The 71,349-nt window shown below is 43.5% G+C and overlaps 4 protein-coding genes across 4 annotated transcripts in view; all 4 read left to right on the forward strand.

Moving 5' to 3' along the window:
* Positions 1–286: 286 nt before the first annotated feature.
* LOC128329577 (vomeronasal type-2 receptor 26-like) lies at positions 287–32,678 on the forward strand. Its single transcript, XM_053261048.1, has 10 exons — positions 287–369; positions 6,193–6,484; positions 6,805–7,665; positions 8,394–8,621; positions 11,045–11,171; positions 16,049–16,952; positions 24,160–24,289; positions 30,179–30,372; positions 32,005–32,296; positions 32,664–32,678. The coding sequence occupies exons 1-10, from the start codon at positions 287–289 to the stop codon at positions 32,676–32,678; spliced, it is 3,126 nt and encodes a 1,041-aa protein (XP_053117023.1).
* Positions 32,679–32,760: 82 nt separating this feature from the next.
* Positions 32,761–38,695, forward strand: LOC128330444 (vomeronasal type-2 receptor 26-like). Its single transcript, XM_053263339.1, has 4 exons — positions 32,761–33,561; positions 34,010–34,237; positions 35,775–35,901; positions 37,794–38,695. Exons 1-4 carry the CDS (start codon positions 32,761–32,763, stop codon positions 38,693–38,695), a joined length of 2,058 nt encoding a protein of 685 aa, XP_053119314.1.
* Positions 38,696–45,659: 6,964 nt separating this feature from the next.
* Positions 45,660–49,786, forward strand: LOC128330445 (vomeronasal type-2 receptor 26-like). Its single transcript, XM_053263340.1, has 4 exons — positions 45,660–46,463; positions 47,036–47,257; positions 47,816–47,942; positions 48,885–49,786. The coding sequence occupies exons 1-4, from the start codon at positions 45,660–45,662 to the stop codon at positions 49,784–49,786; spliced, it is 2,055 nt and encodes a 684-aa protein (XP_053119315.1).
* Positions 49,787–61,601: 11,815 nt separating this feature from the next.
* LOC128329578 (vomeronasal type-2 receptor 26-like) overlaps positions 61,602–71,349 on the forward strand; it is a 12,108-nt gene continuing 2,360 nt past the window's right edge. Inside the window, exons 1-3 of the mRNA XM_053261050.1 lie at positions 61,602–62,402; positions 63,676–63,903; positions 65,680–65,806. Of these exons, the coding sequence (XP_053117025.1) occupies positions 61,602–62,402; positions 63,676–63,903; positions 65,680–65,806 (1,156 nt within the window). The remainder of the gene's footprint in view (positions 62,403–63,675; positions 63,904–65,679; positions 65,807–71,349) is intronic.

Below are 71,349 nucleotides of genomic sequence, written 5' to 3' on the forward strand. Positions count from 1 at the left end.
CTGCTGAGGTGGATGTGGTGTTCCCTCCTTCAGTGAAGTGGGGTCCTTCTTCTTCTGTGTGGAAAGGGTGGGGGGTGACAGCAGTGGGCATGCACCAGCAACCACCCTAGGTCCTCTGTCCAAGATGGCATCAAGGATATCAGAGGCCACCCAGAGCAGTGATGTTTGGAGGTAATTTGAGGTCCCTCAATATGCCTCAACTGCTGGTTTCTGTGTCCACTGCAGGGCACAGGTCTGTAAGGGAAAGGATGCTAAGCATCTGGGGATGACATCTATGTGGCGACACATGCAATGGCATCACCGAGATCTCCTTGACTCCGCTGGCAGTGTTAGTGTGCCTCGTTTGCCTGTGACAAGGGCAGTGCGAAGGTAAGGGCAGTGCTGACAAGGGCAGTGCGAAGGCTTCCATGAAGCAGTGCATGCTGCCAGTCAAGTGGTGGATGCAATCGTCAGGCAAAAAGCACCCCGGTCACATGGACCCATGTCTCCTCACCCTCCTCCTAGGGGAAATGATGGCCACTGATGACCTACCTTTCCAGGTAGTTGAGAACTCTGGCTTCCGCTGGATACTCCAGCAGCTAGCACCCGACTACACCAGCCCCTCCAGGACAACGTTCAGCCAGAAAATAGTCCCCTCCCTCTACAGCCAGTGCAGAGAGCCCATGTCAGCCATACTGCATGAAGCACCGGCTGGCACCAGCATATATTTCACTACTGATCTGTGGGACAGTGTGAGTGGGATACATGCTGCTTTCCTGGCCCTGACTGCTCATTGGTGGGGTCCAGAGAGAGGGGGGATCTCTGGTGCTGCCTCTGGCTCCAGCACATCCCACACCACATTTCAGCACAGGTGGGCTGTCTTGCAGGTGGAGACCATGGATGTCAAGCACACCAAGGAGGAGGTGGCAGCCGTACTTGGACAACAAATTAAGGAGTGGATAGGCTGGTTGCCACACCTCTCCCAGGGCTTCATTGTCACAGACAATGGCTCAAAAGTCATGGCAGTGCTAGAGTCAGTGCTGGTATATGTCAACATCCGCTGCATGGCACACACTCTCCACCTGAATGTCAGGGATGCCCTTGGCCTCAAGGAGTAAAAGGCATCCAGGGAACATAGCCACCCCATGGTAGTTGCTGCTGCTGCCATGGCTGTGCGTGTAGAGATGTCCCACAAGATTGCAGCTCACTTCCACCAGAGTGAGAAGTTCAGGTGCCTGCTTTGCGAGTTACAGCATGTCCATGGCCTTCCCCAGGGATGTAGATAACCATTGGAACACCACCTTCTGCTTCTTCCAGTGCCTGCTGGAGCAGGAAGTGGCGCTCAAGTGGTGAGAAACAAATCCTTGGGTGTGTGCAACCTATCCAAGGCAGATTTGAAGCTCATGTCCGAGATGGTGTTGGCACTCGAGTCCTTCCTTTTTCCCACAAAGAGCATGTGTGGGAACACCACTACTCTGAATCAAATCCTGCCCTCGGCTCTCCTCCTGGAAAAGCTTATGAATGAAAGCTGGAAAAGCTTATGAATGAATGCTGGACCTCACTGACCACACCAGAGGGGTGTGCTCTGGCTGGAAAACTGAGAACCAGAGTTGTTGACAGGCTGGTGGATGAGTTGGGTGAGAGGGAGGAGTATGTCCTGGCTTGTCTCTGTGATCCAACTATCAAGGGCAATGTAGTTTGTGCGGATGATTTGTCCAGGTGGTGGGAGCTCTTGTTTGGCAGAGTTAGGGAAGAGGAGGACATTAGGACCGGCAGAGACCAGGAGGGTCAAGACTGTGCACCCACCCCCGAGTGTGTGCAACCCCCCCCCCCCCCCCACAGCAGCAGTGTGGGCAACCCTTCAGCTCACACCCCTTCTTCTTTCCAGTCTGGCAGAGCAGAATCCCAGGCAGTGGCGCCAATGCAACAGGCAGTTCCTCCTGCTAAATCAGCCCAGTGGTTTAAGTGAATGTTCCTTGGTGCCTTGTCCGGTGTGCGGGAGGCTCAGCCTACTAAGCCCACCAGTACTGCACAATGCATTGCCCAGAACTTGGAGGAGCCTGTGGAGGAAGACCCCAAGATGGACTGAGCGCAGTTTTAGGCAACCCACTGACAAGTCTGGAAAGAGGTGGTGGTGGTTGCTGTGTGCCTCCTCGCCTGCCTGCCAACCAGCGTCCAGAGCGACCGGGTGTTTTCATGTGTTGGTGATGTGTTAACACTCACTCAGTCTCAGTTGGACCCTTGGTCAAGCAGCTGGTTTTGCTCAAGGTTAGCCTCCCACTGCAGGGCTATCCCAAGCTGGAGGTTGAGCGGTGTGAGTGATTGGCCCATGGTTGACCCATGGTGCTGGTCACCTGCCTGGCAGAAGGTTCTGCTCATCCCTCCCCTTCCCCTTCCTCCTTCAGCTGTGCCATGTCGCAGCATGCCCACTAGTGCTTTAACTTGGCAACTGGATACACACCCCCACTGGTATAACCTGATGCTGAATTAGCCCCTGGTTCCACCTGACCACAGCACTTAGGCGGCCGTGGGCACACACACAGAGACACTAGGTGGCTTTTGCCAGTGTGGCACAGTGTAGATTTGTAAATATGTTCAAGTGTACATATGTAGATTTGCAAGCATGTAAATTTTTGATTGTGTTGTTGTACTTGGTTGACTTTTGTGGGGGGGAGTGCAGCGGGACTGCCAAAATGGTTTTTTCTTTCCTTTGTGTAGAAAGTGTTTTTGATTTGGTTTCTGTGGATAGTTGGTGATGTGTAAAAATTACTGTATAGCTGCTGTATACTGTAGATGTATTTTGTATATATACATGTGTATATATGTATTTGTTAAGTGTCTCTATTAAGTGTGCCCCCCTCTCTTTCCACTCTCCAGTTTAATTCTGCTGACACGCACACTCGCATGGACACACATACCAGACATGCATGCACATGCCAGGATTCGTAAGCGATCTCTTACTACACCATGTCATGTGTGGCCTCCACTGACCTGCCTCTGAGCTGGACTTTCCTATCCCTTTAATTTTTTCAGAGCCCCCTTCTTATTCCCCTTTTCAATCTAGTAACACACACGCACACCATGTGCAATCATGCATGCTTGCCAATGATGACTATGTGATCTGGTGTCCCCACATGCCTGGGGCCTTATGTGGCCTCCAGCAAAGATGTGGTGGACCAGTCACTCTGAGGTGCTTTTCTCCCACAGGCTAAATGCATGCATTGTGCACAAAGAGAAGAGCACAAAAACCAGCTGTGTGGTGTGTCTTACTTTAAGTCCTCCAGTGTGGTGGTATGTTTTTGCCTTGCCCCTTTTCCTTTGCAGTTTGCGTACCGGGTTGGTTTTACTTCCTTGCACTGTCTTGTTGCTATGTCTAGTTGGTTTGTGGCTGTTGTAGTAGTCAGTGGTTTTTGGTTTGGCTCCCTTGGTTTTGCAGTTGTGCGGGTACAGCAGCAGGTCTGTCTCTGTTTTCGTCTTTTGGTTTTCAGCTTGGTGTCTTTTATTCATTTATTTATTTATCTATTCAACATATTTTATACCGCTCAAAACTTACGTCTCCAAACTTACGTCTCACAGTTGTGTCACTGTGAGCTGGTATTGTGACCTGTTTGGGACAAAGAACCAGGGATGGATCCACCCAAAGCCCAAAGCAATTGGCATTGCTGTGATTTTAGGGTTTGTTTTTTTAATTTCAAATTCTTTCCATAGGGGACAATGGAGATTTGAGATGGCCTGGTTGGCCCATTATCCCTTTTGGGGATGCCAAGGCACCCCAAAGGTGTTCTGGGGCACAGTGTGTTGTACCAGAACTCCACCCAGGTAGCCCCAAGCCAGTGGGTTTCATGGCTTTCCCCCCAGGAATTTTTTTAGTTTCTGTCCTTTTAACAGTATTTCTGTCAGAGTAGATTCTCTGGTCTGTGTATATATATATATATATATATATGTATGAAAATATCTTCATCGGGATTCTTTGAGATAACTCATACAATAGCAAGTCCAAACACAAATTGGATTCTTGGTGGCTGTATGAGTTCTCTCAATGAATCCCTTTGAAGACCTTCTCTCTCTTCTCTCTCTCTGGGTTGTGCATTTTGGTTTGTTTGTTTGTTTTGTTTTTGGCCCGAATCTGAAACACCCCCATTTTATTCTTTGTTTGAAATCAGCCAATCCGAAACACCCCAGTTTTGTTCGAAATTGCAAAATCTAAATCCGAAACGTTTTGGATTTAAAAAAATGGCCCCAGGGAAAAACTAGTGGGTGAGGGTGGTAGTGCCCAGTGGGTGGAAACTACCACCCAAATTTCAGAGGAATTGGGCAAAGGGCTGATTTTTGATGAATTTTTGAATTATAGGCTTTTTTCCCATAGGGAAGAATGGAGGTTTCAGCAAAAGTATAGCTTCATGTTGGGGGGAAAGTGATGGCCCAGAGCAGAGTACGGTGGGTGGTAGTGCCCAGTGGGGGCAAGGAAGCTGCCAGAATTATTTCAAAGGAATTGGGAAGAGGGCTGGTTTTTAAAGGTGTAATGGAGTTTGCATGTCTGTAAAGTTGTTCCCCATAGGGAATGATGGACCTCCATAATTCCTGCCCCATAACTGCACTTAGGGGGCACCAGGGTGGCTCAGAGCGAGTGGTGGTGTAGAGCACATAAGGTGCCAGCCAGCCCCATGGGTTGCTAACCCATTGGGTACTGGGTTCTGTTGTTTCTGAGATGTTTGAGTGTAGATTCAGATTCTTTGGTAGCATATGAGAGTGGATTCATGGTTTGTCATTGAAAATCTCATATGCTGCCAGAGAATCTACACTCAGAACACCTCAGAAACAACAGAACCCAGCACCCCATGGGTTAGCAATCCATGGGGGTGGTTGGCACCCTATGTGCACTACACCACCACTCGCTTCCGGCCACCCCAATGCCACCCAAGTGGAGTTATGGGTCTTCTGAAACCTCCATTATTCCCTAGTGGGGGAAACCTTAAAGAAGTGTAAACTTCAACAATTCCTAAGAAATAAGCCCTTTGCCCCATTCCTTTGGAATCTGGGTTGTGGCAGGCACCTCTTGGGGCACTGCCACCCAACCCACTGTTTTGCCCCTTAGGCCCCCTTTCTGCCCCAAATCTGCCCCAAAGACATTTCAAATTCAGAAATTCTTTAAAAATCACCCCTTTTCCTAATTCCTTTGGAATCTGAGTGGCAGCAGGCACCCTTTGGGGCACTACCACCTGAACCACTCTTCTGCCCCTAAAGCCCCCTTTCTGCCCCCAGTCCACCCCAAATAACATCAACATCACACATCAACAACAGCAGAGCTTTGGAAAAAATCAGGCAGATTTCTAAAGGTCATGCACATCCACATCCCCACCCCCTGCCCAAAATGCAATTGATCTACACACAACGGTGTGGAACAACAACAATGAAATGCACACTCCCCCACTAGCCAATGAGGGTAAAATTTACCCTTAAATTTGCTTAAAAGGAAAAAGGAGGCAATTGCCAGCAGATCAGCCCATTCTTTCGCTGGCCAATCTGCAGGCTGGAAGGGCTGGAAATTCAAACAGATGTCAGAACTCAAAATGGAGACTGAAGGAGAAAGATTTTTTGCGATTGCAAAATGGAGTTCTAGAACAGCTGAAACAACAAAACGTTTTGTATCCAAAACAGGGACGTTTTATTTTGGCTACAAAATTTTCTGTTTTGAGCATTGGGTGTTTTGTTTTGGCTACAAAACAGCCAAAATGGCCTGTTTTGTGCACAAAACGTTTTGTATCCGAAACGAAATGCACTTCCCTACTCTCTCTCTCTCTCTCTCTCTCTCTCTCTCTCTCTCTCTCTCACACACACACACACACACACACACACACTCTCACACGGCATCACAGAGTATGATATTAGAATTTCTTTTTAAAGACTCAGAATTTTATTATTAAAAAATTCGAGCACATTCCAGTGCAAAAGTAGTGCATTCAAGTTGCAGGGTAGTGGGGAGAGGGGAGAAAAGAAGAGTGAGAAAAAGACGGAGGAGGAGGAGGAGAAAGACAGAAGGCAGCGTGAGGTGTGTGCAAGGAGATGGAAGGCAGAACAAGGTTACATGGGGCCACCCGGACGTGGGTGGGAATCAAATCCCCCCCCCCAATTGAGTTTGACTCTCCTGGTATAAGAGATTCCTACCCTGTAGAAGAAATCCCTTCTGAAATATTCAATATACTCTATTTGTAGTATGGTGACAAAGTTCTACCAGCACATTCTGGCCTTGGCGTTTGCTGTCAAGGAAGTTAACAAGAGTCCAAACATATTGCCCAACATCACACTCGGGTTCCACATCTATGACAGCTACAACAGTGCCAGGATGACCTACCGTACCAATCTTGACCTGCTCTTCAACGCCGAGAGATTTTTCCTCAATTACGAATGTGGCTCCAAGAAGAGGCTCATGGCCATCATTGGAGGACTTGGCTATGATTTTTCTATGCATATGGCAAACATCATAGGCCTTTATAAGATTCCACAGGTAGGATCTGTGTATGGAAATATGGATTGTCACAAGACCACGATATTTTCCTGTCATTTTGGCATAATTTTACTGTAACGTGAATAAATCTTCTAGCTATCTTAGCAAATCTGCAAATTACTTCACCAGATTCTATCTCATTACTTCTCTAAGTTCTGTCTCAGTAGAGGTTTAAACCTGAATCTGCATGGGTATTTATCACTGAGGATTATAGCAGTTTCCTGCATTGGGCACAGGCTGGAAAAGAAGACTGATTTGATTCTGTGATTTTATGAGATAGCTGCTAACATATTTCATAATTCTCTGTACATTTCTAATAGTTCACCTGTGGCACAATTGTGGCAGAGGAGAGAACTACAGGGGTCCGTTCCTTTTATCACATGGTCCCGAATGAAGCCCATCAGTATATGGGGATTATCCGTCTGCTTCTTCACTTTCGGTGGACATGGGTAGGGCTCATTGTTGTGGATAATGAGAATGGAGAATATTTCCTACAGAGCCTGGAGCTCATGTTTTCCCAAAATGGAATCTGTTCAGCCTTCACAGAAAGAATCCCCGAACTAATTACCTTTGATACTGTAGGAGACCTCTATGCTGTAGTCTCAACTATGTATATACCTTTCACCAATAAAAGAGTCAGTGCATTTATTCTGTATGGAGAAGCTTTGGAAATTTTATCGCTGAGATTTTTTATATTTCTCCATGATCCTAGAAATGAGGAAACTGCATCATTTAGAATGGTGTGGATTATGACAATGCAGATTGATTTCATATTAACAGGCCTTCAAAGGAGCTGGGATTTACATGTGTTCCATGGTGCCATTTCCTTCACAGTTCGCTCAAAAGAAGTTCAAGGGTTTGAGGAATATCTTCAGAGGATCAATCCTTACAGGATCCAAGGAAATGGTTTTCTCAGGGACTTTTGGGAGCAAGCATTTGACTGTTCATTTCCAGAAAGCAAGGATCTCATAAATGTTGATGGAGCATGTATTGGGGAGGAGAGGCTGGAGAGCCTTCCTATGGCAGTGTTTGAAATGCAGATGACTGGCCACAGCTATGGTGCTTATAATGCTGTCTATGCTGTGGCACATGCTTTGCATGTCCTTTCCTTATCTACAATGTACCACAGGAGGAAGGTCAGGGGGGGAGATTTGGATCATCAGAATCTCCAGCCTTGGGAGGTAAGAGCTCTGCAATGATTTGTTTTCATAGGAATGTCAGTACAAAAGAACCAAATCCATGCTTAATTAGTCTGAATTTGTGGAAAGGATGTTTTGGCTAACGTGACCCACAGCCCTGACAGAGATGGAGTTATTATGCGTGGATTTTATACACCACGTTTCTAAGGTCCCCCTTGGAGCTTTTTAGAGTCCCTTTTAAGACAGATGAGTGTTGACTTAGAGATTTCCCTCCTCAGTTGCAAAGCACAAGGTTTGGATAAAAAAATAATATGAGGTTTTATTAGACGGATAAGGTATAGAAATTGTTACAAATTTCACAAGACAGATTCCAACAGATTCCAAAAGTTTTCTCTCAAATCAAAATAATACAAAACATGTTTTCATACAAATAGAACCTTGCAGTTTGTAACCGCATAAAGCAAAGCTCACAGAGGGAAGGTGCAGGGTATTGCTCAAAATTCCAAAGCAGCAAGGATTACAAAAATCCCTGTAACTGCAGTGGATGACTTCAGCCATTGAGTGTGTTTCAAAGGTTTCCATTTACTCCTTTACTATGTATTTGGCAAGGCATCCTCTGGTTATTTCCACTTCTGGTTATTTTCACTCCTGTATCACTGAACATGAACTGCATTTTCAGTCTGGATGGGAATGGATTTTCTTGAAGTTTCATCAGAAAGAAGTGTTATTTGTAAATCTCAGCCCTTTCTTCCTTTTTATTCTTCAACTAGCTCCACCCACTTCTTCAAGGCATTTCATTCAATAACTCAGTGGGAGAAATGCTGTCTTTTAACCATAAAAAGGAAATGGGAGGTGGATTTGACATCACGAACGTGGTGGTTTTCCCAAACAGCTCCTTCCGTCGAGTGAAAGTGGGAAGTGTGGATCCCAATGCTTCTGAAGGAAATGAATTCACCATTAAAGAGAATATAATTGAATGGCATCAAGGTTTTAACCAGGCATGTAGTATATTCCCAATTAAAAGATGCATATACTGCCTTTCCAATGAAGTTTGTTTATACTTAGGAGAATCAGATTTAAAAAGCACATTAATATCAAACACTGAAAACAACTTTGGGCAGAGTCTCAATACAGTGTACAGTATATCAAAATGGGAGCCTCCCAAATACTCCCTGGAGAGATTGAAATCTGTTCAAAACAAGTACATTTTGAAGTGACATTGAGAGCATCCAGAGTGGGAACACTCAGGAAGGCCCTCTAAGATGACCATAGAGAAAGAGAGAAGGAGGTTCTTCCACTATTTTGGGTACAAGACATGGAGAGCTATGAAGTTCATAAGCAACTCCTTGTTTTATGCCTGGAAACTAACTTCCTGCCAGTGCAATTGGAGCAATATCTGTGTGTAACCCGAACACAATCAGTATTCTGCTGCTGCATTCTGCATCCATTGCAATTGCTGACCACTCTTTAAGGCAATCAGAGTTAGAATGAGATCCAACAGTCCTGTCTTGAGCTGACCCAAAGATGTTTCTCCATGGCCACATCTTTCCCCTCTAGGAAGTGAAGCATCTGGTGCAATTGGCCAATGTTGATGCTGTCCCGCTCCCCCACCCAAAGTTACTATACAATGTCCTCCTTCAACTGCACTCTAACTCAGCCCTCCTGAACAGAGGCATTTAATATATGACCGAATTTCTCATCATGCCCCCTTCCTGCTGCCTTCAACAATGCAGGTGGTCAGTCTATGACTTCCACGGAACTACATGAAATGTGGAGTTGAAGACAGAGTAAATGTGAGCAATTTACCATCAAAGTGTCTTGAAAACAGGTCACAGAAGGTAATCAATTGGGTTTCTCCATCCCTTAGTGGGGCCTGTTCACAACAGCCCCCAATCTACCTCAAATATGTTTTACTGGACCACACTGTGTGGACACAATGGAGGTGGATAAGTATGATACCTTCACCGTTCACATGAAGTGGACCCCAGATGGGGTTCTAGGTTGTGTCCCAGTCTGTGTTTTCCTTCACTGTTTCTCTAGTCTTGGTAAAACATGGACCTGCATAGGCACTGCAAATGGGGTGGGGTGGGGAGATGCTCAGAAATAGTTATATCGATGACTTGGGATACAACCATGTTCCAGAATCTAACCAGTCACTCCACACACAGCTCTATCTTGAGGAGCACCAGCAATTCCTCCATTTCCAGCATAGGTATGTTTCTTTCTGCCCAAGAGAAAGAATCAAAACCAAAGGAAGCAACTTTAGTATATTAGTGGTCACTCCATTCTCCAGACAGGCGATCTGGGGGACTGGACATTCCTTTCCCACCTAAGCGGATTCTGTCATGGGTGATCAAGATCTATGTTGTGTTTATAATGTTCAAAGACTAATGGCTGCAGTGATCTTAACATGCAAGGTATCTCATTATTTCACACTATTTGAAAACAATGTTATATTTTCTGAAGAAACAAAACACGGTGAATCTCTGTCACATCTTCATTAATCTGTGGTAGGTCTTTAGGGAAGCTGGAACATGTTTTCCTATATATATATATGAATGGCCACTAACCACACAATGGCAGCCACTGTTTTGGCTGGATAAGGTCCTGGATTGAGTCTGTAATTTTCCAGAACTAAAAATGTTTTCAGTCAAAAAATGAACTGAAAAATAATGCCTGTCATGCCAAAAAAGTACAAGAAGATCGTTATTATTTATTTATTATGTATTTATTGAATCGTTATACCACCCTACCCAATTTGGCTCAGGGCAGTGTACAAGCAAAACATAAACAGTTAAAATCAGACACCAATAAAAACAAATTTTTAAAATACAGTCAGTTAAAAAACAATTTAAAAACCCTAAAAAACCCAGTACGTTAAAAAAAACCACCACAAAAAACACACAACACCCTACAACAATTAAAAAACCCTGGAAGGCCAGGCTAAACAGATAAGTCTTAAAGGCTCCCCTGAAGGTCAATAAAGAGTTCAAATTATGAATTTCTGCAGGGAGCGCATTCCACAGCCCAGGAGCGGCTACAGAGAAGGCCCGCCTCTGAGTTGCCACCAGACGTACCGGTGGTAACTGGAGACAGACCTCCTCAGATGACCTTAACGTGCAGTGGAGATCATACAGAAGAAGGCGCTCTTTGAGGTAACCTGGACCTATGCCGTTTAGGGCTTTAAAGGTAATAACCAGCATTTTGTATTTTGCCCGGAAACATATCAGGGTGGCTTGTAAGCCGCCCTGAGTCCTATGGGAGTAGGGCGACATATAAAACTAACTAACTAACTAAATAAATAAATAATATCGGCAGCCAGGTTATGTTTAACTTCCTATCAGTCACTCACTATTTTATGTCGTTTGTTTTTTAAAAGTTTAATTACGTCCATCCTAATGTCTCTTATATCTGTGGACAGGGCCTTCCCCTTTCTTTGTGCACCGATCCCTGCCGTCCAGGGTATCAAAAGAAAACCAAGAAAGGAGAGAAATCTTGCTGCTACAGTTGTGATCTGTGTCCAGAAGGGAAGATTTCCAACCAAACGGGTAAATGATTGAATTCTCAATGCATAGGGGATTAATACCAAGAATCATATCAGAGGACATTGACCAGTACATGTAGCCTCCATTGGTGTGATGTCTTCATTAGACAGTGGTCTGCTCTACCATGCTGCCAGGGGTGATGCTATAATAGGGTGGAAAAGCACCCTGTAATTGGGAGCTGCTGAGCATCCGAGAGCAGCCACTGAGCTCCCCAGATTCCCTGGCAGGGGCTCCTTCTGCAGCTGCATCCTCCTCTGGCCCCTCACTTGGCTCCCTGGCTCCCTCCTTTCATCAGCTGATGGAAGAAGGTTGTGCTCATGCTCCCATTGGAAGGAGATGGAAACAGTGGACCTAGAAGCTGGGTGGAAGGAAGGGGAGTTGAGTACAGTAGGTATGTGCACCATCAAAGGGGGTGCTGCCAAGAGTGGGGCAGCTGTGGGGTGGCTGACTGTTTTCCCATAGTTGCCAAACAGGTCAGGGGAATTCCATGACACTTCTACAGCAGATTATAAAGATTTGTTTTCAATGGGGTCAGTTCACACATTGACATTGCACATCACAAAAGATGTGACAAGGAATCAAGTCATGTACATGCATGTGCGAACAAATCCTTAGCAGATGAAGGTATTCAGGAAGCCCTTTCGCAGAATCTGTGAGAAGGGCTTGAAGGGGCGAGGGGAGGGAGCATCAAAAAGCTTACCTCCCCTGCAGACAATCTTCTCCTTGTTGCCGAGTGCTTGGATTGCTCATCCAGACAATTGCTGGCTTCTGCCAGCAGCAAGGAGGTTTCAGGTATGGGAGGCCCCTGGAACTCCCACAATGCACCTCATGAGTGTGTGGTGCACTATGAGGAGCTTTGTGATACAGGCCAGGAGGTTTCTGGTGTCTGGTTGCCACACGGAATTGCGTAGCACTGACACACAATCAGTTAGCCCAGGCTAATGGCACATTTGCACCCTTAACCCTGGCTAGCAACAAGGGTATACATAAGCCCTGTCCCTCACCTGCTGTCATGCCCTTCTATCTCCTGTGCTGGAAGGCAAATTTAGGGAAATCCCATTAATGGTAAGGCTTTGCCCCTGTGCCTCTGGGGAGGTGCAAACTACTGAACATGTTCTCTTTTCCTGCCCATTTTATAAAGATAGCCAGGAGAAGCTTATATTTCCTCTACTTCTCAACTACTCTGGCTGCTCCAGTCAAGCCTACACTAAGAATCTGCCCTTGGACATACAATGTTATACATACAATGTTGCTAGGTTCTTGGCAGCAGTGTGCAAGATCCGTCAGACTATGACTGCTAGCCCATAATCTGTGATTCTAACTACTGGATATCCTAATATGCCTCTTTATTTATTTTTTTATTTATCGTTGCATTTATATACCACCTTTCATTAAAAACAATCACAAGGCGGTTTACAAAAGTTAAAAAACATAGAATAAAATGACAATAAAAGTATTAAGCTAAAAATATAAAAACAATCCAAATTTAAAATCTATAAAATATAAGCATTAAAAAGTCTTTATAGACTTCTATTTTCTTAGATGCATTTAACTCATAGATAGTTAACTTTTAACATTTTACTACTCATCCATTAGCGTTGTATTTTTTATAGACCAATTTTTACATATTGCTTATATTAGTTTGAAGCCTAATCTGGGAAGATCAGGAGCAGCTTCAGGAGGTGAGCAAGTTTTTCTAATCAACAATATCTAGCCTTTCCCCCCTTTAAGGTAACTAACAGGAGGAGGGGAGATTTTGAGGGGCTGGTTTCTCTTTAAGGGATAAGTCGTAGTCTCTGTGTGTCTGTGTGTTTTGTCAGCGCTAGCATTTGCCAGGGCTAACAAACTCCTGTGTTTTTGTTTGTCACTGTCTGGAGGGAGGGGAGTCAGCCAGGGCTGTGGGAGACCCTACATTCCTTTGAGACACATCCTGTGTCTCAGTTTGAAGCCTACTCTCTACATAAGAGGTGAAAGCCTGAGAGCATAGTGAACAGGGATAGTAAACAGGATGTTTGAGTTTTGCGGGAGTTCAGTGGGAAATTTCTGGGGGAGCCTGGAACAAGCCCTTGTTATCACAAGGAGCCCGATGGAGAAGAGAAGGTAAATTCAAATCCCTCCCTCATATTCTTGAGAAAGGCAGTTTGAACAGTTAAAAAGCTGAAAAGCATTACAGCTGAAACCTATCCTTCTAATAAACTATCTTTAAATACTATAAACAGCCAATGAAACCAGTATGAAGATAGAAATCCAGCAAGAGAGGGGTCACTTCCCAGTGTATTGCACAGAGTGTCGCATGTACAATTATTTGCTCCATGGGCAGAAGTCATGGATGTGTGCTCAGTGCAAAGATCTCCTGGCTTTCAGGAAACAAGTTTGTTCCCTCAGGACCAATGTGGTGGATGTGGAGAAGCTCAGAGAGACAGAGAGGCTTGTGGACGAGACTTTCAGGGATGTGGTAGAGGCATCTTACTCCAGGGCTGATAGCTCCTCTGCTGTCAGGGAGAGTGAAGGTCTTGGGGAAGGAGGACATCAGTCTGAGGAAGAGGGAAATGCTACTTTAGAAGGGACCCCTTCCGTGGATGATGAGCCCATATCCTCTTGTGCAGGCCATACTCCTCTAGAGGGTGGGGGCCTCCTTGTAGTGGGCGAGTCAATCATTAGAGGTATGGAGAGATGGGTTAGTGACCCACGTGTTGGCCAGATGGTGAATTGCCTGCCCAGTTGCTAAAGTTGTGGATATCATGCAGCATCTAGATAGGCTGTTAGGCAGTGCTGGGAAGAAGACAGCTGCCATGGTGCATGTCAGCACCAACGATGTGTGGAAATGTAGTCGGGAGGTCCTGGAAGCCAAATTTAGGCTGATAGGTAGTGTACTGAAGTCCAGGACCCCCAAGGTAGCATTCTCAGAAATTCTACCTGTTCCACATGCAGGGACAGTGAGACAGGCAGAGCTGAGGGGTTTCAATGTGTGGATGAGACGTTGGTGCCAGTAGGAAGAGTTCAGTTTTGTTAGGCACTGGGATATATTTGGGGGTAAGCAAGGCCTGTACAAAAGAGACAGGCTGCACTTGAACCAAGATGGAAGCAGACTGCTGACACTTAAATTCAATGAGGTTGCAGAACAGCTTTTAAAATGATGCCTGGGGGATAGCTGACAGGAGAATGGGCAGTATCCGGTTTAGCAAATGCTGTCCTTTAAAGTGCGTGGGTGTAAAGGATTCAGATAAGACAGAAGGGGACAGGACAGAATCACATAAAGAGCAGACAGAAGGCTGTGCCAGCTGGTCAAAGAATTAAAAGAAAGATAGCAGACACCAGGGAATAGATTCAGCGTATAGGTGCTTACATGTATATGCCAGTGCCAGAAGCCTCTGAGCCAAGATGGGTGAGCTGGAGTGCTTGGCTGCTAACACAGAAATAGACATATTAGTCATAACAGAAACATAGTGGAACAGTGAGAACTAGTGGAACACTGTTATCCCTGAATATAAACTCTATAGAAAGGACAGGGAGGGATGCCTTGAAGGTGGAGTAGCATTGTATATTAAAGAAGGGATAAAATCTAACCAAGTAGAAAACCTAGGTGGACCAGAGTCCTCCACAGAAACCCTGTGGGTGACAATACAAGGCCTTAAAGGAAATGTGCTACTGGGGATGTGCTATTGCCCTCTGGATCAAAACACTGACAGTGACTGGGAGTTGCAGGAGGAAATCAGGGAGGCTTCAAGGAGTGGCAGGGCAATAATAATGTGTGACTTCAATTGCCCACGCATAGGCTGTGTAAATTCACAATCAGGTAGTGACAAAGAGGTCAAATTTCTAGATACACTGAATCACTGTGCCCTAGAACATTTGGAACTGGAACCAACCAGAGAGAAGGCAGCCTTGGACTTAATCCCGAGTGGCACTCAGGACGTGGTGTGTGATGTCAGAGCCATCGACCCTTTTGGGAACAGTGACCATAGTGCGATCAAATTCAGCATACATGTAGGAAGAGAATCACCAAGGATGTCTAACATGGACATTTTGAATTTCAGAAGAGGAAACTTTTCCAAAACGAGGAGTATGGAGAAAAGAAAGCTGAAAGGGAAAATCAGGAGAGTCACTTCAGTCCAGAATGCATAGAGTTTACTCAAAACCACTATACTAGAAGCCCAGTTAGATTGTATGTCAGAGGCATTGTCGCTCCGAAGCTGGAGATGGCTCACAGTTTCCTTTAGGATTTGCTAGGGAGCTGCATGGCTTCCCTAGCCCAGTTTTGTCTTCATGTGAGAACAGCCGCAGGGACTGAGAATTCCAAGCAGGGCCAGAATTCTTAGACTTATTTATCAATCAGAACATCATTAAGGTTCCTCATATATTTCATTTCCTAAAAAAATAGGAGACCTACCAGCTTTTTTGAAACAGATGCCATTGTTATTTCAATCCAGTTGTTGGAGTTACATGCGGTGGTGGCTGAATGCACCCAGCCATATTTTGACAGACCATGTGCCTGCAAGGACTGGAAGAACTCTCTTTGGAAGGGCATACAGAATAGAACTTCTTTGCTTTCTCCAAACTCCTCCTCCAACAACAAAAACAACTATTTATATACTGCTTTTAAATAAACATTTCCAAAGCAGTTTACATATAACAAACAAACAAATAAATAAATAAGATGATTTATTTATTACTCCATTCTGAATGATACGTTTGGTTTCCAGTCATCCATTTATTACTCCATTATGATGAGCCCTCTTTGAAATTAAAAATGCAAAGAACAAGCTTATGTACCTCCTACAAGCTTGAGTACCTGCTAAAAAATGAGATAATAAACAAATTGAAAATGGTTTGAACGCAAGGAATTACAAAGGCATTCCAATCAACCTTCTGTTTTTCAGACATACCCGACTGTTTTAAATGCCAAAAAAATCAGTACGCCAACAAGGACGGAAATGAATGCATCCCCAAAACCATGAGCTTTCTGTCTTATGAAGAGCCTTTAGGGATCACTTTAGCTTCCATTGCTGTAACTTTTTCCCTGATTGCAGCTTTGGTCCTTGGGATTTTTATTAAGCATAAAGACACCCCCATCGTCAAAGCAAACAACCGGGATCTTACTTACACACTCCTTGTCTTCCTACTATTGTGCTTCCTCTCTTCCTTGCTGTTCCTTGGCGAACCTGGGAAAGTGGCATGCCTGCTGCGACAACCAACTTTTGGTATCATCTTCTCAGTGGCCGTTTCCTGTGTGCTGGCAAAAACCATCACTGTGGTTCTAGCTTTCGTGGCCACAAAGCCAGGGTCTAGGATGAGGAAATGGCTGGGGAAAAGACTGTCCCGTTCCATTATCTTTTCCTGCTCCCTTATTCAAGCAGGCATTTGTGCTGTGTGGCTGGCAACCTCTCCCCCATTCCCTGATTTGGACATGCAGTCACTAACTGGAGAAATCATTGTGGAATGTAATGAAGGGTCTGTCGCCATGTTTTATTGTGTCCTGGGCTACATGAGCTTCCTGGCCATCGCCAGCCTCACTGTGGCTTTCTTTGCCAGGAAGTTGCCGGACAGTTTCAATGAAGCTAAGTTCATCACCTTCAGCATGTTGGTCTTTTGCAGTGTTTGGTTGTCTTTCATTCCAAGCTACCTGAGCACAAGAGGAAAAGAGATGGTGGCTGTGGAGATCTTCTCCATCTTGGCCTCCAGTGCTGGCTTACTGGGTTGCATCTTTTCCCCTGCATGCTACATCATTGTGCTTAGACCCCAGTTGAACAACAGGGCACAACTCATGAGGAAGTCTGAATGGCAGTGAGGTCATCCACAATCAAAAACCTTGGAGCAATGTGTTAAGATTACTGAATACATCATAACTTGATATCCCATTTTATTTATTTATTTTCTTGTTTAAGGTATCTACCACTTGACTATAAAGGCTTCTGAAATTTTTAATGAATTCCAGAACCCATTTCAAACTGGTGGCTGACTGTGTGTTTCCAGCCTAACAACTTTGATCCAGGAGGAAAATCTGGGTAGAAGTGATTGTGTTGTAGGGATTTGCGAAACGTTTCGGATACAAAACATTTTGTACCCAAAACAGCCTGTTACGGGTGTTTTGTGGACCAAACAAGACACCAATTTTCCAGATCCAAAAATTTTGTATACAAAACAAAACATCTGTTTCAGCTACAAAATGTTTTGTTGTTTCGGGCCTCCATTTTGTTGTGATCTCTGAGTCCATCTCTATTTTGTGTTTGACATCTCTTTGAATATCCCACCCTTCCAGCCTTCCGATAGGTGACCTAAAGCATAGGCTGACCTGCTGACGATTCCCTCCTTGTTCCCCATTGGCTCTTTTGACTCTTTCCACTCTTTACTGACTCTACATTGGCCCGGGGAAGGGTCAAAGATGAGGCAAGGGTGGAGGGAGTTCAAGGAGGGATTTTCTATTCATTCAGCAAGTTAGTAGTCATCATTCTCCCTTTCTGCCTCATTGGAGAGAGAGAGAGAGAGAGAGAGAGAGAGAGAGAGAGAGAGAACTAGTTTACAGCATTGAATGCCTCAAGTTGCCATGATGCCATCCCATTGCCTATGCCTGCCTTGTTGCCAGCCTGAGCCCAGCCTGCCAGTCTGCTATGACTACTGCATGCCAGCCTGGGAATGGATTCAGGGGCAGAAGAGTGGGTTGGGTGGTAGTGCCCCAATGGGTGCCTGCCAGGCTGCCACAACCCAGAACCCAAATGAATTGGGCAATAGGCTGATTATTTGTGATTTGTTGAAGTTTACGTGCCTTTAAAATTTTGCCCCATAGAAAATAATGGAGGTTTCAGCAGCCCCATAACTCCACTTGGGGAGCACTGGGGTGGCCCAGAGTGAGTGCTGGTGTTGTGCACATACGGTGCCACCCACCCACATGGGTTGCTAACCCATGAGGTGCTGGGTTCTGTTGTTTCTGAGGTGTTCTGAGTGTAGATTCTCTGGTAGCCAATGAGATGTTCAATGAAAAGCCATGTATCCACTCTCATATGCTATCAGAGAATCTCAAAAACAACAGATCCGAGTACCCCATGGGTTAGCAACCCATGGGGGTGGTAGGCACCCTATGTGCTCTACACTAACACTTGCTCTGAGCCACCCTGGTGCCAAGTGCAGTTATGAGGCTGCTGAAACCTCCATCATTCCCTATGGGGAAGAACCTTAAAGATGTGTAAACTCCATTAAATCTTTAAAAATCATCGCTCTGCTCAATTTTTTTGAAATTAAAAAAAAGCTGGCAGCTTCCTTGCCCCCACTGGGCAATACCACTCACCCTACTCTGCTCTAGGCCACCTCTTTCCCCCGATGTGAAGCTTTACTTTTGCTGAAACCTCCATTATTCCCTATGGGGAAAATCTTAAACTTCAAAAATTCACCAAAAACCAGCCCTTTGCCCAATTCCTCTGAAATTTGGGTGGTATCTTCCATCCATTGGGCGCTACCACCCCCACCCACTAGATTTGTCCCAGGGCCATTTATAAAAAATCCAAAACATTTTGGATTTTGCAATTTCGAACAAAGAACAAAATAGTGGTGTTTCAGACTGGCTGGTATCGAACAAAGAACAAAATGAAAATGTTTTGGATTTGGGCCAAAAACAAAACAGAAAAAAAAAAAGATGCACAACCCTATTGTGTGGAACCAAAGTAGGAGGAAAAGCCAGCAAGGTTTTCCTCTTAGCTTACTCCCACACAGCTGGAAATTGGGAGCGCACAGCTCCCAGATCTGGGTATAACAGTTTTTGATTGTGTGAATGACCTCACAAATTTTAAGTCAATTGGTGTGGTTTTCTAAAATGGGACCAAATGTTCCCAAAACAAATGCAATTCGTAATGCAGTAATAAAAGTCCAGGGACAAACCTACTGTAAGTGGCCCTAAGAATTTCTCCTGCAGATTTTTTTTATTAATTCTGAAGGTTTTGAATGAGGCATGGATTCTAAGCATTGTCATTTGAGTGGAACAACTGTATAAACAGCTGTGGGGATCATCTGCATGATCTCCATAGCAAAATAAGGTCATCGAGAAAAGGGATGTGCAAACAGATTTTATTTAGAAACTGTTCGACATAGAACTGGTTTGGTTCAATGGCTCAATATTGGACCAACCCCCCCACCAACCCCCATTCATTTTGATATCAGACCAAATCCTCTGGCCTGTTCAAGGTTTTCTAAGTTAAAAATATTTTTTTTAAAAAAAACAACTCGCCACCACTGCTCCCGTGGGTGGGTTGGGGGCTTCTCTGACACCACGGGGTGTGTGTGTTTTGGGCAGTCCCCCCTCTGGCCTATGTTAATGGACAAATTGCCCTGTTCGGGTGGTCTTTGGCCTGTTCCTGCCCTGCCCTCTGTGTGGTAGGAGTCATTTTGGAGGCTGCCATGCATGCCTATGGGCCTCTGCCCGGCCTCTGTGTGGCCAGAGGGCAGGCTTGGAACAGCCCTGCCACAGCTTTGGATAAGGCCCCCCAGGCAGTGAGTTGTTTTTATTTAAAAAATTTTTTTTAAATCATGAGCCCCCCCAAACCCAAACTGTACCGAGGGGTATGGGGTGTACAAAATGTGGTGTAGTGCACATAGGGTGACAACAAACCCACAAACCCATGGGATACTGGGTTTTGTTGTTTTCAATGTCTGAGGTGTTATTCTGAGAGTAGGTTCTCTGGTGAGACATGAGAGAATCCAATTGCATTTCTTACCAGAGAATCTACTTTCAGAACACCTCAGACACTGAAAACAACAAAACCTAGTGCCCTACGGGCTTGTCATTCTGGGGGTGGTTGGCATCCTATGTGCACTATACAACAGCTCACTCTGAGCCACCCTGGTGCCCCCCAAGTGGAGTTATGGGGCTGCAGAAATTTCCCATTATTCCCTATGGGGGGAAAAACCTAAAGATGCCCCAACTTGAGAAATTATTTAAATATCACCCTTTTCACCAATTTCTTTGAATTCTGTGTGGTAGCAGGCACACATTGGGGCACTAACACCTGACCTACTCTTCTGCCCCCCAAACCCCTCTTCTGCCCCCAAACCCCTGGATCTGCCACAAAGACATGCCAACTTCAAAACATTTTTAAAAAACACCCCTTTGCCAAATTTATTTGAAATACGGGTAGCAGGTTCCTTGCTTCCATTGGGCACTACCACCCACCACAACCCACTCTGGGCCACCCTTCCCTCCCCCATGGATCTACAATGCTGCTGAAATCCCCATTATTCCCTATGGGGGAAAGCTTAAAGACATTTAAACTTCCAAAAAAAAATATCACCCCTTTGCCCAATTTCTTTGAAATTTAGGTGGAAGCTTCCTTCTATTGGGCACTACCACCCAACCCACTTTGATCACAAAATGGTGGTCAGAATCTCTGAATCTTTTGGGTCCGATTCTGGGTTGATTTGTTTTGTACCCAAATCTGGGCAACTGAGCACAGGGGTGATTTGTTCTGTCTACAAATCACCCGAATCAGTTAGATTGGGGTACAAACCATTATGTACCCAAATCGATTCACACATCACTAGTCAGCATCTTCAGCCATGGGAGGTAAGGTCTCTTCAATGAACTGTGTTTGTTTTCACAAATATATTGGTGGAAGAACTATGTCTTCTTCCATGCATAACTAATGCAAAGCTGAACAGAGTGGCTGCTATCCAGACTAACTCAAAGAGCCCATTCACACATAGTGTGAAAAAGGAGATAAAGAGGACAGATGTTGAAGGACACTCTGGTGAAACTCTTTTCCTGCATGAAGGGCATCCCAAGGCTTTGCTGTGTAAATTCCAGACTGAACCCTCAGGCTGTATTGAGTTTCTCCACAGCAGCCTAAGGTTAAAAGTCACCTGTGGGCTGTTGTCTGAATCCAGATTTGAGGGAGGAAGCTCTTCCCTCTCTGTGTATGTGTTTGACTGTGCTGGCTGTCCTTCATGAAAGAAATAACTGTGGAGAGCCTTCTCTCCATTACATCCAGATGAGGAAAGGAGAGTGGGCCGTCAGTAGGGAATGGAACTGCAGGTCCAGTAGACCCATAGTTCCACATAACGTGTGAATTCTGCTACGGCGATGTAGTTGCTCAGTCTTTTGTGTTCTTGATCTGCTTTGGCAAGTGCTGTGCTTGCATAACAAAGACAGGAGATATTTTTAGATCATTTTCTCCATCTATGAAATACATACATACATACATACATACATACATACATACATACATACATAGGCAATGAAACCTGAATTGCAAGTTCCTGACTCAGCGAGAACTAGCTAGCTCAATATCGTTATACTAGTGCAGCGTTAGTCCAGAGGTCAACCAGAATTCACTGATAATGTTTTGTATGGGACATTTCTTCTTGTACCTTACAGCTGAAAAAGCATAACCTGTACCTTTTTCACTCTTCATCCAATCAGAGGCGTATCTAGGCAAAATAGCGCCTAGGGCAAGCACTTAAATTGTGCCCCCCCCATCCAATCTGACACCCATCCTTCAGATAACTTTAACATAATTCAGGGGTTCCCAACCTGTGGCACTCCAGAAGTTGCTGAATGACAACTCCCATCATCCCAGCTACAAAAACTGATGATGGGAGTTGTAGTTCAGCAACATCTGGAGTGCCACAGGTTGGGAACCCCTGCCCTAGTTTCCGGAAGGGCTTCCCAAATGAAGGGCAAAGAAATAATGAACCGGAAGGACTTCCCAAATGAAGGGCAAAAAAGGGCTTCTAAGCCCATTTGAACCCCTACAGTCCTTGTTTTACTAGTTAGGAACTGTGGACGCCCTTCCGGTTGCTGCATAGCAGAGGGACCACTGAAGTATACATTCCTTTTAAAAAGGGGGAAAGAGACTTTAGCTCACCAAAAGCTGGGAAGGTCCAAGAACTGTGCACGTGTGTTGCACTCATGCTGCATGCTGCCTTTGAACACTGATACCAGAATTCTTTATAAGCACTTAAAACCAACTAAGCATTTTTTCCCCCAAACATCAGGCTAAGGAAGGAGTGCAACCCTAAGGAAAGCGCCTGGGGAAAGCAACGTGGGGGAAGGGGGGGGCAAACAAACACACACACAGGGCGAAGGGAGAAGCACAACTCTAAGGAAGGCGACTGGGGAAGCAGTGTGGGGGAAGGGGGGAACACACACACACACACACACACACACACACACACACACACAGAGAGCTTAGGGAGGAGCGCAGCCCTCATCCAACAGTTAATTTAAAATGAAATAAAGAAGGAAGGTGACGGGGAAGCAGCATAGAGGAAGGGGGGGGACCAACAAACATACACACGGCTAAGGAAGGAGCCGAGCAGCAGCTCTCTAAGGAAAGCGCCCGGGGAAGCAGAGTGGGGGAAGCAGGGGAACGAACACAGACACAGAGAGGGCTAAGGAAGGAGCACATCTCTAAGGAAGGTGCCTGGCCCGGAAAGCAGCGTGGGGGAAGCCGGGGGGGGGACAAATAAACTCACAGGGCTAAGGAACGCAGAACTCCCAGCAGGCAGCTGCTTAGTCTCTCCGGCCACGTGGTTGTGCAGGGAGGCATGCGCCGGATTCAACAGCTCGGGGTCGCGCGCTTTGCCGGCCAATGGGAGCGCCCGCCCACTGCTTGGATATCTCGCAAGTGTGCTGTTCAGCTGCTGCGTCTGCACGAGTGGGGGGTGCACAGGTGCGAGGTCTGCTGGCGTTGCCGCAGCCCAGGCGCCCAATGCCGGCCAGCCTCAGCGGTGAGCAGCGCCGGTGCCCGCTGGGGCTTGTGATCTTGGTGGTGGTGGGGGGCAGCCATCTTGCGCCCACCCTTCATGTGGCACCCAGGGCACGTGTCCTGCCTGCCCCACCCTAGTTATGCATCTGCATCCTATGAAGAAAAGCTACATGTTCAGACTGTGTGTAAATAAATTTACACTTCATTATCAAAGTAGAGAGAGTATAACGAGAATTTAACTGAGTGGCACAGAAGTTTCAATGAGGTATGCATTATTTAAAAGAGATATATCCTACCTTTCCAACCATCCCTAAGGTGGTTTTCAAGAAAAATCTGAACTATAAACTCAAATGCTAAAATAAAAGACCATGGACTGAGACTCAATACAATATATAAATCCAAAGGAGATCCTTCCAGCAACCATCAAGAGGAACTAAAAACCATTCACAAGTGTTTCAGCAATGTCAGAAACAGCCAACAGAGAGAGCAAATCATGTCTCCTGCTCAGCGAGATCCACAGTTCGAGCACTGCCAATGCATACTCACTGCCAGAGTTCCCTATGATGAAGATTTTGCTCCACTCTGCCCACTCTGCCCCTTGTGGTCATTACTGCAATGCCTGCCCTCTTTCCAGGCTCGATGCTATGAGGGCTACCATTGGCTTCCCTGCAGACTGGAAGGGTACAAGAGGCTTCCAGCCTGAAGCAGAGCTTGCCTCAGTATCATAGTTGCCATCTATGTATCAGTTTTCTCTTCAAAGTGTGTCTTGCTGCTTCTCTTCTCTGGTGTGATCTCTGACTTGTTTGTGAGTTGTGCTTACCTGCTCAACCCGTTGGTTTCAGGTTGCAGACTTGGATTGAACATTGGTGTGTCTGTAAGTCCCAGTTTCTGTTCTGACTCTATGGGATGCCATCCAGGTTGTACAGATTATTTTTATCTTGATTAACTTTTAACTGACCACAATGATCTGAGATCTTACATTGTGGCTATTTAATAGCCAGGAAAATCTGCCAGGAGTTCATTAAGGATCATTGTAAATTGATTTTTATGCTTAACTATATGATTAATTACTGTATCACAAACCTGTAGGTTATGCAGGTTTTTTTGTTGGGCTTTTGTTTGTAAATTATGCTGGTCTGTGATCGTAATAAAGGAATTGAACTGACTCTATGGCATTGGATTGATTGGCTGATTGATACTCAGTATGACCTCCAGCATGTTCTCTGGGCCTGACTGACTACCAGACTCAATGCCTGGCATGTTCCTGGCTCTTGACTCTTGTCTGCATCTGATTCTCTCAGCTCTGGAGTGCCTACCGGGTGGAAACCCAAGTGTTTCCGCCTTCCCCCTCCCCTGTGTTTGGACATGGGTTCCCCCTTTCCATTTGTGGCAATCCCTGCCAGCCTGGATATCAAAAGGAAAACAAGAAAGGTGAGAAATTTTGCTGCTACGATTGTGCTCCATACCCAGAAAGGAAGATTTCCAACCCAAAGGGTAGGTGATATAGTAGGTAATGTAGTGCACAAAGTTTCAGCCCTACATGATAATTTCAAAAGAGCATGGCAGGTGTTATCTAAGAGTGACTAATTATCATTCTGTATATATAGCTTCTTGAATAGCCAATTGTCTGGTATGTCACATTGCCAAAAATGTCCGGATAACTTTACCAAACATCTACAGCATATTAGAAACGTTGGGAAGGAAATCACCTAAAGATGCATGTTTCTTCACTTCGTGGGATTAGTCCAAACATTTAGATTCATGCCATGATGAGGAATTAAGTAAGGCACGTGCGAATCAGTTCTTAGTGATTGATACTTTGGCAGAAATGAGAATTCCAAAAGGGGCCAATTTCTGCAGATTAGTCAATGTACCAAAATTGTGTTATGGTTCATCATATGATTCATTACATCTGGGAGAAGGAGTTACCCCAACCTTTTCAAAACAGTTTCAACCACTTTCAGTGGTTGGTGTCACATGCAGAGGTGGTTCAATGCAGCCATTAATGTACTGACATCTCAGAAGCTCTCTTCCCCATGGACTCCTAGGCCCCCACATACTCTTTATAGTCTGTCTCAAGTGGTGTGGTCACCATGCTGTGCCAATGGCCATGCTGTGGCTTGTGGTAGAGTGTGATTGTGACCTATGCTGGGCAGCTGAGTGTGATCTCTGCTTTATATTCTTAAATTATTTTGAGCTCAGCTGCTGTTTGTGCCCTAAAGAACCTATGTCTTAAAAATACTGTGTGTGTCATGCTCCCCCCGCCTGTTTATCTCGTTTGTTTGATTGAAATTACTGCCAGAGTGTGTGTAATACAACCTGTGAACATTATAAGCAGGTGATCCACAGAAGATGGAGGAAGAACGCTGAGGTTGGCATTTGATACCCAAATGTTTGTTTGTTTTAACATGCTTTTAACAAAATTTTAAACAATGTTTTAACAAGATATTATCTGTTTTTACGTAATAAATTTGAAGGTCTTAAAGGAGTACTTGGGAGTCACCTTAAATATGCGTATTGCATCGCCAGCTTATCAATAAATATGATAATAAAAATAATAGGAAGTATACAAGAGGCATGAGGGCATAAAAAGCTTGAACAGGCATAAGTCATTAAAAAAGGCATAAAAGGGAAGGGGGCATAAAAGGGGGTTAATTAGAAGTGGATTTCTCAATCCACTGATTTTTAATGAATTTTTGAAAAACTCATTTAAAACTTCAATTGAATCTATGCATGGCTTTCTTGTTTCAAGGCAAGAAATGAGAAAAACATCTGAAACTAAGCCCTGCCACTTAGACCATCATTCCAGGCCTCTATAAATTCTGCCCTTTGCCTTCCTCAAAAAGAGTAGAGCACCCCACTCTCCTCACTCCCCTTAAATATTTCCAGAATGGCTTGGCATAGGTCTTTGAATTCAGGCACAGATGTGGGACAGTATGAGAGGACCCTGTGTATTTAATTTAAAGTGGTTGTGTCAATCTACTTATATTTAACAAATTCTTGAAAAAGTTTTTAAAACCTCAAAGAAGTCCTATCAGTGGCTTGTTACACCATATAAAAGAACCTGCCCTTTTCCTTCATTAAAAAAAAGGGTTATGAGCCCCACTTTTCTGTCCCCACTATTAGATCTCCTGGAATGGCTGTGCATAGGGCTTCAAAGCACAGATGTAGGGCAGGATGATGGGACAATGTGCCATGAATTAGAAGTGAATGGGTCAATTCAGTTTTAATGATTTTTTTAAAAATAAGTGATTCAATGATGTGTAGTTAAAATTTAAGGGAAATTGCACTAACATCAGAGAATTGCAGCAGATATCTACACATCAGAGAATCTCTGTATTTTAAATTATATTTTTTAAAATATAAAAAATATATTTATTTTTTTAAAAATCTTCATATGCAGGATCAAGCAGGCAGTAGGAAGCAAAAGTGCACTTCACACCTTTCTGTTACTCTAATTCAGGCATACTCAACTTCAGCCCTCCTGAAGGAGAGGAGAGCTAGTCTTGTGGTAGCAAGCATGACCTGTCCCCTTAGCTAAGCAGAGTCCACCCTGGTTGCATATGAAAGGGAGACTAGAAGTGTGAGCACTGTTAAGATATTCCCCTTAGGGGATGGAGCTGCTCTGGGAAAAGCAGAAGGTTTCAAGTTCCCTCCCTGGCTTCTTCAAGATAGGACTGAGAGAGATTCCTGCCTGCAACCTTGGAGAAGCCACTGCCTGTCTGTGAAGACAATACTGAGCTAGATAGACCAATGGTCTGACTCAGTATATGGCAGCTTCATATGTTCCTATGTTCCATTTGTTGGCCTACAATTCCCATGATCCCTGGTTATTGGCCATTGTGGCTGGGGATTATGGGAGTTGTAGTCCAAGAACAGCTGAGGGGCCTAAATTGAGCAGGCCTTCTCTAATCCCTTAAAGGCTAAAACTAAAAGTGATAGATTATTTTCTCCCCAGAAAAATAAACACAGTGCCTTATTTCCCAATAGAAGGAGAAGGGAAATAGAACAAGTTGTACTAGTAAGAACAAATATGCCTAATTTCCTTTCACTTTCCCTATAACTGGTCTAAATTTGGTCCAAATCAGTTAGGCAGTTCACAAGTTAGCCCACTTGCACCTCAAATGTTCATGTGTCCACCACCTTGAAAGGGGTTGGATGACATCATTGCAAACTAGGTGTTTGAGGTGCCCCAATGGGTCCCTACAACTGTACCGAATTTGGTCAAAACCGGTTCCCACTTGCACTTCAAATGTATACATTTCCATCATCTTGAATCAGAGTGGATGACATCATTACAAACTATGCCCTTGAACCATCCCTATGTGTCCCTACACCTGTAGCAAATTTTGTTCAAATCGTTTAGATGGTTCACAAGTTAGCTGACTTGCGACTCTAATGTTTATGCACCCACCATCATGAATGGGGGTGGATAACATCATCACAAACTACACCATTGAGGTGTCTCTGTGTGTCATTCACTACAGCTGTACCAAATTTGGTTCAAGTTGGTTAGACAGTTCACAGTCCGATGTGTCCCAACAACGGTACCCTATTTTATTCATATTGGTCCGGGCATTGCAAAATTGATTGGGTGGGGCAAACCCATGGACACAAGGACACACAAACAAGGAATGCAGGATGATCTCATTAGCTACTGAAGAGGAGGCTTAAAACTCATTAAAATAGTTTTTATTTTATTTTATGAGGTGTCATTGTGCAAAAACACCTGTTTCATTTGACAAAATGGTGCTCTTGTGCAAGGGCATCATTCTGCCAACTAAATAGGTATGCGCAAGAAAACTTCATAAAAATATGCAAGAAAACCAGTGCAAGAAAACCTCATTTAAAAAATCATCAAAAATAGCAGGATTGTCTGTTATATTTGAAATTTAAAAAGTCCTGCCATCCTGGACTACAAGTGCGCCCAGTTTCAGAAATCTATGTCCAGCCATTCTGAAAATGTAAGGAGTTAGGCAAAAAAAGGGGAGATATACTTCTATTAGGAAGGCAAAGGGCAGAGTCCTCCACATGGGGGGGGGTGGTCTAGTGGGGTGGGCTTCAGATCCAGGAGTTTTGGGAATTGTCTCCCATGAAAAAAGGTGGTCTGGGCAATTTTCAGACTTTTAAAGAAATCAAAAAAGTTAATGGTAACCCCCCCCCCTTTCATAATTAAGACCAGAGTTAAAGCTATCTCTTTTTGGCTCAAGCTCCACAAAGCCAGCAAATTGGAACTTTAACTGACATGCCATGTGCTCAGTAGGCCACATACACCAGGTTTCAGGTTATTAGCTCCACAGCTGTCATATTTATATGCAACAGAATTTTGAAGCTTATAAGGGGAGAACCTTTTTTAAAATGCCTTAGCTAAATCACATGCCGCCTCAATTGTTTCAAGGCATTTGGGATCTTATCTCCCTAAAAGAACTGCAACTGAGCATGGATCTTCAAGATTTAGCACGGCTTTGTATCCTTGGTCAAGGTAGTGGCTTCATCTTTGAGCCTGACATTTCTGTTGGTGACTGACCACCTTGAGACTCTGCAAACTCCTTGTTCCACTAAGGAACAGACAAGTTGAATCAGATCCGGACAAACAAAGCCTATTTGTCATTAGCAGTAACAACTAGAGACAAACTCTGTGGAGGTACGTAATTATCTCCCCCTGCAATTATTCAAATCATTGTAATTTGTTCTCCTAGCCAGAAATCCAGTGGATTTTTTGAAGGAACTCATGAACTCAACAAACAAGAGTGAAAGAAGTTATAAACATTTGTGCTGTTAAGATCTCAAAGGAAGAATTAAACTGGACTCTGTTAGTTTGACATCTATCAGTTTTCCATTTTATCAAATGGACACGGAATCAAAGTGATGGCTATTTTGTCTACTATTCAAGGCTTGGATTGCATCACTCCAGATGCTAAAAGTCTAATATGTTTCCCTTTAAGGTGGAAATATGGAGAATCAGCCACACTCCAAAATAATCTGCTTGATTCGGGTAGTTGCTATAGACTGATGCAGAGAGGTTTTGCTGCTGGGATGCTGGGATTACTGGTGTTGCTGCTTCTGCTACCGCCCACAGTGTGCAAAGCTGAGAATATAAAGTGCCATGTGAGCGATCCCCTCCGAATTCCACATGAGTGGTACCAGCCTGGTGGCTTCCTCATTGGTGGGATATCTTCTCAGCTCATGTACACATTCCACACAATTTCCTTCAGAGAATATCCTTCACAGGAGTTGTTTGGATTACCAATGTAAGGAATTATTTTCCACTGTACCATGTGAGCCTGGCCACTTCACAAATTCTGAGAAACTCTTGTACTAATGAAGGGATGCTTCCAAAAAGACCTTTTGTCCATCCCAGGAGCACATTTCTCAGTTGCTTGCTGTGTCTTGTGCATTTTACTATATGTACCTTAACAATATTCACCCCTCATGAGAGCTCTTACTATTTTGGAAAGGGATTTGGGGGTGAGGGGAGTGATTTAAGCTTTTCTTAACTGCACAAATCCTACTTACAAACATTAATAATGTTGTTTTAAATAACCTCTTCAAATTTCAATACTACTAGACTTCTGTCAAATATGCATTAATGGGGCAAGTATGTGACAATGAGGAAAACCAATGTGCTTATGGAAAATGGTGAATACTTCCACTTTGTAATAGAGATCTCTGAATATCTCTGTTTAAATTGAAATTTTGAATTTTTAAACTGTAAGTATGTTGTGATGTGGCAACAGGCATGAGATAGAAGGAGTTTCAAAATTCTGGTTATAGAAGTTGTTAGTGCTAATGGTGGTCGGGTAGTCAATTGCAGATATCTTTTGCCTTTTGATAACCACAACCTTAAAACAAAGCCAGGACAAGACTCCATTGTGGTTGTACACCAAGTTGACACCAAGTGGTTTTATTTGTCAAAAAGGCATGACCATCATCAGATGTATCATTCTTGATTCTGAACAGAGATTGCACAATGCATTTAGAGCTGTTAGAATGTATCTAGAGCACTTTCATTACATAGTGCCTTTTATACAGAACTCTCATTCATTTCCAGATTTCCCTTTTATCCTCTTTTCAGCTATAGCTTTTCAGTCATGCTTTCCCCCACAGGTTATATTCCAACCCCTTCTCTCTTCTTTTGCAATTGTGTGTTGACTCTGCTGTCCCCTTCCCCAAATTCACAATTGCTTCCTCTCTTCTTAACAGTCACTGAGGCTGTTCTTAAGCACTGCCTAGTCCAACTTTTAAACCCAGCTCTTAGCCAGGGTTAAGGGAGTAAACGTGCCCTCAACCCATGCTCAAAGATTGTGTTTCTGCATGCAGCCCAAGAATACACAGAAACAGAGCACCCGTGTTCTGGGAAACCTCCCAATCCACTGTGCTCAGAGCATGCAGCAGTGTGAGATTGCTGGATGCAGTGTGGGATTCCTGTGGGGACCTGTCATCCTGGCTCATCGGAGCATGATCGTCTGGGACCATGTCTGCACTCCCAGCACACTTCTAATTATGGGAGAAAGGTCAGGTCTGCACAGCTTTCTCCCTACCTGCCTGCCCACCCGCCTGGTAGGTCATGTCAATAGCTCCACTGTATTTCCCCCTTGACTCAAGCATTTATTAGTGACATTAGTTTTTGACCTACTAATGAGATTTTATCAATGTGTCTCTTTTGTCTAAATCCAGCACTGCTTGTCATCCAACCATGTCCTGGATTGGCAATCTGAAACTGTTCTCTCTCTGGTACTACAAAGTGATTTCAATCAACCAATCAATCAGTCCTTATTATGGTCTTTGACCAGAATAAGCAATGCAATTTCATCAGTTTTTTAAAAATATATTTTGGTTTAATCACTAAATCCAGAAGGTTGCTGGTAACACTAGTACACGGGGGGGGGGGGGCATTAATGCATTTCTAAAAGGAATTTTGGAACATGACATCATTTTTAATAAGTTTTAATAAGGGCAACTGAGAGGCATTTAACCAGCCATTACATACATCTGTCCTTCTGCTAGAGGGACAAGAGCTGGTCTTGTGGTAGCAAGCATGACTTGTCCCCTTAGCTAAGCAGGTTGTATATGAAAGGGAAACTAGAGATGTGATCACTGTAAGATATTCCCCTTAGGGGTTGGAGCTGCTCCGGGAAAAGCATATAGGTTCCACGTTCCTTCGCTGGCATCTCCAAGATAGGGCTGAGAGAGATTCCTGCCTGCAACCTTGGAGAAGCCACTGCCAGTCTATAAATAATCCTGAGTAAAATAATCCTAAGGACTTATACTGACTCAGTATATGGCAGCTTCCTATGTGGTGGTCTCCATTCCTGCATGGGCTAGAGCTATGCATGCCCAGGTATTTATCAGCTCAAAAATACCAGTAATAATAAAAATGATATTTCTGCCCTCCAAATGAATTATTTACTTATTTGATTGTTTTTATTTAACATGTGTATACTGCCCAAAACATGTCTCTGGGCAGTTTACGACAAAACAATAAAAACAACAACTAAAAAGGTTAAAACATTACAACAATTTAAAATGTAAAGCGTTAAACCTATTAAAAACACAAGTCTCTAATTAAAAGCCTGGGTGAACAAACTTATTTATTTATTCATTCATTCATTCATTCATTCATTCTATTTCTTTAACGCCCTTCCAAAAACGGCTCAGAGCAGTTTTCACAGAGAAATAATAAATAAATGAGATGTATCCCTGTCGCCAAAGGGCTCACAATCTAAAAGAGACATAAGATAGCCACCAGCGACAGTCACTGGAGGTACTGTGCTGGGAGTGGATAGGGCCAGTTACTCTCCCCCTGCCAAATAAAGAGAATCACCACATTGAAAGGTGCTTCTTTGCCAAGTTGACTGCCTTTTAAAAAGTTGTAAGAGATGGAGGAGAGGCTCTTATTTCATCAGGAAGAGTGTTACAAAGCCTCGGGGAAGCAATGGAAAAGACCTGTCCATGAGTATCCACCAGACAAGCCGGTGGCAACTGCAGACAAACAGCTTCAGATGGACTAACCTCTCCAGATGGATGAATTAGAGACAGGAATTACGGCCATTGTATGCAATGATGTGTATACGGCTTTCATGCCCTGTAGAATTCCATCCTGAAGTTTTAAGTTTGAAGTGTGGTGTGAAATTCTCTCTCTGCAGTGTGGTGACAAAGTTCTTCCAGCATGTCCTGGCCTTGGAGTTTGCCACAAATGAGATCAACAAAAAAACCCAGATCTTGCCCAACGTCACACTGGGGTTCCACATCTATGACAGCTACAACAGTGCGAGGATGACCTACCGTACCAATCTGGACCTGCTCTTCAAATCAGAGAGATTTTTCCTCAATTATGAATGTGGCAACAAGAAAAAGCTCATGACCATCATTGGAGGACTTGGCTCTGATTTTTCCTTCCATATGGCAAACACAGTAGGCCTTTATAAGATTCCGCAGGTAGGATCTGTGCAAAGAAAATGGGAATGGTCACAGACAACTACAAGTTCTTGTCATTCCGGGACGGGTTTCATGGTTAGGGAGGAGGGAGGAAGATCACTGACAGGAAAATGTTCCCATTCATTCCATCATATTATGATAATATGAGCAAATGCTGCCAAAAGTATCCTTGGATATCTTACCAAAACTACAAATTCCTTCAGCAAGTATTCCTTGCCTAAGCAGGAAACTGCATATTGTGGAAATCATGAGGGGATCTCAAGGTTTCCAAACAGATTCTGCACAGCAATCTGTCAGTTTCCTGCACTGAGCAGTGGTTGGACAAGAAGTTACTTTCAACTCTAAAATTCTGAGGTTTTATGAGCAGGACCTTAACTTATAAAATATCTGTGCATTTCCAACAGTTCACGTGTGGCTCAGCTGGTGAAGAGGAGAGCACAATGGGGGTCCCTTCCTTTTATCACATGGTCCCAAAAGAAGCCCATCAGTATATGGGGATTATCCGTTTGCTTCTTCACTTTCGGTGGACATGGGTCGGGCTCCTTGCTGTGGATGATGAGAATGGAGAACATTTCCTACAGACTCTGGAGCTCATGTTTTCCCAAAATGGAATCTGTTCAGCCTTCACAGAAAGAATCCCCAAACTAATTACCTTTGATACTGCAGGAGACATCTATGCTGTAATTGAAACTATTTATGTACCTTTCACAGATAAAAGAGTCAGTGCATTTATTCTCTATGGAGAATCCTTGACGATTATATGGCTGAGGTTTTTTATATTTCTCCGAGATCCTAGAAATGAAGAAAATGCATCATTTAGAATAGTTTGGATTATGACAACGCAGATTGATTTCATATTAACAGGCCTTCAAAGGGGCTCGGATTTTCATCTATTCCATGGTGCCATTTCTTTCACTGTCCATTCAAGGGAGATCCATGGGTTTAAGGAATATCTTCAGAGGATCAATCCTTACAGGATCCAAGGAAATGGTTTTCTCAGGGACTTTTGGGAGCAAACATTTGACTGTTCATTTCCAGAAAGTATGGATCTCATAAATGTCGACGGAGCATGTACTGGGGAGGAGAGGCTGGAGAGCCTTCCTATGGCAGAGTTTGAAATGCAGATGACTGGCCAGAGCTATGGTGTTTATAATGCTGTCTATGCTGTGGCACATGCTTTGCATGTCCTTTCCTTATCTACAATGAACCACAGGAATAAGGTCAGGAATAAATGTTGGGAACTTCAGAATCTCCAGCCTTGGGAGGTAATGGGTTTTTTTCCCTATAGGCATATCAGTACAAGACCCATTTCTCCTTCCATGCATAACTTAACATAAGATCTTTTTAAATTGGTGTTTATATTTGTATTTCTGTTAATTGTTTTTAATGATTTCTGTTTTTTAATTGTAAACCACCCTGAGCCAGCTTGGAAGGGCGGTATAAAAATCAAATGAATGAATGAATGAATGAATGAATAGCTTGTCCAAAGATACATACAGGATTAGATGTATGTAGGATTTATTGGGAATCCTTTGAAGGTTGACATTTCTGCCTCTACTACATGTCTCAGCAGGCATTCTCTACATCTTTCACTTTTCTGACACAGTACAAGAGGTGCATTTTCAGTCTGGAAATGCATAAACATTAAAAGTGATCAGCAAGAAAAGATGTTTGTAAATCTCAGCCCTTTCTTTCTTTTTATTCTTCAACTAGCTCCACCCAGTTCTTCAAGGCATTTCATTCAATAACTCAGCAGGAGAAATTGTGTCTTTTAGCCATGAAAAGGAAATGGGAGGTGGATTTGACATCATGAACATGGTGGTTTTCCCCAACAGCTCCTTCCGTCGAGTGAAAGTGGGAAGTGTGGATCCCAATGCTTCTGAAGGAAAAGAATTCACCATTAATGAGAATATAATTGTGTGGCACCGAGGTTTTAACCAGGCATGTATATACTTATTTAAAAGGTCAATATTCTGCCTTTCCAACTATGTCCATTTTGCTTTAGAAGAATCCAATTAAAACAGAACAATAATATCAAAAACTGAAAAAGAATTTGGCAGAGATGCAATGCAGTGCACAGCCTTCCAAATACTGTCAAGAGAAGTTGTTCTCTCTTCCAAACAAGTATATTTTACAGTGATATCGAAAGCATACAGAGTGGGAATGTTCAGGAGGGCTCTCTCAGATGACTATAGAGAAAGAGCGAGATGGCTCCTTCACGATTTCGGGCACAAGCCATTAAGAGCTTTAAAGCTCATAGGCAACACCTTGTTTTATGCTCGGAAATGAAATTCAAGCCAGTTCAGTTGGAGTAATCTCAGTGTAATGGGAACCAATGGGACAGGCCCATTCAGTAGCCTGGTTGCTGCCTTCTGCATCCTTTGTAATTGCTGACCACTCTTTAAAGTAGAGTAAGTTCAAACAGTCCAGTCTTACAGTGACCAAACATCTGTCGCCATGGCTAGATCTTCCCTCTCTAGGAAGTGAAGCAGCTGGTAGAAATAACCAATGTTGTTGCTGTTCCCCCTCTCCCCACCGTCTACAAGTGACTTTCCAATCTCTTCCTTCAACTGAGCTGAAACTCTGTCCTCCTGTACAGAAGCCTTTACTATGTTTCCCACTCATTTCTCGATTCTTCACCTGCTGCCTTCAAGCATGCAGATGGTCAGTCTCTGACTTCCACAGGGACTACAATAAATGTTGAGTCTAAGACAGCATTGATGCAAACAAAGTGTCTTGAAAACTGGTCACAGTGGATAATCAATTTGGTTTCTCCATCCCATCATGGAGGCATATTCACAACAGCCCCCAAACTACCCCAAATATGTTTGCTGGACCACACTGTGTAGACACAATGGAGGTGGATAAGTATGATATCTTCACTGCTCACATGAAGTAGACCCTACATTGGGTTCTAGGCTGGACTCTGCAACATTTATCCTGAGTTTTCCTTCACTGTCACTCTAGTCCTGTCCAATGCTAGGGCCTTATAGGCACTGCAACAAACTGAGAGAGGATGCCCAGAAATCATTTTAAAGTTTTTATAGTTTTAAATTTTTTTAGTTATTTTTATCTATCTGTTGGAAATGATTTAATGTTTTAATTGCTGTTTATGTTTTAAAATCATAAACTGCCCAGAGATTTATATCTGGGGTGATGTAAAAATGTGCTAAATAGAATAATACATCATAAATAAATTGTGTCTATGGCAAGCTTTTTTATTAGTGGAGTTTGGTGAAGGAAACTACAGGTTTCCCATTTCTTCTTCAGGGTTGAGTCCTTATTTTTCCTGATCTGAAAATGTTTTCAGCCAAGCAATGGAATGAGAAAATAATGTCTGCCATGATAATCAAGTAGAATAAAATTGTTGCAAACCACACTGTTCTATTCTTTCTTCATATAGAGTCACTCATTTTATCTTGTTTGTTTTTAAAAGATTAATTACGTCCATCCTAATGTCTCTTGTTTCTATAGACAGGGGCTTCCCCTTTCTGTGTGCAGTAGTTCCTGCCATCCTGGGTATCAAAAGAGAATCAAAGAAGGAGAGAAATCTTGCTGCTACAGTTGTGCTCTGTGTCCAGATGGGAAGATTTCCAGCCAAAAGGGTAAATGATTCAGTACTCCATGTTTCTTCCAGCATAGGTGATTAATGCCAGATATCATATCAGATGACATCTATGAGTGCACGTAACTTCCATTGTGCCTGTGACTTCTTGGTTCATCAGTGGTCTGCTCTACCATGCTGCTGCTGAGAAGACAGGGAACGTTTCATAACACTTCTACTGTAGATATTGAGGCTATTCCCACGACCACTGGGAAGTGAGCTAAGGGATCGTGGGAACCACCGGGCTCTCAGGCAAGCCCGATGCTCCCAAGGTGGCTAGCCTGCCTAATTCCTCTCCCCTTAAATTAGGTTAATGGTTTATTTGCTTGTATGTCACAATGGTGTGCAGTGACACACAAGTATACCCCTGTCTAGGAGGCTTCTGCCAGCCTCCCGGACTCGGGGGTCTCTCCAAGATGCCCCACCAGCTCCATGACATGTGGATGGCCAATCCGGCCACCCCAGGGCTGCTTTTTGATCATCTGCAGGGAAAGCGGTCTAAGCCCGCTCTCCCCACAGACCCAACAGACGCTCTTCTCAGGGATTGTGAGAAGAACTTCTATAAACGCTGTGAAGTAGATCACGTAAAGCAACATTTGTTTGGAGTCAGTTCACACATTGAGCTGCATGGTATGAAAGAAATGACAAGAAATCAAATGTGTGGATCAGTCCTTATTGGATGAAGATATTGGGAAACTGGAAAATACAACATTATTCTTTGGTTTAGTCATCAGTCAGTTTCTTCATATACAGTGGTCCCTCGACTTACAAACTACTCGACATAAGTATTTTTCGAGTTACAAACGGCAGTTTTAGATCCGGTTTTAGATGCGGTTTTTTCGACTTACAAATTTTTAGATGGGGTTTCCTCGACTTACAAATTTTACATGCGGTTTCCTTGACTTGCCTGCCTGTTTACTGCCTGTTTATTCTTGAAAAGAAATGTTCCTGTGCAGTTTGCAAGCCTTACTGGGGGTCTGGGTCTTTTTTCTAGGCTCCGGAACGCATTAATCCGTTCCCAATGCATTCCTATGGGAAACCGCTTTTCGACTTATGAACTTTTCGACTTACAAATGTGCATTCGGAACGGATTAATTTCGTAAGTATAGGGAGCACTGTAATTTAAAAGCAGGAATCAATGTTATTTAGATCCAGTTGTAGGAGTCACATGCAGTGGTGGTTGTATGCACTAGGGATGTGCACAAAAATGATTTTTGTTATGTTTTGAGCTAAAAACAAAATGGAGATGAGTGAAATGTTTTATGGGTTTGATGGAACAATCCATGAAATGTTTTGAGTGTTTTGGCCATAGGGGAAAATGGGGGAACTTGAAACGCTCTACTGTTCCCCATGGGTAGCTCCTAGGGGCACCAAAGTGGGTTGGGTAGTACAGCATGATTGGTCCTTCCTACAACCTGGCCAATTGGTAGCCAGTTCCACAAAACCAAAAAGCAAGAGGAAAATAGACCTCCAAAATGGAGCTCAAAATGTCAAAGTGTTTTGAATAAAAATGGGATTGTTTTGTTCTGAGCTTGAAACAGGACCTTTTTAAAAGAGTGTTTTCTTTCAAGCTCTAGACACTTGAAAAGCTTATTTTTGAGTCTAAACGTTTCAACATTGAAATATTTTGCACATCCCTAGCATGCACCTAGCCATATATTGACAGACCATGTGCCTACAAGGACTTGAAAATCCATCTGGAACAGCATACCGAATTTCCTTGCAACTTTCTCCAATCTCCTCCATCACAGTAATTTCAAAGGGCTTTCTTTTAAACTAAAAGTGCAAACCATAAGCTTGATTACCTCCAAAAAAATAATAACATAACAACTGAAAATTGTTTAAATGCAAGTAAGAACAAAATAATTTGAATGATCCTTCTGTTTTTTTTAGACATGATCAACTGTTTCAAGTGCCCAGAAAATCAGTACCCCAACAAGGACAGAAATGAATGCATCCCCAAAACCATGAGCTTTCTGTCTTATGAAGAGCCTTTAGGGATCACTTTAGCTTCCATTGCTGTAACTTTCCCCCTGATTGCTGCTTTGGTCCTTGGGATTTTTATTAAACATAAAGACACCCCCATCATCAAAGCCAACAACCGGGATCTTACTTACACACTCCTTGTCTTCCTACTATTGTGCTTCCTCTCTTCCTTGCTGTTCCTTGGCGAACCTGGGAAAGTGGCATGCCTGCTGCGACAACCAACTTTTGGTATCCTCTTCTCAGTGGCCATTTCCTGTGTGCTGGCAAAAACCATCACTGTAGTTCTAGCTTTCATGGCCATAAAGCCAGGGTCTAGGATGCAGAAGTGGCTGGGGAAAAGACTGTCCCGTTCCATTATCATTTCCTCCTCCCTTATTCAAGCAGGCATTTGTGCTGTGTGGCTGGCAACCTCTCCCCCATTCCCTGATTTGGACATGCATTCCCTAACTGAAGAAATCATTGTGGAATGTAATGAGGGGTCCATCACCATGTTCTATTCTGTCCTAGGCTACATGGGCTTCCTGGCCATCGCCAGCTTCACTGTGGCTTTCTTTGCCAGGAAGTTGCCGGACAGTTTCAATGAAGCCAAGTTCATCACCTTCAGCATGTTGGTCTTTTGCAGTGTTTGGTTGTCTTTCATTCCAAGCTACCTGAGCACAAGAGGAAAAGAGATGGTGGCTGTGGAGATCTTCTCCATCTTGGCCTCCAGTGCTGGCTTACTGGGTTGCATCTTTTCCCCTAAATGCTACATCATTGTGCTCAGGCCCCAGTTGAACAACAGGGCACAACTGATAAGGAGGAGGAATTAACGACGTGCAATCAAAAATTGTGTTCTACCTGGGTTTTGGAGCTCTTTGTGTTCCCAACTTTTGGTTGTTTGGAAGCAAGATAAGAGGGTAATCTGTGTAGCTTTCCCCCCTACCTTGTTTCCACACAATCACTTCTACTCATTTCCCCCCTGCACATTTATTGAGGCTTCATAAACTCAACTGCCAAAAATAGGTGGGATGAGTATTTCAAAATAATATCCTTGAGGAAGAATGGAATTCCATTTCCCAAGAAAAAGGCTTTCTGGTGCACATTAATATGATTCTAAGGACTGGTTCACATGTAACACCAGATTTAAGGTTCAGGGAAGCTGCCGGAGCCCTAGGAATCTGCATATACCGCACTTCTGGTCTTGGGAAGGATATGCCAAGATTGGGTGCTGTTTTAAGACCAGAGTTAAGGCTATCTCATTTTGGCTCCAGTCCCACAAAGCAAGGAAATTGAAACCTAAAACCAATGCCTTAACATGTGTCCCATGTGATCACTAACAATGTTGTGCATTGTCACAAATTGTGCAGCTTGCTCTTCATACACCCACTCTTTTCCTTAGTCTTTGAGGCCCAACTGAAGATTGAAAAGATGGACTACTTGGCATCAACAATGATGCCCCATGTTGCCCTGGTCCTGTACTGCCTTACAAAGCATCTGAGCCTTGCTGTATTGCAAAAGAATATCCCATTATGTTGCATTCTCAGATCCTGAGTAAGAACCCTGAAGACTTTGTGTTATTCTGGGCAATGCAGTCAGCCCCCACAAAGTGCCAGGGCAAGCCTGCGTATCTGGAGCAGGATTGACAAGCATTAGAGTAGACTCCATGTGTGCAGAACAGGATTGTTATATGCATAGTCAGGCACATAGTAAGCCAGTGGTGGCGTGGGTGCAACCCACCGGAAGCTGCCCCTAGTTGTCCTCGTTTTGCCACTGTATCTGAGGTCAGACACAGGGGATGTACAGCCCTATTCACAAGCCGCTTCAGCCAACACTGGGTTTCCAGCCTGGCTGGGAAGGAGTCTCTCTGACCTTCCAGACAGTGAAAGGTGTTCCTGGCCAGCCTGGAAACCCAGCACTGGCTGAATCATCTGCAAACAGGGTTGCACATGTCCCTGTGTATAAAGGTGATACACAGATATAAAGCTGTGTCTAAAAACAACAACAACAGGTGTATCATAATGCCCACTAATAAATTACTCACAGGATTCTGTGGAAGTGCATACACTGGCTGAGAAGGCTGGGGAATTCTGTCACTGAAGGTTTTGAAAGGAGACTCAATGAGTAGATGAGCACCTGTTAGTGGAGATCTAGGACAGGGTTTATTAACCTTGGGCCCCCAGATGTTGATGGCCTACAACTCCCATCATCCCCAGCCACGATGGAAATGGCTAGGGATTATGGGAATTGTAGGCCATCAACATCTGGGTCCCAAGATTAAAAAACCTTGATCTAGGACATCTGAGTGGTACAGGGGTTTCAGCTAGTTGCTTTAACTCTGGAAATGCTGATAAACATAATAAAAGTCAGATGCAGGGGTGTAGCTAGGTTGGACAGCGCAGCTCCACAGGGACTTGCAGCCAGGTTCTTTGGACCCATCTACACAATGGTGGCTCCACCACTGTGCATAATGTCTAAAAGCAAACGGTCATGAAAGGGAGTACATAATGGATTACATTCCCCAGAGATCTAGGCAATACTTTTCACTGACTTGTGGTAGCTGTTAATGGAGATGGACAAGACAGAGGCCAGCAGAGTTGGCATCAGAGGCCAGCCAACTGGGACACTGTCCAGGAACACAGGTCCTCTAGGGAGCCCCCAGTCCTCAGTCACACATTCCCAATGCCTGCTTTGCTATTTTCCAATTGCAACCAGTGGCACTGCTGCTGCCCAGTAAGTGCTGCTGCCCAGTAAGCTATCTTCCTCTGTTGTGCCACCTCTCTAAAATGGGAGTAGGGAGCTCTCTCTGTGGTGGGTTTGAGGTTTCCCCATGCTCCTGAGACTGTACAGAGTTCTTTTGTCCTCACCAGCTGTGCTTTGAGACTTGAGATTCTAAAATACATCTTTTCACACCTAGGAGTTTTCACTTCCTGGCCCAAGTAACATCTGGACTAGGCAGAAGATATGAATGTTTCATGTGTCTTGCACGTTATCTTTCTATTTTGTCTGTAAAGCTCTGTTCCTTGATTTGTACTGTAATAAACTAGACTATTTACCATTCTACTATAATCCAGGACTGTGCTGAGTCTTTGACGATGTTCATCCTACCTGCAGCTGCTTTAGCCATTTTGTGATGCAAAGGCTCTGAAACATTTTGTGGCTTCCATTAGGATTTCGGCAACTACCCCCATGGGCAAGCTTGAACACTCCCTTGAGTGATTGGGGGAGAGCAGCAAGTGCCAGGTGACTAGTGGCTGGTCCATGGGGGGGGGGCGAGGGCAGGAGGCACCTTTAAGCCAAAATTAGTAGGTGCTTACCTCCTCTACCCCCACACCTGAAAGCTCTTACAAACAGCCGTGTGACACCCAGCACCCACTGTGGCTCCGCTGCTCAGCTGACCTCCATATATTCATGGAGGCTATTTGCTGGCCATGCAAATGGCCTCTGCCAGCTGAGTGGCAGAGCTGCTCCTCTGCCGCAGCGGATGCCGGGCACCGTGCTGCTGCTGGTAAGAGCTTTCAGGTGTGGTGGTACAGGAAGTAAGCACCTAGCTATGTGCACGGAACCGGCTGGCCCAGTTTGGATCGAAGCCGAACCAGCCTTGAACCCAACCAGGCCAGTTTGGTCCGGCACCCCATTGAACCCTACCATTTGGTGGGCCCCGTGAGCTTCATTTTGTTATATGTATAACAAATGTGTGTGTGTGTATACACACACACACACACACACACACACACACACACACACACACACACACCCCTACCTTTTACTCTCCTTGGGGGAGTTCCTGGAGGTGTTGGGGGGGTCCGCAGAGCTTCCCCCTCCCCCGTTGGCCTTCCTCATACCCCTCCCCGACCAGTTGGGCCACTCTTCAGCCAGTTTTAAGCCTTCACCCAGTGGACATTATGGAGGCCATGTACCTTCGCACATGGCCTCCGCATGGCCAATCAATCAATCAATCAATCAATTCCAAGTTATATCTGATGAGTGCAGAATTGAGTGGAGTGGTTGATTCTCATGATCTGGCCACTATGTGTCAGTTAATGCAGGCTAAGATTTCATTAGTTGTTGTTGTTTTTGTTTTTGTTTTGGCTGCTTTATTGTGTTAAGACAAGTAGGTCATTTTTGTAGGTGCTGCTTCCTGGCCAGGTCTCTCCCATCATATAACTGTGCATTTGTTTTTCTTTATCCAAGAATGGGACTGTACATTTATCCTTGTGCCAGCACTGTCCAAATTCTAGCTCTCCTGTTTCCATTTGTCCACTGTGGTCATCCTGAACCCTCCTTCTACTTGTTGTTCCATGAAAGAAAAGAGGAGAAGAAAACATGTTTGCCAACAATGATGCCACTCAGAGACAAAGTGGTGCAAAAGTCTATAGCTGTCCTGCAATTATCTCAATTACTGTCATTAACGTGCCTTGCCAGAGCACCAGCAACTTCTTCAAAGGCAGTTGGAAAACACTCCATCATCAGAAAGCAGCTATAAAACACTCCACTTGTCCCTTTGAGAGCTTGGATGGGGGCAAGAAGGAGGCAGGACACTATCACTGTTATTTTTAAAATTGTATTATGATTGTTATTCGTTTGACTTCTGTCAGGCCCCTCCTTTCCTTGTCTCATTCTGGATTCAAATCGGTATGCCTTGCTTGTAATTCGAGGCACACTTTTGAACCTTGTTGATGCTACAGATAAGGCTGTTGTGCTTCTTTTTATGAAGTACCTTGGTAAAGTCAGCTACCATTAAGTGTAGGTTTTTAGATAGATAGATAGATAGATACACACTACGGCAAATGCCAGTGATGGAGTTGTAGTACTGGATAACTTGCTGGGGAAAGAACCATTGTCATCAGATGGTGGCATTAATGTTGTTGCTTCTTCTGTTGCCTCATGCAGTGTGCCAAAGACATGCTCCTAAATGCCCTTTGAATGCTCCCATCCCTGTTCCACATGAGTGGTACCAACCTGGTGACCTCCTCATTGGTGGGGTTGCTTCCCATATTTGGTACTTTTCCCCCAAAGTTACCTTCAAGGAATGTCCTTCTAAGGAGCTGGGCCTTGACTCTCCATTGTAAGCAATTCTTTCCTTTTTGTTTCCTCTATCATGATCCTGAAAAACAAAGAATTCTAAACCCAGAAAGCAGAATTCTCCAAAAATATATATGTGGGCTGTGTCCACAATTCACTTCTTTCTCCTGCCCTATTCTCACATTATGTTCAATGCATACACAATCTGTGTCCACATGTGCAACATAATGTCGGAAAGGGATTCAGTCATTGACATTTTGTGAATCTTGTGCTTTTATCCTGTTTACAATATAGTGGGATTTCTTCCTCCCCAGAATAGTGTTTTTCTTGTTTTAGAAGATGGAATTCCATGCTTTCTTTAACAGCAGCAAAACATTACTTCTAGCCAGATGTAATTTCTATATGGAACAAAAATGTGTAAAGGGGAAAAAAATTAAAGGGCAATAAAATGCCTTCGAAAAGTCATCTCTACAAGAGTTTGAGGAATGGGACAACATGGGGAACACTGGTGAGAAAGATACCAGAAACTGGTGAAGGTCAGACATGTCAAAGGTCATAGGTTCAGACATGTCGAAGGTAGTAGGTTCAACTATGGACAAAAACTGGGGAAACAGGGAAAACTGGGAAAGTCTTCTGTCTGTCTGATAATCTGGAAAGATACTATCAGAGTTGGCAATACTAGATTGGATGGAATCATTCATTTAGATTGCCCAGCATTTTACTTGAGAGAGATGCTGTATTTTTGATACTCCCATTTATTTTCAAGCTGCACCTCTTTTCTGGTGTACTTCACAAATTCACATATTGTCCTGTTGTTGTGTCTCCTCTTCAATGCCCTTTTCTTTAATTCTTCCCAATCCAACCTTAATCATCTTTGTAGCATTGATCTATCTATAGTTCTCTCAGCCATTGTGATTTCCCCCCTCAACAATGATGGAAGCTCTTTTTTTTTTTTTTTTTTAATGCATTGTTTCAAAGTTGCCTGTTTCAAAGTCAGGGTCATCCAGCACTGTGATTAAATTATTATATGCATTGTGGGATTTGTTTGTGAAAGGGTATATCACTCTGTTTGCAGTATGATGACTAGGTTCTACCAGCATGTTCTGGCCTTGGCATTTGCTGTGAATGAGATAAATGAGAATCCCAACATCTTGCCCAATGTCTCTCTTGGGTTCCACATCTATGACAGTTACTACGATGAGAGGATGACTTATCGTACAGCCTTGGACCTGCTCTTCAAATTGCATAGATTTATCCCCAACTATCAATGTGGTATCCCAAAAAACATGCTAGCCACAATTGGAGGTCTTGTTTCGGATTGCTCTTTCCACATGGCAGATCTCTTAGGTCTTTACAAAGTTCCACAGGTAAGATCTGTCTATGGAGCTTTTCCTAATAATCTCTAATATCTTTTCATTCTTTAGAACATAAGAACAGCACTGCTGTATTAGGACCAAGGCCTATCTAGTCCAGCATCCTGTTTCACACAGTGGTCCACCAGATGCCTCACAGAAGCCGACAGACAAGAGGTGATGGCATGCCCTCTCTCCTGCTGTTGCCTCCATGCAACTCATATCTGGAGGCCTCTTGCCTCTTAGGCTGGTCTATAGCCCTCAGACTAGTAGCCATTGATAGACTTGTATTCAATGAACTTATCTAAACCTTTCTTAAAGCCATCCAGGCTGTTGGCTGTCACATCTTGTGGCAGCAAATTTTATAGGTTGATTATACTTTGTGTGAAAAAGTACTTACTTTGGTCAGTCCAAAGTTTCTTGGAAGTCATTTTCATCAGATGACACCTGGTTCTGGTGTTATGTGAGAGGGAGAAAAATTTATCTCTATCCACTTTTTCCCATACCATGCATGATTTAATAGACTTCTATCATGTCTCCTCTCAGTCATTTTTTGTTCTAAACTAAAAAGCCCCAGGACCCTGATCATCTTGGTTCTCTTCTGCACCTTCTCCAGTTCTATAAGGTCATTTCTGAGGTATGGTGATCAGAACTGTACTCAGTACTCCAAACTATGCACCATATTTTTGTATAATGGCATTATAATATTAGCAGATTTAATTTCAATTCCCTTCCTAATGATTCCAAGCATGGAATTGGCCTTTTCCACAGCCGACCCACATTGAGTCAACACTTTCAACAAGCTGTTCAAAATGCCCCTCTAAGATCCCTCTCATGGTCAGTCACCAACAGCTCAGACCCCAACAGTGTATATATGAGGTTGAGTGTTGTTTTTTGCCCCAATGTGCATCACTTTACACTTTACAATGTTAGCCTCACTTGCTAACATTGAAAACAATTTGCCATTTTGTTGCCCACTCCCATTTAGAGAGATCCTTTTGAAGCTCCTCACAATCTCTTTCAGATTTCAGGAGTATCTACTCCTGATACTCAATAGTCCAGGTGCTGACAAGCTCAGTTGGAGGACCAGGAAATGAATGTACTGGCATGGGCAGCCAACAGAGATTTGATCTATGGTGGTGAAGGTCAGTTGCCTACACCTGCCTTGCACACAATCACTTCCTGATACTCCAACTGGGATTGTCACCCCAAGACTACAAGTATTGGGAACGCACATACCTCCCCGCCCCTCCTCTGCTTGATTTGATTGTGTATCTGCTCTATGTCTTGTGACATGCACTCAGATACTCCTCATAACCTATCTCTGAAATATCTGTACACTTCCTTTTAGCTCACATATGGCTCATTTACCCCTGAAGAGAAGCAGGTCCCTTCCATGCAGGTACCTTCCTTTTATCGCATGGTCCCAAATGAAGCCAGTCAGTACATGGGGATTGTCCACTTGCTTCAGCATTTCAGATGGCTATGGGTTGGGCTCCTTGCTGCAGATGATGAGAGTGGAGATCATTTTTTAGAGGCTCTGGAGCCATTGCTCTCCAACAATGGAATCTGTTCAGCCTTCACACAAAGAATCCCAAACCAAGGTCGTCTGCTTACCATTACTGAAATGAATGGGATGTCCACAAATGTTCATCTGCTTTTCATGGATAGGAAGGTCAGAACATTTGTGGTCTATGGTGAAACTATGACCATTATGTGGCTAAGCACGCTGATGCTTCTAGTAGATCCTACAGATCAGGAAAAGACAACACTTGTTGGAAAGGTGTGGATCATGACAGTCCAGATTGATTTTACATTAATGGGCCTTATAATGAGCTGGGATGTTGATCTCTTCCAAGGCATCATTTCCTTTGAAATTCATTCCAATGAACCTTTGGGGTTTCAAAACTATATTCAGAATTTGAGACTCCATGGAATCCAAGCAAATGGTTTTCTCAAGGTTTTCTGGGAGCAAGCTTTCAGCTGCTCCTTTCCAAATTCGAAAGTCCCAAAGGAGGTTGATAAAATTTGTAATGGGGAGGAGAGGCTGGAGAGCCTTCCTCGGTCTGTTTTTGAAACACACATGACTGGACACAGCTATAGTATCTATAATGCCGTCTACACTGTGGCACATTCATTACATGCCATGTTCTCATCTAGATCCAATAACAGAGCAATGATGGAGGGTAAAAGAGTTGAACTTCAGGTTCTCCATCCTTGGAAGGTAATGTCTTGAGATGAAATGGCCTTTTTTGTTGTCAGGACATTTGGAAATAGGGAAAGAACACCCAACTTTCTCAACCAAGAAGAAATGCTGCAAGAGTGTTATACACTTTATTCATTCAAGATATCCATTCATTGCTTAGCATTTTCACTTGGAGCTTTAATAGATACATTCCTAATACATACATTTTATAACTCTTTCAGCCATTACATTGCATGTACTGTACATACAGATGTCTCTACACAGATAACATCCTTTTTCTGTGAATGAATGTGCACACACTGATTTTAAAAGTGAACCTGTCTACAGGCCCCCTCAATTGCAGGGTATGGATAGGAGGTATTATGAAATGATACTCTATCTACATTGGATATGATATGTGAATATGGATCTGCATGTGTTTATACTGTACAGCAATTGCACTTAGGTTGAACATAACATGGGAATCACGGTCATGCTAGTAGAATATCTGCATTTTCTGGCCGTATGTTTGTAAGGTGAAATGCATAAAGCTGAAACAACATAGAAACATATATTTAAATTTCAGCATGTTGTGTATCTCTGTCCACTAGCTCCACCCATTTCTTCAAGGTGTTTTGTTTAACAACTCCGCTGGAGAAACATTATCATTTAATGACAACAGAGAAATGGGAACTGGATTTGATATAGCCAATATGATCCTCTTCCCAAACAACTCATTTATGAAAATGCAAGTTGGAAGAGTGGATTCCAGTGAAGGAAAAGGATTTATCCTTGATGCGGATAACATTGCATGGCAGATGAGTTTTAACCAGGTGTGGATTCTAACATATTCTCAGGGGGAGCATCATGCTTAGGATCTGTGATCAAGAAAGTTCCTTTGCTGTATAAACAGACCTTGTCATGACTGATTAGACTTTCTGATTAAGTCACTGCCATGTACCATGTGGGAAAGCACCAGAAGATTGTGAAATTTAAGTGTTGGATAATGCCTCTGTTCCTACAACACTTCAAAACATTTTTTAAAATTTTCTGTACAAGTGAAACATGATAGAATCACCATGCCAGTTAATATCTGAGGGAGAGAGTCCAAACATGCTGTGACCAAAAGATGACTGTGGTCCATTCCAGTTTCTTTGAGTGGAGGCTTTCAGGTGTGCCATCAGGTTCTTTTCTTTTGGCCACAAATTCTCTTCAGCCAACAAATGACTTCAGAAATAACATCCGCATAAGATAGTACTAGTAGATATTTTGCATGCTTCATCATCTGTATGTTCCCATTTCAGTTGATCACTTCTTTCTTTGTAGATCAGCAGATGAACAAAATTGGTCTAGTTACTGGTGTCTTGAACTCCTTTCATGTTTTTGGATAGGGGTTGCCCCTGTCTGTCTGTAGTGACACCTGTCATCCTGGTTATCAGAAGATAAAGAAGGAAGGGGAGAAATTTTGCTGCTATGATTGTGCTCTGTGCCCAGAAGGGAAGATTTCAAACCAAAAGGGTAGGTGATACAATTGGTGCACCAAGAATTCTACCAGACAGAATTAATACCCATGACCATTTATGAAAAGTTAACCTCCTAAGATGTACTTGCTACGTGTAAAAGGCAAACCCGGCCATGGTTCTCTATGCGCTAATCACATACAGGTTGGATTACTGTAAAATGATACATGTGACTTCCTTTAAAGGCTCAAAAACTGTCTGGGACCAATTTATGTTAAGAACCAAGTTCACCCATATGTATCTGATAGACCCCAAAGATTTGCTTCACAAGTCCAGCTCTCTAACCCAAGTCAGCATGGTGTAGTGGTCTGAGTGCTGGGCTAGGACTGGGAAGACCCAAATTCAAATTCTCATTCAGCCATGAAACTAGCTGGGTGACTCTGGGCCAGTCACTTCTCTCTCAGCCTAGCCTACTTCACAGGTTTGTTGTGAGGAGAAACTTAAGTATGTAGTACACCGCTCTAGGCTCCTTGGAGGAAGAGCGGGATAGAAAATGTAAATAATAATACATTTTTGGGTGCCATGGACCGGGGATTCTCAGAGATGGTGCCACTGTCATTGAACTCACCCCCTGCTCCCCGCCGCCGAATATCTGTCTAAAATCTCCTTCTGCAAACTTTTAGGAATTGGATGAAGGCTCTTTTTCAAACAGCCTTTGCTTGACATCCTTAAAACTAAAAAATTGCTCGTGATATATGTTTTGATTGTTTTGCTGGGCTCTATTTTTTTATTATCACTATAGATGTTTTATTATTTTAAAATTATTTTATTATTTTAAAAAATATATTCACTGCATTGTAAGAGATAGTTTCCTAAATGCTGGTAGACACCTTAGCTAGCCACCTACAGTGAATCTCTTACAGTGTAGATTCTTAGAATGTAGGGGAGAAATATGAGACATGAATAAATATGAAATAAATATGACAACCTTTCCCCCCAGATATGGTTGACTGTTTCAGATGCCCAGAAGATCAATACCCAAGCAAGGACCAAGATGGATGCATCCCCAAAATTACAAGCTTTCTCTCTTTTGCAGATCCTTTAGCAATATGTTTGGCCTTGGTTACTATTTCATTTTCCATAATCACAGCCTTGGTGTTAGGAACATTTATGAAGCAAAAAGATACCCCCATCATCAAAGCCAACAATAGGGACCTCACCTACACTCTCCTCATCTCCCTCTTGCTCTGTTTCCTCTGCTCCTTTCTATTTGTTGGACAACCTAGAAGGTTTACCTGCTTTCTACGTCAATCTGCTTTCGGCATCATCTTCTCAGTGGCCGTTTTGTGTGTGTTGGCCAAAACCATCACTGTGGTTGTAGCTTTCATGGCCAGCAAACCAGGGAGCAGCATGAGGAAGTGGGTGGGGAAAAGATTGGCCAACTCCATTGTCCTTTCTTGCTCTCTAATACAAGTAGGCATTTGTGGAGTGTGGCTAGGAACCTCTCCCCCATTCCCTGATTTGGACATGCAGTCACTGAATGGAGAGATCATTGCAGAATGTAATGAAGGGTCTGTTGTCATGTTTTATCTTGTCCTGGGCTACTTGGGACTTCTGTCCATCATCAGTTTCACTGTGGCCTTCTTAGCCAGGAAGTTGCCAGACACATTCAATGAAGCCAAATTCATCACTTTCAGCATGCTGATGTTTTGCAGTGTTTGGTTTTGCTTTGTTCCAACTTACCTGAGCACCAAGGGGAAATACATGGTCGCTGTGGAGATCTTTTCTATCTTAGCCTCCAGTGCTGGATTACTGGGTTGCATCTTCTTCCCCAAGTGCTATATTATTCTGCTGAAGCCTGAACTGAACAACAGGGAGCAGCTAATGAGGAGAAAGAATTAAAGTATCTGTCCCTTTAATGAACTATTTATTTTCTAGTTGTATATACTGCCTTGACTCCAAAGCATTATTGTCAGTTTATATTGTATAATAGTGGCTTACATGCAAAGTATCATGGGAGGGAGGGAGGGACGGAGGGACGGACAGGGGGAATTCACAAATGCAACCGTTTTTTCTTTTGTCTTGTTTCCTAATGAAATCCTATAAGGACTGTAATCAAATGATCACTGTGTATAATGTCAAATTATATTGTCTTCTATTTTCTCTGTTGCCTAAATGGAATTGAAATAGTGTGCCTAAACTAGGAGGAAGCTTGGGCTACCATCCAGAAAAATCTTATCTCATTTCCTAAACAAACACAACCAATATGTGATGAATTAAAGACTAAAAGGCTGTAATTGCTTGGTTATTCTTCAAGACTGTGCGTGTGGGTGGGTGCTTAGTTACAGTCATTTACTTTGCTTTTACAATTAAGGAAACAATTGTCTATTATCCCTCTATCGAAATATAAAGGATTGTTTTCCTATCTCAGTCTCATTTTCTAAGTCTTGTGAATTGGCATCAGTGGTAAATGATTGAAATGAGGGTGATGTTAAATACAATGCAGACTGTTGTAATGTTATCATCTCCATAGTTCATTTATTTATTTTACATTTATTTATTTATTATTTTATTTATTTTTTCTCTGTGTAAACTTCCCTGAGCCATTTTTGGAAGGGCGGTATAGAAATTGAATTAATAATAATTAATAATATCCCGCTCTTCCTCCAAGGAGCCCAGAGCGGTGTACTATATACTTAAGTTTCTCCTCACAACAACCCTGTGAGGTAGGTTAGGCTGAGAGAGAAGTGACTGGCCCAGAGTCACCCAACAGGTATCATGGCTGAATGGGGGGTTAAAACTCATCCTAGTCCATCACTCTAACCTGGGTTCTCCAAAGGCCCTAGGGAAAGACTGCCCAAAGATTTCTGGGATCTTCCACTTTCTTTCCCAATGCTCTATGCACTGCAACACACTACCTAGATCAGGCATTCTAATGAAGTGGTTTCCCTGACACATGGTGAAGGTGGGGACAACATACTAGTGCAATTCAGACATTATGCTGTACAAGTGTACAGATGTCTGCACACATGGTTGTGTGAATGACTGTACCTGTGTTCATTTTAAAAGTAACCTGGATACAGGCCCTTCAAATGCATGGTACAGATAGGAAGTGTACTTCTGTACCTGTGTTCAGCATAACATGTGAATGACTATACCTGTGTACACAGCTGTACCTGTGTGTACTGTACACTTTGTTGTACGAGTAAGAACATAAGAACAGCCCTGCTGGATCAGGCCCAAGGCCCATCTAGTCTAGCATCCTGTTTCACACAGTGGCCCACCAGATGCCTCTGGGGAGCCCACAGGCAAGAGCTGAGGGCATGCCCTCTCTCCTGCTGTTGATCCCCTGCAACTAGTACATTTAGAGGCATCTTGCCTCTGAGGCTGGAGGTGGCCTATAGCCAACATACTAGTTCTGCTAGTTGCCATTGATAGACCTGTCCACCATGAATTTATCTAAACCTCTCTTGAAGCCTTTCAGGCTGTTGGCTGTCCCAACATTTAGGGGCAGATAATTCCATAGTTTAATTATGCATTGTGTGGAAAAATACTTCCTTTTCTTGGTCCTAAATTTCTTGGCAATCAGTTTCATGGGATGACCCCTGATTCTTGTGTTATGTGAGAGGGAGAAAAAATGTTGAGCATAACATGTGAATGTCATTAACTGTCAATAGTAGTAGTAGTTATGTCAGAATGTTCTGAAATTCAAGTAATGAGAATGCCAACATTCATCAAATTAATGTTGTTCATCATGAGATTACTCAGCACATCATGAGATATCTCTCTCACACACACAATGAGGCTATACTCACAACCAATAGGACAGGAGGGTGGGCAGGCAGATGATCAAAAATTGCTGTTGGGAGCGTAGACCACATTTCCACATGATCCATGCTGCTTCATGCAGTGTGGATCTCCGGGGGCCAGGACAATAAATCAGAATATCCCACAATGCACTGCATGATGAGGGTGGTGTAATGGGGGATACCCCTATGAGATAGGACCTCTAGTCTGAATAGGCTGTTCGAAAAAAACAGCCTTCACATACCATGACTCATATGTTACATGACTTGTGAAATTCAGCAACTAAGTTTACTCTGGAGAAGGTCTTGTAGTAGAGAAATGCCTGTAGGAGATCTTAATTAAAAAAAAATAGATAAACATTTCAAGGGGGGAGATTTACAGTTCTCTAGTTTGGTAGAGTTCTGTATATTTGTTGTTATTCTAGTTGTTGTTTTACTACCCTTAGACAAGGGAAGGAACTCAGGGCACAAATGAACAGGCCTCAAAGTTAACAGTACTAGACAATCCATTATTCCATTTCTCTGTGCTTCTAATGAAAAGGAAGTAACATAGGAACACAGGAAGCTGCCATATACTGAGTCAGACCATTAGTCTATCTAGCTCAGTATTGTCTTCACAGACTGGCAGCGGCTTCTCCAGGGTTGCAGGCAGGAATCTCTCTCAGCCCTATCTTGGAGATACCAGGGAAGGAACTTGGAACCTAGCTGCTCTTCTCAGCGTGGCTCCATCCCCTGAGGGGAAGATCTTCCAGTGCTCACACTTCTAGTCTCCCATTCATATGCAACCAGGGCAGACCCTGCTTAGCTAAGAGGACATGTCATGCTTGCTACTACAAGACCAGCTCTCCCCTCTCTTAAGGGGGTGTTCCACTCAGGAAATCCTAACATTCCAGGACTACCGTGAACCAAAGACTGAAGAGGCAGGCTGGAAGCAGCGAGTAAACAGAATGGCTTGAGGAAGAGCAAGTTTGCTAAGGTAGCTGCCAAATAAAAGGCAGCTTCAGTTAAAAAAAATAAAAGGAAGTGGGTAATGAATGTCACCACAGGAAACTGTCAAGGAAAGTGTGTCTAAAACGGTGTTCCCTCTTTTTGTGCAGCTCCTTGGTTGACTTCTCTCACTGTGGCTCGTGCACAGAAATATCTGACAGAATCTGCAGCAGTTAGGGAGGTTATCTGTAGGTAGAACTCATTCTTGCTGTCGTCTTTAGAGATCGTAATTCTGTTTCAGAAAAAGGGAGCGTAGTTTAAGACCCCAGTATGGCTTATATCTCCCATCCATGCTAGGCTTTTGCTGGGAGTCTGCTGCATCCAGCCCCAATAGCCGCCGCTGGATATGGAGTATCCAGTGACAGTGCAGGTCAGCTTGAGAGACCCTCCAGGCTTTGCTGTGCCTGGGCCAGATTCCACCAGTGTGGGTTTGGAAAAGACACCTGGGAGATGGGAAAACAAAGAACACTCAGTTACACTTATTCCAAACATTAACAAAAGGATAGCGTTTACTGTGGCTGTCCTCCCATAGAGACTCACATGAAGGGTTGAAGAGAAGTATCATGAAAGCAAAAGAGCATTTCATGGTTGGAGGTTGGTGATTGGTTTCCCAGCTGCAAAAAAACCACAAACCCTCCCAGTTCTGGGCTAGGGAAACACATGCAGCTCTTGGAGAGCGTCTTTTTAAGCTAGAAGAGTGTTGGCTTGTGATTTGCATCTGCTGTACATCTCCCTTCCCACCCTGTCTTCTCTCAGGATAATAAGAGATGCACCTGCAAGAATCAAGAGAGACTTCCAATGGGAGAATTCGTTGATATCTGGACTTTTACTTTGGCCACCCGTGCCCCACATCATGTAGAAACCTCAAATATGGGGGTTGGGGTCCCTACCCCATCATCACTTGGAAGAAGCCCCCAATGTTCCCTTGTAACATCTACTTTGGCTGTTAGAGCTGCACCTGATTTAAATACAAGAACAGCCCCTTCAGTGGATTGAAATGTATCATTTAAAATGTATTTGTTTGGCCTGGCTTTCCAGGGTTTTTAAATTGGTTTAATATTTAACCTGGTTTCGGGGTTTTAATTACTGCCATTGTTTAATTGTTGTTTTAAAATGTTTTTAAATTGTTAATTGTTGTTATATTGTTTTTCATTTTTGTTTTAGCTTTATACTGTTTTAGTGGTTTGTTTTCATTGTAAACCGCCCCGAGCCTTTTTGGAAGGGTGGTATACAAATCAAGTCAAATAAATAAATAATAAAATAAATAAATTTTATAAGAGCAAAAAGGGATGAAGCTTAGTACCTTGGTTCCGGTCTCATTGATATTTGGCTTTCCCATCTCCCCTACATGTACCACTGTCTTTAATTAAACACACAGAAAGTTCAGGAAAAGGAATTCAAAACCTGGCCTTCAAACTTAAATTTTGTGATATGTAATTATTAGAAATGAAGTGATAGGTTTCAAATGCATGTGAAACTCAATGAGATGATTGCATGAGTGTCTAATTTGCATTTTTAACCTACTTTGCTCATGGAAAGTACTCTTGAAAAATCACCTTGCTCTGTGTATGTCTCTCTCTGTGTGTGTACATATAAGGTGCTTCTCATTAGGGATGTGCAAAAAATTTCGGGCACAGATCGATCTGTGCCCGAAATGAGCAATTTCGGGTGATTCAGGACCGAACCAAATCACCCTCAATGTCCCCCGATATTTTTGGGGGCCGAGCGGAATCACCCGAATTTGGGGGCCGAAAAATTCGGGTGATTCGGCTCATGACCGATTTTGGGGGATTTTTAAAGTTTTAGTGACTTTGGGGCAGTTTGGGGGCATAGAATGGGATCTGGGCAAAAAGAGTGGGGTGGGGCAGTAGTGCCTAAAGGGTGCAGGCTACCACCCCAATTTCAGGGGGATAGGGCAAAGGGCTGATTTTTGGGAAATTTCTGAATTTTTCGTGTCTTTGGGGCAGATTGGGGCAGAAAGTGGGGCCTGGGACAGAATAGTGGGGTGGGGTGGTAGTGCATAATGGGTGGAGGCTACTACCCCAATTTAAGGAGGATTGGACAAAGGGCTGACTTTTTGGAATTTTTGAAGTTTTTGTGTCTTTGGGGCAGTTTGGGGGCAGAAAGTGTATCTGCCCCAAAAGGGTGGGGTGGGGTGGGGTGGTATTGCCTAATGGGTTGAGGCTACCACCCCAATTTCAGGGGGATTGGGCAGAGGGCTGATTTTTTGGGAATTTTTGAAGTTTTGGTGTCTTTGGGGCAGATTGGGGGCAGAAAGTGGATCTGCCCCAAAAGAGTGGGGTGGGCTGGTAGATAGTGCCTAATGGGTGGAGGCTACCACCCGTCCCCAATTTCAGAGTGATTGGGCAGAGGGCTGGATTTTGGTGAATTTCTGAGGTTTTTCTTCATAAGGTGCAGTGTGCTAGATTGATATTCATAGTAAATGAGAGTGTGAAAAAGTGAAAGTGGGGTCATGAGTGTTCTTTAATTGAAAAAAATCTCATCTGCTATCATTGAATGCGAATTCACAACCCAGAAAATAAGGGAATAACATACCTTCAGAAAAACTTCTGAGGTGTGAATTCTCATTCAATGAGAAGGTGGGCACTCTAGGCATCCAGCTCTGTGTCTGCTCAGGCTGCCTGAAGGCCGAGCAGACACATGACTGGGTCACTTGGTAGAAGGGCTCACTTGCACCTTTCTACCTAATAATAGGCCCGAGAAAATACTCAGGCTACCTGGGGAGTCAGCACTGGGATCAGCCCTGATCCTGGCATTCCACAAGTGTAGCCATACCCAGGTTGGGCTGTGCAAGCCCGGGTAGGGTTATTCTTGTGAATCGCCTCAATGTGTGCATGTCGCCAACAACTTTGCAATGCCTGAACTTATTTGGGCCCAATTTGACACAGTTGTAGTGCTACATAGGGGCAACTCAACAGTGTGATTTTGTGATGACACCATCCACCCAATTCAAGATGGTGGTTGAGTAAACGTTTGAGGCAGAAGTGAGCAAACCTATGAACTGCTTATCAAATTTGCATCAAACTTGGTATACAGGTTAAGATTATAGAGGACATTAATCCTTGATATTCCATAAATGAATACCTGACCCTATTCAAGAACGTCCTTTTGATCCTTGTTTTCCCATTCCAGTACTTGACTTGACCACATCTTCTTCCTCTGGCCCATTTGACCCACAGCTGTACTACAACATGTCAAGGCCCTAAGCTATGACAAGCTTATAAGGGTCCAGAGCAGTGCGCGCGCGCACACACACACACACACACACACACACACACGACAATGCAAATGGAAATAATAAAGCTTTATTTTTACTTGGGAAAGATGCAATGAAAAACTAATCAAAAATATTTACTTTGAAATATGCCTCTTTGCAATAAAAATAACTATAAATGAAAATACGGTGTGGAAAGTGACATTTCCTTCCTTCCTTCCTTCCTTCCTTCTTCCTTCCTGTGTTCAAAGGCCACTCATAATGTCAGGCCTTAGCTGTACCTTACTTAGCTTGTGCCTAATCCAGCACTACCAGTAATGTTGGGAAATTAAGGTCTGCACTCCTTCTGTACACCAATAGGATCTATATCTTTCTGAATACAGAAGTTTTTGTAACCACAGTGTTGTTGTTGTCACAGTCTTCTATCCATGAGTTCTTCTTGCACAGTAATATTCAGCAGTGTCCTCGGGTTTCAGGTTGTTCATTTGTTCATTTGCAAATAGAGCAACCTATACCAATTAGCTCTGAAAATGGTGAAGCGTTCCTCCAATGAATCCAAATAGTAAAGAGAAACTGAATCCGCAGATATATGGGCCACCCATTCCAAGACTTTTCCCGGAGTTCATCTCTCATCCAGTCCATTGCATTGTTGAAGGTGGACCCGGAACCTTGACAGGAGAGGCAGAGAGACTCTCCAGGCCCTTTTACATTCCCTCCAGACTCCACCCGCAGGACCTCCGAATGGACTTCTAGAGAGAAATATATTTTTAAAAGACTTGATACACATTAAACCCTTGAATGTCCATCCTCGATATTTGAAAAGATGAAAATTACTTCTAGAGATTCCTAAACAGAAAAGTGATTGTAACAAAAACATCATTTTCCCTCTCTGAGAGGTTTTCATGGGAAGGTGGTCAGAGGCAAACAGAGTTAAGTCTCTGGATTTATGTTTCAGTAAGAGACTATGATTGACTTAAACAGGAAGTTGCTCCTCTACATATCCTTTACGATTAAAAAAAACCAGCTGTCTTGAACTGGCACTGGAGGGGCTAATGCTCTGTTCTTTTATGCAAACGTGGTTGGAACCTTGCTGAGCTGATAGTTAAGATGCTTTGCATTTTCACTCTAAAAAGCATGGAAATTCCAAATTAAGATGCCCATCCTAACTTGCGCACCATAAAAGCTGTAAAGACTGTACAATCTGGTATGTTATGTAGGGATGTGCGGACCAGTCCGGCAGTCCAGCAGTCTGGTCCAGGGGTCCGGGGGTCTGGGGTCGAACTGAACCACCACCACCACCCCCTGGTTCTGTCAGACCGGAACCAGACCGCTGGGTCTGGTCTGGCCGGTCCATGGATTTTCTTTTTTTCTAAAAATTAAAGTATATTTAAAATACCTTTAGCCGCTTCGGGCCTCAAAGGGGGCCCACAGCCTTGCAGAGGGCACTGGCGCATGCGTGGCGGCCGCCAAAAAGGTGTCTGCACGCTCATACGGAGACCAGAAAGGGCCGGAAATGGTTAATTACCTGGCCGTGGCGGGCCGCGGCAGTAAGGATGGCGGGCGGGGGATAGGGAACCCTGCACAGACACACACACACAAACCCAGTGGCCTCAGCAAGCCCCCCGAAGGGGCTAAAGGTATTTTAGATATACTTTTTTTTTTTTTTTAAGAAAATTCACGAGGGGTTTGATGGGAGATCGGACCGAACTGGGCCAGCCAGTTCCATGTACACTCCTAATATTATGCTGCTTTAAAAATGAGGATCCACACTTTGCCTTGGTCTTTCATTTGGACATTGGGCTGGGGAGGGATGCATCCAGGCAGATATTCAAGAGGTGCAGCTTCCCCAAACACTTACTAGAGATGCCCCTGATGGATTTCTGCCTGGTGCATCCTCTCCACTACAGTGTTTGTTTGTTTGTTTTGTTTTGTTTTTCCCCAGTAAGTCTGGGCAATGAATTTAAAGAGATACACTTAAAAGTCTATGCAGCCTAAATAATGCTGTTCTCTCCACATATAGGAAATTGGTGCATGTTTGCAGGGAGGGAGTGATGCTACGTTGCCTTTAATTACAGAATTGTGGGGGAGTCTCCTGGGGAATCAAACAGATGTTTGTTTTCAGGAAGCTCTCTTAGTAAGTGTTCGGCCTCACAGTTGAAACCACAATTCAGCATGCTCAGCTGTCTATTAATTTTCCTCTATAGCCAACAATCTTTTGGATTCCTTACATCACTGTTGCCCCCTAGTGAGAAGCACAAGGAAGTGAATTGGGAGACCCAGTTTCACACCAGCTGCATTCACATGTAACATGAAAGCGGAGGTCCCTTCACCTCCAGTTTCCGAAACTGTATGTTTGAATGTGGGCAACTGCAGTTTTGTCAAGTAATGCACCTGCAGTTTCCCTCCCCATACTGTAAACTGTATCTTCACTTTGCACAAAGTTTCACTGCCATCAACTCAAGCTTTACAGTGCCAGCATTACATCCGAATGCCGGCACCACAATTCCCACCTCCCGCCACCGGAGTTAAGGGAAGAGGCTCCTCCCTCACTCCAGCTCCTATTGGCTGTGCAGGCTGTCCTTCATGAAAGAAGGAAGCCTGCACAGCCAGTTCCCCCTCCTCTCTGCAGTCAGAAAGACTGCAAAGAAGGAGCTCTCTATTTCATCCAAATTTGGATGGGAGAGCAGGGGGAGGGGGCACAAAACAGCCAGTCCATTGGACCCGCGGTTCTGCGTTTTGTCCGAAAGTGGCCAAAAGTTGTTTCCGCTGCAATTTGTGAAGGCCTCTTCCAGGAGAGATTGATATAATCTAGATCAGAGTGTGAAGTCTTGAAGGCTCTGAGGAGCATTTTTGTTGTTGTTTTGCCAGAGCATTCAGAGCTACCAGAACAAAATAGCACCTTAAGGATGCAGAAGCTTGTCTGTTTACTGGAACAGATACATGAAGGTGATTCACATGGCCAGCCCTACCTCAGGCTAGAACTGCCCTAGCATAGCAGCTAAGCTAATGGTTTCATCTTAGGGCCTGACTTCCCAGTTTCATGACCACCATGAAATTCCAGAATAATTTTTCTGTCTCCAAAGGACAGGCAGCTTGGGGTGAGAGTTGGAAAAAACAAAGAATGTTTGTTACTCATAGCCACTTTCCGAGCCAGCCTCAAGAGAGTTAATTATCTCCCCCTTTGATTGTCCAAATCACTGTAATTTGTTCACTTCACCAAAACTCCAGTAACTTTTCAGCAGGAAGTCAAGAACTCTATAAGCAAGCCCAAAAGAGGTGATAAAGCTTTTATTCAGACCAAGAAGAAACAAATAAGCTGTGCTCTGTCGGTTTGAGCTCTGACCATTTCCATTTCGATTTTATCATTCAGAGATGAAACTAGAGTGTGGGCTATTTTGGCTGCCATTCAGGCCATGTGTTTGTATCACTCCTGATGCTAAAAATAAGTCTGATACATCTCCCTTTAAGGGATGGATCTACAGATTTGGCCACATTCAAGCGTAATCTGTATACAGTTGGCAGTTGCTGTAGATAGATGCAGAGTAGTCTGTGCCTAGAGTGAAGTTCTGCTGTCAGGATGTTGGGACTAGTGGTGTTGTTTCTACTTTTTTAAACCTTCCATAGTGTGCAAAGTAGATAATATGAAGTGCCCTGCAAGTGACCCTCTCCAAATTCCACATGAGTGGTACCAGCCAGGTGACCTCCTCATTGGTGGGATGGCTTCTCAGATCATTTACATTTTTTATGAAGACTTCTTCACGGAACATCCTTCCCAGAAGCTGCTTGGCTTTCCAACGTAAGGCAGTACTCAATTCAACAGCATGTGAGCCTGGCTGTGTGGACAAATCCTAAGAATTTTTTACAGTTTACATTCTGCTCAAGTTTACAGAAAATAAGGAATTTCTTCTCCCACTGTGAGAGTCGGGGGTTGTTTCTTTTTTTAGGGTGTGAGCCCTTTGGGGACAGGGAGCCATTTTATTTATTTATTTATATCTGTGTTAAACTGCTTTGGGAACATTAGTTGAAAAGCGGTTTATAAATATTCATCGTATTCCTATTGATATCACTGAGGCTTAGTTCATCTGCTAGAATGTTTGGGACTGAAATATTAGTAGCATAGGAAGGAACATAGGAAGCTGCCTTCTACTGAGTCAGACCATTGGTCCATCTAGTGGTATTGTCCATATTGACTCACAGCAATTTATCCATGGCTGCAGGCAAGAGTCTTTCACAGCCCTACCTGGAGATACCAGGTATTGAAACTGGGATCATCTCTGTGCAAAGCAGATACTCTACCATAGATACTCTGTGGCCCAATCCCTGAACATAATGAATACAAATATGTTATTGCAATATATGCTACCTTTGCTATATCCGGTACCAATGGATTCACATTGTTACGGCCTTAGGAACATAGGAAGCTGCCTCATATCAAGTCAGACCATTGGTCCGCCTAGCTCAGAATTGTCTACACTGACTGGCAGTGGCTCTCCAAGGTTTCAGGCAGGGTTCTCTCCCAGCCCTACCTGGAGATACTGCCTGGGATTGAACCTAGGATCTTCTGGATGCAAACAGATGCCCAACCACTGAGCTATGGCACCATCAATTGAGGGAGAAGTAACTGGAGATCAATAGCAAAGGTGTAAAAATGTGTGTGTTGCCAGTTTCTATAGCTGACAAGCCAATGTAGTGAAACTAAGAAAGTCATTTGGCATCTTAAAAAATAACATATTATTAAGGCATAAGCTTTCATACCATCAGATGTAGGAAGTTGTCACTTAACTTGGCCTTTGTAAAGAAAGAAGAATGTGGTTTTGATTCACAAAATGAGTCCTAGAGATTAAGCAAGAGATAGAGTACTGTAAGCATGTCAAAGTACCATGCAGAGCAGAAATGTTGGATTCTGTTGCATCATATATTATATTTGAATTGCAGAGGAGGGCATTTATTATGTTAGTTGCAAATGATATTTTAACACTGTGAATTAGTAAGAGACAGAATGGACTCTCATTGTATAATGACTTTATGCCCTGCAAAATATTCTTCTGGAATATTAAATTGACTCTATTTGCAGTATGCTGACAAAATTCTACCAGCACGTCCTGGCCTTGGTGTTTGCTGTAAATGAGATCAATGCAAATCCCAAGATCCTGCCCAATGCTACGCTTGGATTTCACATCTGTGATACCTACCATGATGCGAGGATGACATATCGGACCACTCTCGAGCTGCTCTTCAAATCACATAGATTTGTCCCCAACTATAAATGTGACAGCTCCCAAAACTTATTAGCCATCATTGGGGGACTTAGCTCTGATGTATCTTTTCACATGGCAAACATCATAGGTCTCTACAAGATTCCACAGGTAGGATCTGTGCAGAGGGATATGGGGTTTGTAGTGAATTAGAATATGCTTTTGTTGTGCTGAGGGGCATGACTGAATAAAATGTCCAGCATTGGCATCAAATTCCCACAACATGAGAAAATTCGGTCAAAAGTTCCCTTGACCCATTCACTGAAACAAAAAATTACTTCAACAGATACGTTATTGGTTGCATAAGGAGGCACATCCACAGTAAGACTGATCCTAACTTATTCTAAATTATCCATTACTTTTCCATTTAGCTTACTTATGGCTCTTTAGCCCCAGATAAGGCTACTACAGTGGAGCACCCTTCATTTTATCACATGGTCCCAAATGAAGCTCATCAGTATATGGGGATTATCCATTTGCTTCTTCATTTTGGATGGACCTGGGTCGGGCTTTTTGCTGTGGATGATGACAGTGGAGAACATTTCTTGCAGACTCTTGAGCCATTGCTTTCCCAGAATGCAATCTGTTCAGCCTTCACAGAAAGACTCCCAAAACAAGTTTGTTTTGATACTGTGGAAGACATTCTGGCAATAATGTCAAATATTTATGTACCTTTCACAGATACAAAAGCCACTACATTTATCATCTATGGAGAATCTTTGACATTTGTATGGCTGAGAACCATTATATTTTTCCGAGATCCTGGAAATAAAGAAAACGCATCATTTAGAAAGGTGTGGATTACTACAGCTCAGATGGATTTCACATTACTGGGCCTTCAAAGGGAATGGGATTTCCATCTGTTCCAAGGTGCCATTGCCTTCACAATTCACTCAAGAGATCTTCTAGGTTTTAAGCAATTTCTTCAGCTCATAAAACCTTCCAGGAACCAAGGGAATAGTTTCCTCAATGATTTCTGGGAGCAAGCATTTGACTGTTTATTTCCAAGAAGTGAGGCACCAATGGAAATCAATGAAACATGTACTGGAGAGGAGATGCTGGAGAAACTCCCTGGACTTGTGTTTGAAATGGACATAAGTGGCCACAGCTACAGTATCTATAATGCTGTTTATACCCTTGCACATGCCTTGGATGAAATTTATTCATCTACAAACATCCCTAAAATGATGGTGGCTAAAAAAGATGTGAAACTTGAGACGATCTGGCCTTGGGAGGTAGGGTCTGCAGAACCAAGTGTTTTTGTTATCACAGACAAATAAATATAAGATGAAACAATATCCAGGGTTTTTTTAATGTGCATAACTGATACAATGCTGTATATGCCTTATTAAATCATAAAATTTAGTTGTGCACATTTTGTCCTCTACTTTGAACATGAAGAAAATGTAAGCTGGGTGGTTTGGTTTTGTTTGTTTGTTTTTACTATTCTGCCACTACAGAAAAGCTGGGTTTTCAGGTTGGTTGTAGATGAAATTATATTAACCCTCTTCCTGTGTTATTGGGTAAACTCCTACATCCAGCTGCATAAATGTGTGTACACATGCAACCCACTGCACTCCCATTTTGCCTGTGTTGCTACCTGTACTTTGGTACATAGTAGGGATGTGCAGAACATTCCAAGCTCAGAACGTTCCAAGAAAAAAACAGGCCATTTTAAGTGTTCCAAACTTGGAACAGAACAACCTTCAAATGAAGGCCCTGTTCTGAGCTCAGAACAGAACGACCATTCCGAGTCAGACCATTCCAAGCATTCTGAGCACCATTTTGGACTCCAAAATGGCATTCTTTTGGTCTCTGCACATGTACAGCAGCCATTTGCATGGTCAGCACCACCACACAAATGGCTGCTGTGCATGTGCAGAGGCTAGAAGACTGTCATTTTGGAGTCCAAAATGGCACTAGGAACATTTCAAGTGTTCTGAGCTTGTTCCATGCTTATTCTGTCAGAACAACCAGCTCGACTGATTTTGATGGAACCTTCTGGGCATTGGCATTTGTGTTCCCTGCACATCCCTAATACACAGTATATCCCAAATGATGGCCATTGACCATTTTACAATATTTCTGTTATTAATATGACATGGTACAAAACCACCACAAAATGAATGGGATCCAGATGGTAGATGATTTTCTATCCCACTTCCTTGTCAAGTCAACTGGGAGAAAAACCACCCCAAAACAAATGTCCCAGCCATTTGGGACAGAAATCATTTGGGATAGGAGAGTAAATCCTGATTCTCTTCAGAAACTTAAGTTTTGTTTCCTTTTGCTAGCTCAATTGACCTTTAAAGGTGATAGTGTCTGGCCAATAGTTTGGTGGTCATCTAATGTAACCAATGGGACTACTCAGGAACAAGAAGCCTTACTCATGAGTAATATTTAATGACTTAGGTTGAGGGTTAAATAACATCTGTTGGGAATTTGTTTTGTAAATGTCAGCATAAAAATACCAATATGTCCCTTGTATTACTTTTCTCTTTCAAACAGCTGCATTCCTTCCTTCAAAGGATGTCATATAACAACTCAGCTGGAGAAACAGTTTCTTTTAATTACAACAGAGAAATGGGAGATGGATTTGATATAATGAACTTGATCACGTTTCCAAACAAGTCCTTCTTTCGAGTGAAAGTGGGAAGGGTGGCTCTAAATGCTCTTGAAGAATCAGAATTGACCATTAATGATGATCTAATTGTGTGGCACAGAGGTTTTAAGCAGGTACGCATTCTAGGGTATCTTTAATGGTGACTGCATTCTAGGGATGTGCACGGAACAGGATTTGTATTCAATTCCATGGTCGGAATGGAATGAAAATGCCCAGAAGGAGCTCAAACTTTCCGAGTATTCTGAGCACCATTTTGGAGGCATGTTTCTGTTATGCTGGTGGGTATTGGCACTGGTATCTGATTGGCTTGCAATCTTTTTGCTTCTGGGTTGGCTTGTCATCATAAAAATCAAGTTGATTTGTATGATAACAAGCCAACCAAGAAGCAAAGAGATTGCAAGCCAATTGGAAGCCAGTGCCAAAAACAGTCAACAAGGGAAAAACACACCTCCAATATGGTACTCAGAACACTTGGAACATTCCAACTCAGAACAAGGTCATTCTGTTCTGAGCTCAAAACAGGCCTGTCATTTGGAGGGTGTTCTGTTTCAAGCTCGAAACACTTGCAATGGCCTTTTTTTATTCAGAACATTCCAGGCTCAAAAATATTCTGCACATCCCTACTCCATTCACCCAATATACGATCCAGTGTCTGAGTCCTTTCCTGCATCAGCTGGTCATGTTATGGGCAATCTGGTTCTATACTGAATTGAAATCAGCTTCAAAAAACAGAGATGTATCATTAAAGTTCCAAATATCTGTGTTTGCAATATTTGAACGTGTGTGTGTGTGTGTGTGTGTGTGTGTGTGTGTGTGTGTGTAGTTTTGGGCTGCCATTGTAGGAGTGGTTGGAGAATGGTAGCTTTAAGAATGAGGCACTCAGTTTCTTACGTGCTCCTCTGCCACCTGCCACTGTTCCAGTCACAGCACTGTCCTTCCCCCCAAACCATACGCAGCTGCATTACAGCGGCAGCCATTTGCATGGTCAGCAACACCATGTGCACCATGTGCAGTGGCCATGTGCAGTGGCCATGGGCATGCTGCTGCCATGACTCAACCACACACAGGTTTTTGGGAAGGACTGCGCTGCAATCAGAACAGAGGCGGGGCACCAGAGGAGCAGTTAAGAACTTACATGCCTCATTCTTAAAGCGACCATCTGCCCCCCACCAAAACATTTTGGATGCAGCCGCCTAAATTGTTTTGGCACCTCTTTAATGAGGTTACGAAACAATTCAGGCACAACCCTAACATTTTTCTGTGTTGCAAAAGGGTGAGAATAGACCACATGGAGTCCCCTATTTTTGTTGGCTAAATCAAGAGGAGAGCTGGTCTTGTGGTAGCAAGCACGACCTGCCCCCTTAGCTAAGCAGGGTGTCCCCTGGTTGCTTATGAAAGGGAGATTAGAAGTATAAGCACTGAAAGATATTCCCCTCAGGGGGATGGAGCTGCTCTGGGAAGAGCAGAAGGTTCCATGTTCCCTCCCTGGTATCTCCAAGATAGGGCTGAGAGAGGCTCCTGCCTGCCACCTTGGAGAAGCCACTGGCAGTCTGTGTAGACCAGGGATTCTCAATGTTGGGTCCCCAGATGTTATTGGACTTCAACTCCCATAATCCCCGCCAAAGGCCACTAGGGATGGGGATTATAGGAGTTGAAGTCCAATAACATGCAGGAAGCCACTGCTAGTCTGTGAAGACAATACTGAGCTAGATAGACCTATGGTCTGACTCAGTGTACGGCAGCTTCCTATGTTCCTGTGTTCCTATGAATGTTGAGAGTTACTTTGTACTTTCTCTCTCTTCCCCAGTTGCTACTTAGCCAGACAGTATAAAGCAAATTGGGGGGGGGGGAGTTATCTCATGCTACATTCTCCCCTTTCATATGGACAGGAGCTGCCCATTTCTGTGTGCAGTGCCTCTTGCAACCCAGGTTACCAGAAGCAAAGGAGAGAAGGGGAGAAATTTTGCTGCTACAATTGTACTCCATGCCCAGAAGGGAAGATTTCTAACCAGAAGGGTAGGTGATGCATTAACTACAAATTGAACAAAATAAGGGTCATTTCATAAAATAAAGTGTCATTTCAGAGGACTTATACAGAGGCCTGTCTTGTATCATAATGTGTGTGTCTATAACTACTTGCTTAGACAGAGGTCTGCATCATGCTGCCAAAAGGACAAGAGGGCTTTTACCTTACCTACACTGAAGCAGAAATCTCAGGAAGCAGATCAACTTAAAATTCATGTCTTTTCAATAAAGCCCCCCACCTTCAGCTGTAATTATATGTTAACACGTTAAGATGCCTTCACCAGATTAGAAATCTTGGGTAGCAGATCACTTAGTAAAGAAGAATTTGTTGTCGGTTGAGTAGGGTTAGTTACCATACTCAGCTGCATGACATGAAAGAACCAAAGAGAAATTAAGTACTTACTCACAATCTCCTCTCTCCCTCCCTCCCTCCCCTATCGTAAGTACATATTCCTCCCTCGTTCCCCTCATATTCTTGGAAAAGGCTGTTTGGACAGTTAAATAGCTGACCATTACAGCTGAGACCTATCCTTCTAATAAACAGATAATAAACGACTTACAATAAACTATCTCTAAATACTGTAAACAGCCAACAAGACAGTATGAAGATAGAAAGTTCTCAGGGTAAGGGGCACTTCCCCATGTATTGCACGGAGTGCCACATGTATGACTATTTGCCCCATGGGCAGAAGTCATGGGTGTGTGCTCAGTGCAAGGAGCTCCTGGCCCTCAGGGAACAAATCCGATCCCTTGAGACCAAAGTGGCAGATCTGGAGAAGCTCAGAGAGACAGAGAGGCATATGGATGAGACCTTCAGGGATGTGATAGAGGCATCCCACTCCAGGGCTGGTAGTTCCTCTGCTGTCAGGGAGAAAGAAGGTCTTGGGCAAGGAGGACATCGGTCTGAGGAAGAGGGAAATGCTTCTTTAGAAGGGACCCCTTCCGTGGATGATGAGCCCATATCCTCTTGCACAGGGGATACTCCTCTGGGGGGTGGGGGCCTCCTTGTAGTGGGTGATTCGGTCATTAGAGGTATAGAGAGATGGGTTTGTGACCCGCGTGATGACCGCACAGTGACTTGCCTGCCTGGTGCAAAGGTTGCAGACATCACGCAGCATCTAGACAGGCTTCTAGGCAGTGCTGGGGAGGAGACAGCTGTCATGGTGCACGTTGGCACCAACGATGTGGGGAAATGTAGTCGGGAGGTCCTGGAAGCCAAATTTAGGCTGATAGGTAGTGTATTGAAGTCCAGGACCCCCAAGGTAGCATTCTCAGAAATGCTACCTGTTGCACGAACAGGTACAGTGAGACAGGCAGAGCTGAGGGGTTTCAATGCGTGGATGAGACGTTGGTGCCAGGTGGAGGGGTTTAGATTTGTTAGGCACTGGGACACATTTTGGGGCAAGCAAGGCCTGTACAAAAGGGATGGGCTGCACTTGAACCAAGATGGAATCAGACTGCTGGCACTTAAAATCAAAAAGGTTGCAGAGAAGCTTTTAAAATGACACCTGGGGAAAAGCCGACGGGAGCTGGGCAGTATCCCGTTTGGCAAAAGGCATCCCTTAAAGTGTGAGGGTGCAATAAATTCAGATAAAACAGAAGGGGACAGGGCAGAACCGCATAAAGAGCAGACGGGAGCCTGTGCCAGCAGGTCAAAGAGTCAAAAGAATAGCATACTTCAGGGGAGAGATTCACAGTTTAGGTGCTTATATGCCAATGCCAGAAGCCTCCGAGCCAAGATGGGTGAGCTGGAGTGCTTGGTTGCTAACGCAGAAATAGATATAGTGGGCATAACAGAAACATGGTGGAACAGTGAGAACCAGTGGGACACTGTTATCCCTGGGTATAAACTCTATAGAAAGGACAAGGAGGAGCACCTTGGAGGAGGGGTAGCACTGTATGTTAAAGAAGGGATAGAATCTAACAAGCTAGAAAACCTAGGTGGACTGGAGTCCTCCACAGAAACCAGGTGGGTGACTATACAAGGCCGGAAAGGGAACGTTCTACTGGGGATATGCTATCGCCCTCCGGATTAAAACGCTGACAGTGACTGGTACTTGCAAGAAGAAATCAGGGAGGTATCAAGTAGAGGCAGGGCTGAAATTATGGGTGACTTCAATTACCCACACAAAGACTGGGTAAATTCACAGTCAGGTCAGGACAAAGAAGTCAAATTTCTAGATAGACTAAATGACTGTGCCCTAGAACAGTTGGTCATGGAACCAACCAGAGAGAAGGCGACCTTGGACCTAATTCTGAGTGACATCCAGGACCTGGTGCGTGACGTCAGTGTCATCGACCCTTTAGGGAACAGTGACTACATTGCCATCAAATTCAGCATACATGCAGAGAGAAAATCACCAAGGATGTCTAACACGGACATTTTGAATTTCAGAAGAGGAAACTTCTCCAAAATGAGGAGTACGGTGAAAAGAAAGCTGAAAGGGAAATCCAGGAGAGTCACTTCGCTCCAGAGTGCATGGAGTTTACTCAAAACCACAATACTAGAAGCCCAGTTAGATTGTATACCCAAAAGGAGGAAAGATACCACTAAGTCCAGGAGGATGCCAGCATGGCTCATGGGTACCATCAAAGAAGCCATAAAAGGGAAGAAGACTTCCTTCCAAAACTGGAAGGCCTGTCCAAATGAAGAGAACAGAAAGGAACACAAACTCTGGCAAAAGAAATGCAAGGTGACAATAAGGGAGGCAAAAAGAGAGTTTGAGGAACATTTAGCCAAAAGTATCAAGGGGAATAACAAAAACTTCTTCAAGTATATCAGAGAAGCAGGAAACCTGCCAGGAAGGCAGTTGGGCCATTAGACAATGAGGGAGTGAAAGGGATTATTAAGGAGGATATGGAGGTTGCAGAGAAGCTAAATGAGTTCTTTGCATCTGTCTTCACGGCAGAGGATACTGAGCATATACCTGTTCCTGAACCAGGCTTTTTAGGGATGGAGGCTAGAGAGTTGAGTCAGATAGTAGTGACAAGAGATGATGTAATAAACTGTCCGGAAAAACTGAAAGCTAACAAATCACCAGGGCCGGATGGCATCCATCCAAGAGTCCTCAAAGAACTCAAACATGAAATTGCCGACCTCCTTGCTAAAATTTTCAACCTATCCCTGAAATCTGGCTCTGTACCAGAGGACTGGAGAGTAGCAAATGTAATACCAATTTTCAAAAAGGGACCCAGGGGCGTTCTGGGAAATTACAGGCTAGTTAGCCTAATGTCCATTCCAGGCAAATTGTTGGAAAGCATCCTCAAGGATAAAATTGTAAAGGACCTAGAAGAACAGGCCCTGCTGGGAGTGAGCCAGCATGGCTTCCGCAAAGATAAATCTTGCCTCACCAATCTTTTGGACTTCTTTGAGGGTGTCAACGAGTGTGTGGATCAAGGTGATCCAGTTGACATAGTCTACCTGGACTTCCAAAAAGCTTTTGACAAAGTTCCTCATCAACGATTCCTGAGGAAACTTAGCAGTCATGGGATAAGGGGAAAGGTACATGTTTGGATTGCTAACTGGCTGAAAGACAGGAAACAGAGGGTAGGTATCAATGGAGAGTTTTCACAATGGATGGGAAGTAAGAAGTGGGATCCCACAGGGATCTGTAATGGGACCGGTGCTTTTTAATTTATTCATAAATGGTCTAGAAGCAGGGGTAAGTAGCGAGGTGGCCAGATTCACAGATCATACCAAACTCTTCCAGGTAGTGAAATCCAAAACGGATTGTGAGGAGCTCCAAAAGGATCTCTCGAAACTGAGTGAGTGGGCAACAAAATGGCAAATGCAGTTCAGTGTTAGCAAGTGTAAAGTGATGCACATTGGGATGAAAAACCCCAACTTCAAGTATATGCTTATGGGATCCAAGCTGTCGGTGACTGACCAGGAGAGGGGTCTTGGGGTCGTGGTGGACAGCTCGTTGAAAGTGTCGACTCAATGTGCGGCAGCTGTGAAAAAATCAAATTCAATGCTAGGGATCATTAGAAAGGGGATTGAAAATAAAACGGCTAATACAGGTGAAACTCGGAAAATTAGAATAGCGTGCAAAAGTCCATTAATTTCAGTAATGCAAATTAAAAGGTGAAATTGATATATGAGACAGACGCATTACATGCAAAGCGAGATAAGTCAAGCCTTAATTTGTTATAATTGTGATGATCATGGCGTACAGCTCATGAAAACCCCAAATCCACAATCTCAGAAAATTAGAATAGTACATGGAACCAAGAAGACAAGGATTGAAGAATAGAACAATATCGGACCTCTGAAGAGTATAAGCATGCATATGTATTCAGTACTTGGTTTGGGCCCCTTTTGCAGCAATTACTGCCTCAATGTGGCGTGGCATGGATGCTATCAACCTGTGGCACTGATGAGGTATTATGGAAGACCAGGATGCTTCATTAGCGGCCTTCAGCAATTCTGCATTGTTTGGTCTCATGTCTCTCATCCTTCTCTTGGCAATGCCCCATAGATTCTCTATGGGGTCAGGTCAGGCGAGTTTGCTGGCCAATCAAGCACAGTACACTGTATACTTTTCAGAGGTCCGATATTGTTCTATTCTTCAATCCTTGTCTTATTGGTTCCATGTAATATTCTAATTTTCTGAGATTGTTGATTTGGGGTTTTCATGAGCTGTACGCCATGATCATCACAATTATAACAAATTAAGGCTTGACTTATCTCGCTTTGCATGTAATGCATCTGTCTCATATATCAGTTTCACCTTTTAATTTGCATTACTGAAATTAATGGACTTTTGCACGATATTCTAATTTTCCGAGTTTCACCTGTATTATAATGCCCTTATACAAATCTATGTTGCGACCACACTTGGAGTACTGTGTACAATTCTGGTCACCACATCTTAAAAAGGACATTGTTGAACTGGAAAAGGTGCAGATGAGGGCAACCAAGATGATCAGGGGCCTAGAGTGCCTTTCTTATGAGGCAAGACTACAACATCTGGGGCTTTTTAGCTTAGAAAAAAAGACGACTGTGGGGAGACCTGATAGAGGTCTATAAAATCATGCATAGTTTGGAGAATTTGGAGAGAGAGAAATTCTTTTCCCTCTCACATAACACTATAACCAGGGTCACTCCATGAAATTGATTGCCATGAGGTCTAGGACCAAAAAGCGGAAGTACTTTTTCGCACAACACATTATCCACTTGTGGAACTCTCTGCCACAGGGCGTGGTGACAGCCAGCAACCTGGATGGCTTTAAGAGGGGTTTGGATAACTTCATGGAGGAGAGGTCCATCAATGGCTACTAGTCGGATGGCTGTGGGCCACCTCCAGTCTCAAAAGGCAGGATGGCTCTGAGAACCAGTTGCAGGGGAGTAATGGCAAGAGAGAGGGCTCGCCCTCAAGTCCTGCCTGTGGCTTCCAGCAGCATCTGGTGGGCCACTGTGAGAAACAGGATGCTGGACTAGATGGGCCTTGGGCCTGATCCAGCAGGGCTGCTCTTATGTTCTTATGTACTATCTATTTATTTACAAGATAGATTGATAGATCGATTGATCGATT

The sequence above is a fragment of the Hemicordylus capensis genome, chromosome 6, assembly GCF_027244095.1.
Source record: "Hemicordylus capensis ecotype Gifberg chromosome 6, rHemCap1.1.pri, whole genome shotgun sequence".
In the NCBI taxonomy this organism is placed as follows: Eukaryota; Metazoa; Chordata; class Lepidosauria; order Squamata; family Cordylidae; genus Hemicordylus; species Hemicordylus capensis.

Excerpts from the sequence above, each read along its gene's own strand:
- LOC128329577 (XM_053261048.1), top strand. The coding sequence starts at position 287 with ATGCAATGGCATCACCGAGATCTCCTTGACTCCGCTGGCAGTGTTAGT. Across the intron at positions 7,666-8,393 it reads AGAATCTCCAGCCTTGGGAG|CTCCACCCACTTCTTCAAGG; the intron begins GTAAGAGCTCTG and ends TTCTTCAACTAG. Across the intron at positions 30,373-32,004 it reads CTTCTAATTATGGGAGAAAG|TGTGGTGACAAAGTTCTTCC; the intron begins GTCAGGTCTGCA and ends CTCTCTCTGCAG.
- LOC128330444 (XM_053263339.1), top strand. The coding sequence starts at position 32,761 with ATGGTCCCAAAAGAAGCCCATCAGTATATGGGGATTATCCGTTTGCTT. Across the intron at positions 33,562-34,009 it reads AGAATCTCCAGCCTTGGGAG|CTCCACCCAGTTCTTCAAGG; the intron begins GTAATGGGTTTT and ends TTCTTCAACTAG. Across the intron at positions 35,902-37,793 it reads GAAGATTTCCAGCCAAAAGG|ACATGATCAACTGTTTCAAG; the intron begins GTAAATGATTCA and ends TGTTTTTTTTAG.
- LOC128330445 (XM_053263340.1), top strand. The coding sequence starts at position 45,660 with ATGGTCCCAAATGAAGCCAGTCAGTACATGGGGATTGTCCACTTGCTT. Across the intron at positions 46,464-47,035 it reads AGGTTCTCCATCCTTGGAAG|CTCCACCCATTTCTTCAAGG; the intron begins GTAATGTCTTGA and ends TCTGTCCACTAG. Across the intron at positions 47,943-48,884 it reads GAAGATTTCAAACCAAAAGG|ATATGGTTGACTGTTTCAGA; the intron begins GTAGGTGATACA and ends CTTTCCCCCCAG.